Raw genomic sequence first — 71,349 nt, 5'->3', positions numbered from 1 at the left:
GATGAAGAGCAGACGGTTCATCGCCAGGAAGGGATTCCCGCTCGGTTGCTACGTAAAAATGAAGCTATTCCGTCCCTTTCATGTGTGGTTCAACGCGCGTAATAAAAAGGTTGTATACCAAGATATTATCATAACCGTCAGGTATAGTGCTAAATCTGCGAAGTGCATGTCGTACCTCCTGGTTGAGGAAGCAGTAGAGCAGCGAGATGTAGAAGCCCTGGAAGGAGTCGAGCACGGCGAGTACGATGGTGTAGCAGCCGAACACGGCCACGGACCGGTCCAGCGGCGGCTCGAACATCTCCAGCGAGTGGGTGATGCCCAGCAGCGGCAGGAGGAAGAGCGCCGCGCGCACCGCCTTCCTGCCGGCACGGCACCGGGAGGGCCGCAGATCATTTTCCGGACCGGCCGCGGGCCGGCAGGGCGCCGGACGCCGAGCCGCGGAGCTTTTGTTGTCGCATAACTGAATAAAGTGGTTCAAGATTTTCAGCAGCAGCTTAGGAGCTGGGAGCTGGAGATTACCGACTGCTGTGATTATGTCACACACAGGCCTCGGATAAAGAATCTTACCTGACTTTCTGGACGTCATTTGAGCTGCTTTCGTGAAGTTTTGTGACAAGAACTCTTAATATGTTGAGAAGGAATCCCAGGTTGGCCTGAAAGAGTCCAAATGGCTTATGTCAAGCATCTAATGCAGCCGTTTTCACTTCTGTTAGTCATATGGGGATTGGGGAAGCATATCACTTTAATCTTTATATGATTTTTTTTTGCTTTAGCTCTTCTTTGATTTGACAGAAGACAGAAGATGAATTTAAATTCGTTTGATCTCAAGTTTAAATGATATCGCTCATATAATAAGAGGTTCATCCTATCACAAGGGGTGAATGTATAAGCACCAACCAGCCTTTCTCGAGTGTTATCTTTACCATCTTTACTATTGAGAATAAATGAAGTTGTGTTATAGGCTGTCGTCTCTGTTGTATAGGAGTAAAACGATAGCTTTATTTGTCTTTGGTCTATTGAGTTGATTGAGTGGCGTAAATTTCAAACATGCAAGAAATATCGCCACGAGAACGTACGCTGTATACGTTTAGCTGAAACTAATGCAAGTATGAAAAATGGAAAAATATCAAATGTACATGTGCAATCTGGGCTGGATCCTGATTAGACAGAAGTGTGTTCAGATTACAAGATGAGTCTTGACAGCGAGCGACAAGTCCGAAAACATGTTCCGATTGCGAAAATATTTTACTACCTGATAACTATTTGCTGCGCTACAAAATTACCAGTTTGTATCACCTCATATAATCATTTTTCTCGCGCTCGTGGAGCCCTCGACCGGACCGATCGTTGGGGCGATCTGTGCTCTAACCGGCGGCAAATCTCCGGCGATTCGCCGCAGGGCGTCACGGCGGTAATTTATAGCGGCGATTCGAGCGCGGCCAGCCAGCCGAGGGCGACGGAAACTCCCCGAGCATGCAGCTAGGGCCGCTCACCAGCCAATGGGCCATTGACAAGTCCGATCAATGGCAAACGGCATGTAAATGTCAGCCCGAGAATACCAGACAAAGACACACATGTAAAGAGACTGAAGACGAGCAAATAAAGACAGACAGAATATGCTCCAGATATAAGTGATGTAACCACCGAAGTGTTTCATGACTCGTCATATAACTGAGGCAAAATGAAAAAGTCGTTCAGCATCTTTTTAATCACAAAGCTACGGGTTGAGGGTGTATTATCCTTGCCATTTTAGGTCGAGCTGTATCACTTAGAAATGTGTTTACAAGATATTGATTTACACGATAAACGATTCATTGGTTGGAAAAAGAACTTAGACTTCATGGAATGTTACTTACCGCTATTACCATAAACCGAGGTCCTTGGATGATCCAATAAAGCCGGCTCACATGTTTTCCCCACCAACACCTGATGATACAGATGTGAGGTCACGAAAAAGGCCCGTGGAATCGTATTTTACTAAAGTCATTGCAGGAATAAATACAATTAATATAGGCAGTAAAAGGACATTTGTAACTTTCACTAGCCGCTGACCAGTCAATAACAAGATTAATTTAAATTAGGAGCGAAATACAGAGGGATGGGGAGGGAGGAGATAAGATGAAAGGGAGAGATGAGGGCATCAAAATGGCAACGGATCGGCTTGCATTCTTGTAGATTGTCGAAGGAGTGAAATCGAAGAATATATGTAATGAAACATAAAGATAAGGAGAAACAGTTACGAACGTCTGCATTATTTCTAATGTCACTATTAAGAGCAAGACTGAGATTAGCAAAGCAAATGAACAGAAGCAATCACGGGGGAATGCAAGAACTTCTCAACTAATCCTAAAAACATATCAGCACTAGCACTTACTGCGTCTCTGTGTAGAGGTACGCCATGAAGATTGCCCAGACGGACATCAGCAAAATGGACAGGCCCCAGCCGATCAGGCTGAATACTCTGTTGACGGAGCACACAAAATGGTCGAGGTTAGTGACAAATGTGGATGTTTGTTATGAGGCACTTCCCTAGTTATCCGGTCACCTTAATTGACAGAGGATGGGATAGATGCTCGAGCAAAGTGATCTTCAATCTGATTTTCAAATATTGGTGATATTTTTGATATCACCAAATATCGAAAACAGTGTTTAATGACAAGACAAATTCACCTTCTTCCTTGCTTAGACTTTTTCTTCCTTTTGTTGCGTCACTCGAGCCTATTAACGCCTACATATGCCTTATGTGTACATTGAACATTTATGCATAGACAGTGCACGCATTGACATACAAAGTTATTTCAAAATTGCATACTTTGTAACTTTCCTCTAAATTTCGAATTAAAAATCGTAGTTAGCTCAAGCGATGGATAACGGGTTAAAAAAAAGAAGCATTCTCATAACTTTCTAGGTAAGGAAGGCAGCAGCTGGGGTAATTCCATACATGCCCGAAAAGGCGGGTGCTAAAAACCTTAGTCCAAACCAATAACGGGATTAATTGATCACTCCCTAACCTAACGATATTCTGCATTCATCAATGCACAACAAAGCCATCAAACAACAGAAGCCGAAATTGCACCGTTTTGACGAAGCGTAATGTAATTATGTGGCGGCTCCAGCCAGACCTCAGAAACAAAAGGCATTCACATTACCGAGATGGGCTCGAGCCGTCCCGCCGCTATATAATCTGTTTGTCGCGCTTCGATGGTCGATTGTTGACTGAAACCGGAAACAGCGTCGGCGTTCCGGAGAGATTACTGCCGCTCTGTCTCTCACTACTGCCTCTACTTCCTCTCTCTCTCTCTCTCTCTCTCCTCTCTCTCTCTCTCTCTCTCTCTCTCTCTCTCTCTCTCTCTCTCTCTCTCTCTCTCTCTCTCTCTCTCTCTCTCTCTCTCTCTCTCTCTCTCTCTCTCTCTCTCTCTCTCTCTCTCTCTCTCTCTCTCTCTCTCTCTCTCTCTCTCTCTCTCTCTCTCTCTCTCTCTCTCTCTCTCTCTCTCTCTCTCTCTCTCTCTCTCTCTCTCTCTCTCTCTCTCTCTCTCTCTCTCTCTCTCTCTCTCTCTCTCTCTCTCTCTCTCTCTCTCTCTCTCTCTCTCTCTCCTGCATCTGCTGGAGCGCGTCTCGTTGATCGACCGACAGGCTCGCCCACCGGGTGCAGACCGGGCAGGAGTCGCCGATGCGCCGCCGCGCCTTTATTGTGGCCGATCGGCCGTCCCAGTGATGTGGCTCTCGAGGAGAGCTGCCGCCCTGGGTCAGCCCGGCTTAGGGGCCGCTTCTGCTCAGTCAGCGCATCTGGCCGCCTCCTCAGCGTCCTAGCCACCCCCGGAATTATGCACATCCGGCCGCGACACCGACCAACGGCGCGCGGGCGACGCGCGATCGGATCGTGTGTCTGATGACGAGCGGATCACCAGGAGACTTTTCCGTGGTAATGTCCCTCTTGTTTGTGTCTCCGAAGATCATTTTATACACAGAGCCGAACCATAATGAGAGCAGGATTACTTGACATCAAGCTATAAGTTGACATGCTAGAATGTTGATAGCGCCAAAAGCCAGCGTCAGCCATCGTTCTGCAAATGCTAAACAAGACAAATTGATGACGGAAAGGACTGAAATATCATGTTTGAAAAGGGTCCTCAACTTAGTGTTTCTTGATGAGTTTTTGACGTTTAGTTTTTGAAAAACTCGGCACTCGGCGGTACAAGTATAAGCAGCTTCCATCCCCGCCAGCCTTATGTGAGTATACACGACGTGATTGAATGGCAGCGCATATGTCGAATCCGACCGTTACTATGTAATTCAGCATTGACACAATGAAAGCATGTCTGTAATAATACTCTACCTATCCATTCCATGATTGCTGCGCAGCTTTATATCAAGGCACCACCGTGATCTAAAATACCAACAAAACAACTCAGCCGGAGTGGCAGCACACATCACAGAAGACCAATGCATGAGGCGATGGCCGCTGGCCGGGAAAAAACAACTCATTCGGACAAATCCCGGTAATATATCACGGCTAACGGCCGGCGGCGCCCACACCTGAGCTCCGCTCCTCGGTGCGTGTCCGGCGCCTGAGCCCGCGGCCTCGGCCTCGGCCTCGGCCTCCGCGCCGCTGCTGGCCGAGCCGCCGCGCTGTTTGCCAGAGCGTGCTCGGAGGCCCCGCACCACCGCGCACCACACGCCACCAGCGCGGCGCACCAGCGAGCACCAGCGAGCACCAGCCGGTTGCCAGTCGGCCGCGGTCGGGGCGCGATGCCAGATTCCGCTGTTGATTCCGCCGATCGGCGCGGCGCCGCCCGATGCCGAACACACACTCACAGACCCCCCCCCCCCTCGGCAGACGGGCGGGGGTGATTGCTCAACACTCAGCAGTCGACAGAGTCCGACAAATGGGCGAGGTGCTCCCAGCGGGGAAGGTGACTCAGATACTGCACCGAGACATGGCTAGGTGCGTGGGCGGTTTTAGATAACACATTTCTCGTAAAATTGATTTTTTTCGTTGAATTGCCACCCAAATAATTTTTTCTTTTGTAGAGAGTATGATGCTTATCAATTGTAGCAGCTGTTCAAAATAAATTGTGTAAATGCATAAAATATTTATACCACATAACAATCGCCGTGCTTGTAACAATTATTTAAAAATCTGACAGAGCTTTGAAGTAGGCACAGCCGACCAAGTCGACCTCGACCTCTCTTGCCTTTTTCAGAATGTGAAAATGGTTACCGGTCTTAATGATGAAGTTCAGTCAAGTTGTGCCATTGGGCGCAGGCGCTGTCACTCACACAAAGTTGGGTTTCTCGTTGAACACGTCCCTGGTGAGAGTCGAGTGCAGGTAGTAGCCCTCGAGGAACATCCAGAGAAAAGTGGCTGACCGCGCCCACTCCTGCAGCACGTAAAACAGCTCGCACAGCCCCGGCTGTCAACGAAAACAACACAAATGTCAATGGAATAAGCATTTGGACTGTGGGAAAACCCTGGGGGTTGCGAGAATTCGCTAAAAAACGGATGGTTTGCAATAGCTTTTATGGGTCTGGTTGCGAGAGGAGCCACGCCAGGCTGCCCTGATGGCTGCAGCAAAACTACACGGACAGGGTTTTAACAAACGAAATAAAATTGCTTGCACACCTACAATAAAATAACAATTGATATAGCACTAGATTTCGATTTACGATTCGATTTCGATTTTTTGGCATTTATCTGACGACTGACAGAGATGACGCAGAACTGAATGTAGTGCAATCGGAAGCTGCTTCATCGAAATATATCGAAATATCCGATTCATGCCGAACATCTCAGCATTCTCTCGTTACGAGGACTAAGATCCAGCCTACCAGAGATGTCTGGATATACGGCCAAATAAAACCCAAAAGTCGTTAAAAACGATTGGTATTTAGCAGCTAGATTGTGTTAGAGCGGGCGGTCAATTGGGTTTTTAGCTGACGCATTTATGGTATACAATCAAAACCAAAAACTTGCGCGAGTGATATGGGATTTATGTTCTGAAGGAAAGGGGTCATTCAATTAACCTATTGACGATACCTTAATTAACCCGCGCCCTGCCTGGGGGGATGTTTGAACACCCCCCCCCCGTGTGGTTTTTGGCACACCTTATCATACATCAATTCTACACATGTTGTGAAGGTCAGGTCACCAGGTCACTTGAAGTGACCTCACCTCATACAAAGTTTCAATGTCTGCCATAGCCGAGTGACCGATCGCTTTGAAACTTTCAGCTATTGCTAAGAGCAATAGCATGTACAAAATGTATATCTCAGAATTTTGATATCGATGACATAAGGTCAGGCCAATTTTGCGACCTCCCCATTATAAAAGTCAATGGGAGAAAATCGAAATGCGCCTCTTTTGAACGAAAGACATTATAAACACTCCCAAACACTGAATTACAAGTGGTTTAGACACACCTGAGCATGAAAATGGTGTCCGTGACCCCTGTTTATGCCCCTGAGGTCATCTCAGGTCACGGATGGTATCTAACAGTTTTTCGCGAATAACTTTTGATAAAGGCGTGCTAGAGCGATGACAACGCCTTGGATGTGTTCAGCTCGACGATACGGATCGACTGACATGCAACATGACCCCTTCCGGTCAGGTCATGATCTTGACCTGAGGTCAAATTTTCAAGTTGACCTTTCAAGGTCAAGTTATAGTTCATTCGATGCGTCTTGACGAGAGGAACACGATGCCGGTAAAAGTAAGCTCGTACAAGGCTCGGGTCAAAAGTTATTGCAGAAAACTGTTTCCGAAAAAATCGACTATTTTTGCAGTTTTTGCCCCCTGCAGGCAAAACCGTTGACGTTAGGTCAAATCTGAGAACATTATTCAGAAAGGGCGTTAATAGGGCTAAAGGGCGTTAATAGGGCAGAAAGGTCTGTGAAAGAGCTATCGAATGCGCTTTCCCGCGGCGCTGTAGCTCTATTGGTTCCCGAGTCATGCGTTGGCTTCTTGGAAATTGTCGACATTCGACCTGGAAATCGGCGACATTTTGCCTTCAATGACCTCTGGTGACCTGACCTTTGACCTGACCAAAAAATTGACGGAAGTCAGTTCGTCATTATTTTTACGCTCTTTCGAACGCCGCCTTCCGCGTATCGCTACGTGGCCCAAGAGTCGAGTTAGAAGGGGGTGTTCAAACACCGCCCCCCCCCCCTCAGCAGGGCGTGGAAATCCAGGACCCCCAGCCGGGCGCGGGTTAAATGTAAGCCATATGAGTGTTGAATTTCCTGGAGGGAGTCGATTGTTTAGTTATGTTTATGGTTAAAGCATGTGCCGATGGGTGTCGGTGAGCAGTTGTGGCTGTTTAATTAGCATACACCAGTCACCCATGCTGAGCCATAACAACATCGGAGCAGGCCTCTTCGATGGACATGATAGGAATTCCGAGCTTCTGCGACAACCAGCTTACTAGAGATTATCCTATTTGCTGCTTGATTTCAAGTTGAATGACATCCAGGAATTGGAAACTGATACGACCGTCTCGGTGTGGATAAGGCCCTGGAACAAGTGTCTCTATCTTCTTCCAGTCGAAATCCCCCGAATTGGCAGGATATATTCTAAAAGCCCAAATTTTGTGACTTATTTGCGTGTGCCTGAGGCGACGACATCAGTGTTGCACACTCCGCAAAGGAAAAGGAGAAGGGGCTGTAAATGATCAAGTTCTGGTCACACCGAGGGGAGACTGTGACTGACCAAGCTCTCCACTCCTGGACAAGCTGCGGACTCTCCGGGACTAAGTTACCTCTAATACCACCCCATCCTCTCGGCTATTGACTAACCGTGTTGTCGGTCGTTCTACTAACCGTGCTGTCGTGCTACTGACCGTGCTGTAGCGGGTAGCTGGCTGTACTGACCGTGTTGACGGTCGTTCTACTGACCGTGCTGTCGTTTGACTGACTGTGTTGTAGTAGGTCGCTCGTTCTACTGACTGTGTTGTAGCAGGTCGTTTGTTCTACTGACTGCAGTTTTAGTAGGTCGCTCGTTCTACTGACTGTGTTTTAGTAGGTCGCTCGTTCTACTGACTGTGTTGTCGTAGGTCGCCCGTTCTACTGACCGTGCTGTAGCGGGTCCCCCGTTCTACTGACCGTGTTGTCGATGCCTCGCTCGTTGCCGTCGTTGCTGTCGCCGGCTCGGATGATGTACTGGTCGATGTACAGTGTCAGCCTCAGCACCACCAGTACCAGAATGGCCGTGAAGAGGTGGATGTGGATCCGCGTCCGGCTGTTCCGCAGACGACTGACGGCCAGACGGACAGGTGACGTCACTCCGGGAACGTGACGTCATGGGAGCGTACGGCCGGCAAATGACGTCGTTAATAAAGATGTCATTCAGGCGAGCAAAACATAACACAGGAGCATGAAAAACAAAATCAAAATCAGAGCAAAACATAAATGAGGGCAATATGCTATGCTGGACGGGTGGTATTGGACCATATAAATGAAGTGCCCTTCGAATAATAAATAGCAGCAGCATCGAGGTCATCTGACACTGGTCAGTTTACATGAAGTGACACAAAACACTGATACCAACTGTTTTGACGATTGATGAACCATCAAGCCTAGGTGCCATTGGTATCAAGAGACACACCAGCTGAAGTCACGGCAGTTGATTTCAGATATGGCTGCGCTTTGAAGCACACAGGTGGCAAATATCACGTAAAACCACGTGACGTTTCGGATGGCACCAACCACCACAACGTTAGGCATCACGTGACGTTGATTGGGTCGCGCTCGGCGGAAGACTTTGCGTGTCTCTCAGCTGGTGTGATTGCGATCAGACAACAGCTGAGCATCGCAAACAGGCTGCTAAAAAGGGCCTAACAATGGAAATCATAAAGCCTAGTACGCGGAATGGTAAGTTGTGAAAACGTTTCTCGTAAAATTCCCGTAAAAAAGAATAGCCGAAGGTTTGTGTTTAAAAGTCGAAACAATATTGGTTGGAATTGTTTTCTATTGAAAAACAAAACTGAATTATCCGACAATTTAAAAAACCTGTCTGAGATCAGCATACGATAGATGGGATAGGGAAGGAAGAAGTTTGTGATTTATACCATGATGCAACAGGCTATGTATGTAATTATGTCGTCGGTCTTTGTTTAATCATCCACACTGCGCCACATCCGCACACCTACCTGGTTCTGGTGTGGTCGATTCGTGGCCCCAATCCTGAAGTGGGACAAACACCGCTTCCCACAAATATAGCTAATGAGGAAGGGATAAAAACCGTATGACCTTGCAGCATTAAATGCAAAGATAGCAGAAATACGAACGCCACCGAAGGCTGCTGTTTTGCGGTATGCACATGTGATGCAAACTCAGGATTGGTGAACTGATGAGCTTATCACGAACTATGAACAACGCGCACCACGAAAACGCGTCATTATCGAAATAAGAAAGGACCTTCAAAGTTCAAAGTCCAAAGTATCAGTCACTTACCTCTAATTTACGGAGCAACCTTTTACCATGACAATATTACGGAGCCAAACTAAATTCAGCTCACTAGGTTAAGCTATCCCGGGATCCTTATAACGTTATTCAGATATAAAGACGATGAGATGTAAGTGCCTATTTGCCTGGACTTGATTCTTGGCGCCGCTCACTAATACGGCGCAATGACTTTATTTTGCGACAAACACATATCACGTACATCCAATAATGCACATACATCTTCAGTGGCCCAAAGGCGGTCGTGCACCTTTTGTAGACATTGGTGCATTTCAAACCTGACTTACCTACTACAAATATCAGTTCGGTAAGCGACATTCTCCTCTATTTCTCCCCATCCTCCAAAAGTACAGCAATTGAAATCCACTTCGAAAAGACGAACGTGACGCGGTTGAGATATGTCTCCAGTTTGCAAAACAGTTCCGTCGAGAAAATGAAGCCGTCAATAACGATTCTCCGATGTCGTTATTTTCTGAAATGTTTTGACAGACGACAAACGTGCTGAGCAGACAAAATCGCACGCCTCACCAACGACCTCGCTTCGCTTCAGCGGGTCACAGCGTTCGCTTATCGAGACTGTTTGTTCCAACCCTTTTGTGGCAGGATTGAGGACCCGTTCGATGTTCAGCGTCACTTTAAATTGCGAGTGATATGCTCGATTCCATTACCGATTATTTTTGTTTCAAAATTGAATAGATTATAAATTTACTTTAAAGATATTGTGAAAACTGATGTTTCGCTGCATATCTGAACATCTATTGTTGAACTGCAAAGAAAGCTTCGATAAAGGTACCTATTTGCAAGACCCCTATGACCAGTATAATCACTTACCGAAAATAGCAGAAGAGGAAAAGACAGATGATAATGCAGCAGAAAGACACGCTTAGGCCGACCATCTCCAGAATTCGGCCCACCCGAGCGATGGTGAGCTTCTTCTGCAAATGAAAGTAATTAGGGTTAATACATTAAACATGACACAAAATCTGATTAAAATCAAATTCCAGTTGACAACTCATAACGAGTTCTCAATCTCCTATAGCCCTGCGTGAATGACACCGGGATTTTCAATTCAGCCGAGCTGAGTAATGGGAAACCTATAGGCGTTCCATAATCAGCGGGAGATTAACCCGGCACCGCCTGGGCTATTTCCGTACCCACATCAGCCTGGGGGGGGTCGGATCCGACCCCCCCCCCTGTTATCTCGAGAACCAATGGTCGTATCGAGCCCCGCGAGGCGGCGTTCGAAAGGTCTCTACGAGACCTTCCCAAAGCACTCTTAAGATTTTAAGATTGAGGTCAACTTTCGGGTCAAGGTCAGGTCAAAGGTCAAATTCAGGGGTTTTGCATGATTAGGCTTACGGACAGCGGAATCGATAGCTGCTGCTCGAAACTCACCACAAATGACCTCAAAGACCTAGTGAAGGTACCATGTGCGTATAGGGGTCATACTAAGTACGGGTCAAGGTCAGGTCAGGTCACGAAAGGTCACGGTTTTCACTTTCTGCTACATGGGCGTGCGACACATGTTTTATGGCTTATTTTTCACGCCAAATCCGATGGTAATGGTTATATGTGACCCCAAGTCACTGTGCTGGTGATAAGTGTGCATTGAAAGCATAAAAAATCGTTTATACCATACATAACTAAACGAGGGCTAAGAAAAAAAGTCAATTTTTCAACTTTTTATTTTTGACATAAAAATGCACTTTTCTAGACCAGCTTTGTCCCAGGAATCTAGTGGTGCCATTTGTTTTCACATGCGATGTTCAGAAGTGCCTCTAATTCGCGAAAATGCTTATGACGTCACCATGCCCTATGCATGTTGGAGCTATTTTTTACAATTTGGGGGTCAAAAAGCAAGATAGAAAGTTGAAATTTGGGACACCTTATGTTCTAATAGAGCTCTATAACATATATTCCGGTTTTTTGGAAATTCTCAAAATTTTGGATTTTATTAGCTGTTTTCTAAAAAATATAGTTTTTTGAATTTTTAGGGGTGAAAAACGCATTTTATGGAAAATCCGAGATAGCCATTTTAAAGAACTCGTTGAGCTGCGTCTTTTCATGTCCTTAATTTGCAATTTGCTTAAAACCTCGATTTTTGGCGATTTTTTAAACATTTGCCATTTTTTGACTGAAAACGCCATGTAGTTACATCACTAAAATCGATATATCTCAGAATTTTTTGAAAATTTTTTCTTAAAAATTGCACAGGAGACGTCAAATTGATGGGGGAGAAGGTATGCGAAGTTTCAAGTTGATAGCGCAAGCGGTTCATGAGTTATTCAAGAAAAACGGAGGGGGGGGGGTCGGATCCGACCCCCCCCCCCCAGGCGGTCGCGGGTTAATGACCTCCGGATCCGCCTCAGACTGTCAGTGGCGCAGACGGCTGTCGGTGCCCTCAAGACTCCGCTGCACGTCTGTGCCGCGCGCCCGGACGGCAGGACTCCATTGTGACCCACCGCCCGCCGAACAGAGGCCTCTGTCTCTGGCTGAGAGGCTGCGATAGCACGTCAGATAGAGCACAATGGAGCCGACCCCACTGAAAAGCCCACCTCGTCCCGGAGCTCGATGTCAAGTTCCACTGAAGCCTATGAAAGCCGGCCGCTGCTGCTACCGACCTGTTCGGTGGATCCGAGTTTTATCAGCGAACAAGCCTTTTCATCAGGCGTCTAGAAATACTTCAGTCTGAGATAAATTCATGCATTTGTTAGGCTTGACCTTTCAGGATGTTTCGTCACTCTTATTACCTGTCCCAATGCATGACATAAGGCCTTTTTCTTATGAAACATGTTCTCATTATTCTATTTCTCGTAATCAGCATCGCACATGGGCTGTTGATCACATAAACGTACCGCTGCACGATAACCTCTGCAGTTTACACCTTTTGTATAGGAATGACAACAGCACTCAATCCTCCATCCATCATGTCCCGTGAGGAAAGCGACAGAAATGGTCACGGCGGCCCGCTTCCGTGGCGACCCTGTGCTATAGGGAAGGCGAGGGGGCAGGGCCAGGCAGCGGCGCCGCCGACAATGATTAGCCTCGTCTCGTGTTTTTCCTCGCCGCCGGGTAGCGGCAGGAGCTGTTTTCCTATTGGACGCCCGAAAATACGTCCTGGCTCCTGCGGACCGTCGCCCACCGCGGCGGGCCCCACTAACGATTTTATTAGTCGGGCGACGCGTGATGCATTTTGATAAATATTTAGTTAAAATGCAACCTAGACAGATTTACACTTACAGGCGTAGTTCTAAAACGATAAAAAACAGAGAAGAAAGTTATTATGTTTAGTATTGCTTATGAAAAGACTTATGGATTAATCAATCAGTTTGAAACTATGATAATTGCTCTTACATCAAAACGTCTACGAGTACATAGTTCGCCATCTTTGTTACAGGGCTGCTGAAGGAACGAATTGCCTACGTGTGCACTGATGGAACTTTGTAAGTTGTTTATAGCATATATAAAGCGAACTACGAAATAAAAGCAAAGTGAAAATGAATGCTTCTAGAAAAGTAATCATAAAGGCGAGGATAATGTAGCACACCTCTTTCTGCCCGTCATGCTTATTGGTTTACAAATGAAGATTGAATTAGTACCATTCATCTGAATCGCATTGTTGGACAAGTTCATCATTAATTTCTTCGAGATTGTGAACTATGGCCATGTTGACCATTAACCCTAGCGAAGCGCAGAAACTTGCAAACTTAGCAGGCCGTGTTTCTTCCATCACCAGCTGCTGCCGGTGCCCCCGATTCCGGTTATACCGGCCGGTCGCTCGGTGCTTGGTCTGCCGGCCGGAGCAGCGCGGAGGGGGGAAGGGAAGGGAGGGGGGGGCCTGCGGGGACAGAAGCGCCGCCGTGTCAGTCCCAGCCGCGCCGGACGCTCCTGGGACACGGTTCGCCGCTGACAGGGTCGTTACCGGACCTGAGGAGCCCACAGTGTTCACCTGCGCACCCGCCCACCAGCCTGTCCGGACTGTTCCTGATCTGACCCCTCCCCTCGCCCAGGCCCAGGTTCGTACCGACTCGCGGAGACCATGGCAACTGCGGTCGGTGCTCCCCAAATAAAGCTATCGTCCCCAGATGGGGATGTCGGCCTCAGCCTTCCACCCTTCCCCACCGCCTTCCGGAAGCAATCCATTGCTCCCTTCGGCCTCAGGTCGGCATTGGGCAATATCGGCGGACCCTCTCTTCTCGCTCGAGTTGATGGTACAACCAGCTGTCGAGTGACAGTGGCAGCTCGTTCCCAACACGACTCTAACACCACCCGAGAGACTCGGACTGACCCCGGCAGCCTGTCCCAAGAGTAGGTACAGAGTCCCATCTGGCTCGATGAACTGGAAACGTCCACAGATTGAACAGGGTACGGCTCCAGTCTGATCCACTGGCCGTTCTCCCTGTGAACAGCCGCGCGCTGCATTGTGTTCCGGTGCTGCCGGTGGCGTGTTCTCGATTGGCGTGTCACCGCCGGGCCCCAGCCAATCACAGGCGAGCTAACGAGCCAGTCGCACCAGGGTGTTAATGACCCTTCCACGGTCACGCGGCACGCTCCGGTCTGTTGGCTCCTTCTCTTGGGAGGTCCCGGCTACAATGCTGACGGTCATTTAACTCTGGAGGAATGTGCGCGCCGTCGGGAAAATAAGGACGATGAATGTTATTTATAGCTGGAAAATGGCTGCAGTTCACGGATTATAGCCTGTTGAAAGCCGTGTAGTTAGTGTCCTATAAGAATGTTAAATAAGGCCTGCCATGCTCCGTATTTTTGCATTTACTTTTCATGCTAATTGAGTATCACTTACTAAATACAAATATATGATTGTCCATAGCCTTATGCTTGTTCACATCATAATCAGCGAATCATTAAGGTGATTTTTCAGTTTAAATTTGCATCGCAAGCTGCACTGAAAACATGAAGTCCAATTTTAAAATGCTAACAAGTTTACCATCTAGCTATAGGAGAAAGGAACAGAAATAAGCCCAGAAATAAGTGAAGAATTAAATAACTGAGAAGAAAGATGAGCACTGCTCCCTCTCGGGAGAGCCTCTCATACCGATACCGATCAATCCTCATGCCCTGCGTATCGGCGTGCCTGGCGGACGGCGTGCCAGATACCCGTGCATTTCGGCTAATAGGCACCTAACCTCCGTTTACTCCACAAATATGGTGATGCTGCGTATCCTTCATACAAATTACTTCAATTCTGTGAAGACTTGAATTGAAGTGGGGGACAGACTTGCTAGCTGCGAGTGTGTTGTGAGTTGTGTAGTGTCGTCATTCAATCATTTTATCATTTACAATCTTCAAGCTATAATGATTGATAAAAAGGATTTTTGCTTATGTCACATAATAAGTCCATATTATTAGATGTTTAAATATTTCAAATAGTGTCAGTGTCCAACAAGGATAGAAATAGACATGTCCAAAATCATAAAAAGGATAATAATAACAGTTACACCCTCACTCTCTTGGGCTGGCACACGTTCTTTTCTAAAAAAAAAAATCCCAGACAGGTTTTTTATTGGCGCGTGGAGGCCAACGACGCACTCTCCGGCGCCTGATCCGAGAACGATGACAGCGGTGCCGAGTCAGCGCTGGACTGCTTCCGGGCCGGCGCGGCGGCCGCTTTCAGCCGGCTCCGGCCCGGTCTGGGCCCAGACAGTGATACATCCTCGCCGGAGTCACCGCAGTCAGCCTCCCTCCCCACCCACGTACCCCTCCAGACGACCCAACGAGACCGTCGGACCCTGTATTTTTTCACCTAGCCAACGAGCATATATTTTCGTCGCATATACCTATTTCCGTCGCATATATTTCCCAATTACAGGAGAGAGCACCTGCTCCTCCTCCTCGTCCTTGGACTTTACTTGATTGAATTGGTGGGAGGGTCCCTTTAAAGGGAGATAATGAGCTTTCTTTTTTCTTTAATAAAAATTACTCGACATCTATACTATTTCTACTGTAGTTTCTATAAAATATGAAAATTTCCTAGCACATTTTCGTATGTGAAAAAGGTTTTTATTTTTGCAAAAAAGAAGCAGTACTTGCAGTACTTGTAACACCCACCGAAATGCGTTGTCCTTCTTGTCCTTCTCTATAAAAAAGTCGCAGTATATGGCGCTTTTGTTTCAAACAGCGACGCTTGGGTTTTTGTTTATGTTATCGCCTTGTCGTTGCTTGGTTGTAAGGATTCTAATTTGAATTAGAGTTAATTCGGTTTAGAATTAATTAGATTCGTACATAGTGCCTACTCTTCTTTGTTTCCAAGTATTATTTTGCGCCACAAATGAACGGCATGCGCCAGAAACGCAGCCAAATCTTGCGATTGCGACTACGAAATTCATTATTTTGGCCTCAGAGCCTGAAGCGAAAAATACAAGCATATTTATTTCAAAAAGACTTCAGGTTTGTCGAACGGTGTTATGAGAATTTTGATAACAGTACTGCATAAGTTTTTCAGTGATGCCGCAAAAGTGTTGTATCTATCTTCTTTTATTGTGCAGTCGGCGGGACCGATTCAAAATTGAGTCGTTGCTACTAAAATAGCAGCATATGGCCTCAGATGATGAACAGGAAAAATAGTTGCGTAAATTTAGACATAAACCACCCCCAAACCATGAATATCTTTTGAAGGCACTATAGACGACCATTAACTAACTAGATGTGATGAAGATCAAATGTAAGGAATACGCTCATTTTACAAAATTACATGCAAGTACCAAAAAGTGATGTAAGTACTTATTCAACGGTCATTTTCAGCGCTCCCCGCTAACGTGACTTCAAGTTGAGATATTTGCGGCAAGGTACCGCATTGAGCAAAATGGTTTTAATTTACATTATAACTTGTTGTGTTTTGTCAGAAAATGATCCTAACTCAGATTTTGTGGAAAAAGGTCATTATCTCCCTTTAACCGTCGCCCGTATAGGGGAGGGGGATCGAGCGGACCCCTCCCCTCGGTCTTTCACGAATAACTCGCGTAATATGTAAGCTGCCGATTGTGACGACACTTTCAGTACCCTCGCGTAAATCAATTTTACACATACCCTGAAAATTTCATGACTGATGACCCTGACCCAAATGATCTTTGACCTGTGTGATGTTCTACTTTTCGAGACCATATTTGGCCGTAATCGCGATTCGCCGTCTGTCGGCTCCCATTAGCCGCGCTTTTGCAGTCTTTTCGGGGTTTCAAGCGTTCAAACATGTGATATGATGTTGGTCCCATGCATTAGGGTGGGTGTCAAGGCCACCTGAAGTCAGGTCAGGTGATTGACTTTTGGTGACCTCGGTTCATTTTTTCGAGTTTTGTTTTACATGTTTCTAAACTAGTTTATGGAGCTGAATTCGAATTCAGCAACCATTTCAACATTTACGAAGTAGATTTGATGCCTTCGTAACATGTTACGAAGCCGTCAGAAGCGGTTGAAACCTACTCCGAATACCCGACAGGATCCCTACTGGCTGATCTGACCTGACCTGACCCGACCTGGCCTAAATGCATGAAACCATCATCCGCGATTAAAACTAATATGATATTAGTGATCAGCAAACCCCCAAAAAACCATAGAATTGGGCAACATTGGCTTTCGCTCGTCACGGGCAGCACGTTCGTTTTTTTTTCGCGAAGATCATCTAGCCCAATCAGGGGCAAAACGGCAAGGAGAGGTGGACCCCCCCCCCCCCCCGTTATACGTTCGCGGCTGGCAAAACACCAATACGGCCGAGGGTTAAACACTTCGGCAGCATGTAACTAAGGTTTCGGCCAGTATGGCTCGCAAAGTAAGCATTTCGTGAAAAAAAAAACAATGTTCCAAAGCGGGAACAGGGTAATGATCATTCGCTGCTTCATCGGTTACGAATTGCGATTCCATTTGGTTTCGTTTCGTTTCTGCCGCCTGCGCGACGTAGTTTGCCGGCGCGGTAGGCTGTGCCGCAACGCTCAGATGTTGTGCGGGTCAGCCTATACGTCCAGGTGATCGCCGTGATACGTGCCCCCGCACTGCACTGGAGGCGAAGCGCCCGTGTATTGCGCGAATCAGTGCGGCGCTCAGCATTGGAAACACGCACGTGGACGGTACTCCCGCAAACAGGCTGGGACACTGAGGGGGTAGAGGGCTACCGAAGGCATATCCAGACCTTCGACTCGGATCAATGAACTTAAAGGGACTATCCCACCTTCTAAAATGTTGTTAAAACCAGTTAAATTGTGCCCGACTTTATAGATTGGATGACCAGGAACACGGTTCTGGCATTTATTTTTCATTAAACATCTTAGGCTTCACATATTCCAAACACAAACATTCAAATATGTGACGTCACAGCCCAAAATTACCTCCTTCCCCAGGCCACATTACTGTCATAAAGCTGATTCTTTTTACTCTGTAGGCACTACAACAAAGTTCAGACCAAGTTTTAAGCGATTTTTCAACGAACAAACCCATTTAAATCAGAATGACTAAACGAGGTGACGTCACACTAAAGGTGGCCGCACACTAGGCCATTCGGCGGGCGACATTCCGCAAAAACGCAATTCCGTGGCGACATTACGCTTTCGTGGACGCCGAATCAGCTGCCGAAACGACAAAATTATCAGCCGACCGCTGCCAGCTAGCTGTCCGCGGGTAGAGTGCGCATGCGCGCGAACAGCCGCGGAGTTGCGGAAAAAGCTGGACCGGTTCAGCTTTTTCCGCGGCGACGCCGCGGACACCCGAAATTGTGGAACTTGAAACTCACCAACTATTGATGGAGCAGCCGAGAAATAGACTTCACTTGATAAAAAATCGTAGCGGCACTTCTTTCCCCATATTAAATGGTTTTTATACACTTCATTGGTTATTCCAATAATGGGTTACTATGTGCCAACTATGTGCCTCTCCACAATTGTCTTTAGGTTTCTTGTATTTGTCGACAAACACGGTTGTTTACATTAATCACGAGCTTTATTTTTTTGCAACTTCCTCCAGAAATTTTGTCAAATTAATAGATATTCAAAACTTTATTGTACAGAAATATAGCATAATCGCATTAAATAAGCAAATATTGTATTTGCTTAAATGTATGTAGTTTGCATTCGTTTATATTTATCATAAAATGTTTCACATAAAGTTCCTGAAAATACTAAGTAGAAAATCGCACCGCCGAATGGTCCTGTAAACTGCTGAAAACAAACGGAAAGCCGCTGTAGGAATGTCGCCCGCGACATTCCGCTTTTGCGGAATCTCGCCCGCCGAATGGCCCAGTGTGCGGCCGCCTTAACGGTCGCCCCATGTTGAAGATAGGGCCTTGCGCAAGGCCCATTTTCAAATGAAGGGAACGAATTTCTTCAACACCAAGAGGCCGCGGGGGTTGCAACCTAGATAGAGTGGTTTCTGAACCTCGCCGCAAATTTGGCTATCTCAACTCAAACCCCATGTTAAAGGTGGGATAGTCCCTTTAACCGACTCGGACCGGGGTCTGCGTGTAAGACGCCCTACTGGGGGGGGGGGGGAGGGGCTATTCACAGCCCCCTCCAAACTCCAAAATTACTGGGCCGATCATCAAAATTTAAACGGCGTCTGTTGGCCCTGGAGGTCAAAGTAAAAATCATCAACGGGTCTGTTCCCGTGGCTCCTCCAGCCTCCTCCAAGCTCCTCTAACCTCCTGTCGTTAAAAAAAAAATCGTTCCCGTCGCTCCTCCAAGATCCCACAAGCTCATCTTGATTCCGCATCTAACCACCACTAGTTATTTGGTGGGACGAGAGGGGGCTATGAATTCCCCCCCCCCCAGTGGGGCGCGGGTAAAGTGGGGCTCTTCTATTTGACATCATCAGAGTTAGTGTGGACTGGCATAGTTCTGGGCAAACACTCCGATCAGCAAAAGCAACTCATTCGAAAGTGAGAGGGCCCAAATCGTGTGCGCGCATGTGAATTGTGTTGTGATGTATATCTGTGCATGAGACGTGAATAGGTATGTGTATTTTTGTGTACTTACGTGGGTAGGATTGAAATTTAGGTCAATTTTCTAAAACAAATTTGGCATATTTTTTAAAATGAAATTCTTGCGCATTACACTATGCAACAAAAAATGAAACATTTTCTGTTCCTGGAAAGCGACCGAATTTTTCTTATTCATTGGGTCCTATTATAACCGAAATGGGCATTAGTTTTGATCTGAAAATGCTTTTCCGGTTTTCAGAGACGATTTTCGATTTTTGGCCCCGAAATTCGGTTTTCGGCCCACCGTGTCCGATGTAATTGAGTAATCGACTCGCGGTAGCTTTCATCGCCTTTCCTATGCCACAAGCTTTCGAATGATATCTGGTTTTGCATATTTGCGTGCAAAAATAACGTCATAAATCTATGTTAAAGTAAGAAAATGTTGAAATTTTGTAAAAATTTGACATTTTTTCGATTTCATTTCAAAATAGAGGAAAAACTAAAGGCCCTATCCAAATTCTGAGCCCAGTTCCTTGAAGAGCATTCAATTTCCGTTCGGAAGGTACCTTTTTAGTGCATTTTATCGGATTCCTGTGGCGTCCAGATTGAGTTAACCCTCGCCCTGGCAGGGCATTTTTCATAACACGGCCTGGCAGGGGGGGGGTCGATGCGACCCCCCCCTCGCGATTGGCTCCTATGGCACCTAGAAACACCAAATTTGGTAGGTAGGTGGGCCCCCTGGAGTTCTCGCCCCTGTGCAAATTTGGTTGCTCTAGGTCAATATTTAGGGGGGTTTTGGGGGGTATAAATGTAAAAATTTCGCTAAAAACAGGTCAAAAGTTTTTCGCTTATAACGTTTGATCTAATTAAGATAGAGCAAAAAGAAAAGCACCAGTGAACTCAGCACGTCAAGGCGCGTCGAATGATATACTTTTTAGCTTGCTTAAGTGTACTTAAAGTTTTTCTTAAATTTTAAGTAAACTTAAATTAATAAATTAAGTAAAAGTTAACCAAATGGCATCATATCGCATATCATTCGGTTCGGCTGATCACCAGGAACACAATGATACCATTTTCTAAGCTCTAGCGTCATTATGTGCCAAGTTATTAGCAAAAACGTCATTTGACCTCAGTTGACCTTATTTGACCTGACCCATGGATAAGTACACCAAACAAAGAAGCACCAAGTGACCTGCTGTTAAGTACTGTGGTTTCAAAGCACAAAAATGATAGAAAAAAGCGGATATCTCCAGTATTTTCCGAATTTAGTATTTTCCCATAGGCTTAACATTACGACGTCATGACCTCTAACTGACCTCAGGTCAATGACCTCAAAAAACCCGAACTATATGTTATACAACTCGGTGAACTTAGCACATCCTGAAGGTTTGAAGGAAATCAGTGCAAAACTGTGAGTTGGACAGGTGCAAAAAGAAAATTGAAATTTGACCATGACCTTGTACCGGTTTTTCTGACCTGGTGACCTGACCCAAGGTCACCCGGACCTGAAAGTTTCAGGTCATATGTAAAAAGGTTGCCCCATAGGCTGTGTCAAATTTGGCGGCGCTGCGCGCCGCCGTTTTTACGCTATCTTCGAAAAACCTTAGGGGGGGGGTCGCATCGACCCCCCCCCCTGCCAGGGCGAGGGTTAACCTAAACACATATCCTAAGTCATATACATAGCATTAATCTGATAACGTATGTTAACGCCATAGGATCAACGAGGGGTCAACTGAGGTCATGTTGTTGACCCCTTGTGACCTCGGGTCACACGCAGGAACTTACTTTTGAGCAGTCCTGTCGCTCAGAATCTTGATCTGTACCTCCATTTGTTAGAATGATTCTTCATGCACTGAACACATATTGTCATGGAAATGGCTGGGGGCCCGTTTTTCAAGTGACTCAATCTGGACGCCACAGTAAACCGATAAAATGCACTAAAATAGTACCTTCCGAACGGAAATTGAATGCTCTTCAAGGAACTGGGCTCAGAATTTGGATAGGGCCTTTAGTTTTTTCTCTATTTTGAAATGAAATCGAAAAAAAATGTCAAATTTTTTACAAAATTTCAATATTTTCTTACTTTAACATAGATTTATGACGTTATTTTTACACGCAAATATGCAAAACCGGATATCATTCGAAAGCTTGTGGCATAAGAAGGGCGATGAAGGTTACCGCGAGTCGATTACTCAATTACACCGGACACAGTGGGCCAGAAACTGAATTTCGGGGCCAAAAATCGAAAATCGTCTCTGAAAACCGGAAAAGCATTTTCAGATCAAAACAAATGCCCATTTCGGTTATGATGGGACCCAATGAGTCCAAAAAAATCGGTCGTTACTCAGGAACAAAATGCCTGTTGCATAGTGTTATTTGTTGCATTACATCAGTACTAAAAAAGAGCAATGTTCTTTCACCACTGGTCATCCCACTGGTGGGCTAAATACTTGGCGATTGAGCTCACCCCAGCGTCGTCCCCTGATGAGCTGTACAGCTGGTCCATCAGCTTCTTCACCTCGGGGATGAAGCAGTCGGAGTAGTTGGTCCAGCCGCCCACCAGCGTCTCGTGGTGTGTCCGACTCCGCCATATACCGTCCTCCAGACAGTAACGGCGCGCGAACTCTGACAACACAAACGGGCCAGCGCATACATCAACATCAGAAAAGATCCAAGTAAAAGTGGTGTTTAGTTACTGAGCCCTAGCGGATCATGAAAATTATCATACATCATAGAAGACAGAAATCAAAAAGCAATGTATGTTAATATACCTACACCAAAGATGCGGCGTCGGCGATTTTGACGTCGGGTAAGGGTTGAATATTCGAACTACGGTACACATTACACGCGGAACATAGTGTTGTAAGTACAGGGTACACGGTACATACATGTACGGAATCTCAGGATCGTCTTAGTAACGAGCGTTTGCGACACGCAGCTTTATGCGACACGCAGAAAATGACCTCACAAGTCAGGTCAAAATAAAGATTATCAGTATTTTGGCTTGTTCACAATTTAGTCTCTGGCCACCGGCTAACAAGTCAGATCAGGCTCATTTTTGGTTTATTCACTCCTTGATATATGTCATAGATACCCTGATGGTACCGAACTTGTACTTCGAATTTGTCAGGTCAAGGCCAGGTCATCCTAGGTCACGGAAATTTTATATCGTGTATCGGTCACGTGACGCATGTTTTATGGTCCATTTCACTCATATTTTCGAAAACAATATTGTCTGAGTCATTAGAGGTTATTTTTGATCAGCTGCATCTAGCTGAGGTCAGGTCACTTTCTGAAATTTCAGGCAAAAAAGGTCGAATTTTGAAGAAAAAAAATGGTGTCTGTCAGATGCAGTTTGAGCTCTAAAACACGATGGTGCTATTTATATTACAGTATGATGTCAAAAAAAGTACTGAAAATTGGATTTGAAAAATCTAAATTTGTGAAATTTTGACTAGAATGCGTATAGGTAACTCAGTCATTTTTAAAGATATTGGGCAGCAACTTTATAGATTTATATATAGGTACCGTTTTTTTCGTATAGTCAATTATTTCTGGAAAAAAATCTTCTTTTTGTAATTGTATTTGTATATTTTCCGGAATTTTCAAAATTTTGAAAATCCTAGGTGGTAGTTGGATAGCCAAGTGTATTTGTAGTCCACGCATGCAAAGAAATATGGCTTAGCCTAAAAACTGAGCTTTTGAGAGCGTTTACGGTAGTTCAATGTTTTGCATTAGAATCGGCCGACATGACGTCACTCTGACGTCATTTTCGGCCGACCTTGCTAGAAAGTTGTAATTTGAACACAAGATGTCGAATTGATGCTGCTGAAGGTATTACAAGTTTCGTGTTGATACGTCAAGTGGTTTAGAAGATTATTGCAGAAAAACGGGAGGGGCTCTGTAGAGCCCCCTCCCCCAGTCATGCGCGGGTTAACAACTAATGTGTAACTTCAAGATATTGCAGTTGTTCTTAAAATATTTCAGCAATCAGCTTTTGTTTTATCATGAAAAAGCTTAAGCAAAAGGCATGCAAAAAATGACATGCCAAGAAACAACAACCCAATGACGTAATGACCTTCATCAATACATTGTATTTAACCTCTAATGAAAGAAATTCCGAGAGCAAGACCGATCACAAAGAAACAACAAGAAATGCTAACGCGTGGTACACAAGTGTTCCAGTGACCCTCTTGCGACATTTCAAAAGAAAGCTAAGCTTATAAAAAGGTCCACACAGATATAAGGTACAATGTGTGATATCAAAGCCCCGCAACACCTACTACTTATTTGTGGCATTAAGCATTCAGTGACAAAGATTCGTTGCTAAAATGTAAGATGTTTTTAGGTCATTCCCGCTCGTTGCATTTCAGCGGACATTAGAAGACATAACTATGAAATAACCGCCGCGATAGCTCAACACAGGCGACGCCCTGCTCATACTGGCCGAAAAACATCGTGGGTCAAGCCGCCAATGTGTTGGAGCTGGACTTACTATTGGGATCCACGCCCTTGAAGGGTGGACAGGGCAGCATCTGCTCAGTGGACGGCGCCGTCGGAGGCCAGCAGAGGATGCTGTCGAACGTGGCATTGCACCACCCATCTGAGAAGCATACAAGAAAATATATGAGAGACCACGCAAATCGATACAGATTAAATTAGAGCGTTATCACACTGGCTGTGTTATTCGATCCAATTTGTACCGTTTGTAGATGAAGCTTTAAATCCGATGTAGCTTTTGTGGTAGTCGGTTTGCTTTGATCTGGTATTTTTACGAGGGAGAGACGCGGCTTGTTTTGACATAGTTTCCTGTCTGATCCTCTGAAATATGGTAACGCGATTATAAAACCAGGCAGTAGGCTGCGATATTTCGGACTGAATCTATTCGTATTCTGATCAAACATGCCGTTTTATTAGAAACACCACATGAGATACGATAAATCATCATCTAACACTTTCATCATTTGTTTGGGCAATCAAATACAAGTATACGATGGTAAGAAGGGCTCCTAGCTATTTGATCGTCAGCTCAAACATGAATTCAAATTGGTTTGGTAAATTTCTTATCAAGCTTCGGCACGACCTATAGGCTGATAGAAAACCGGGATCGGTGTGTGTGTAATATCAAATAGCGGAATGTTGTGTACACAGAAGTAAGGTATTCGGTATATATGTGGAACTTAGGCTTAACCGGATGTCCAATCATCGTCCGGATACCAGCCCAAGAGGATTTTATCGAACTGTAATTCTGACATGATTGGCTCTAACTTTCCAGCTGACTGTATGATGACTTTGGCAAGTTCCACACATGAAAGAACTAGACTCCATTCCCTCGTCTAAACAGAGTTACAAATTGACTGTGAATTTATATCTTATTTCAACAGCTCAATCCACATTAGCAAACAGCACTGTAGCAGTCAATTATAAGAAAAAGGAATGACATTACGACCTTTGGAAACTTCCCCGGATTGGTGCATGCATAAGCAGCCAGCATATATTTGACATGGCCACCATGCAAATATATCAACTGTCATTGCCAAAAGTAAAACATCCCTCTGCTAGTAAGACCTATTGAACCTATGTTTATATAATGAAAATTAAATACATACATCCTCCTAGCTGCATCATTTCAGCGAACCACAAAGTCATACATTTTATGGAAATAAGGCATAAAGAACTACGTATAATCGGTGTAGCTAAGCCATTGAAACGTATTTTTAGTGGACAAATTATCGACGAAACCGTAATTCATGTTAGACTAGGGTTAGATATCTCCTTCTTTCTGTTAGGTATTCTACTACCATCTATGTATGATCTTTATTCGCTTCATGTGACGTATGATGCCCTTTAATTAGTACTGTCATGGGCCAATTTACTAGCCCCAAGCTGCCCATCTATTACGATCCTTTCTAAAATAAGAACGATGGTTTGAATCTCCATCATTTTTCCAAAGGTTTAACCTGTAATGCATCTCCAAATGGAACATGAGTCTGTCCCGAATTACTTTCCAGGACGCAATGATTAGCTGTCAGTCGCGGGCGCAGCAGAGCACCATCAGGGCCATAATTGCGGGATTACCGGCAGCGATAACTGGTGAACGCTCGGTACTCAGGCGACACCGCTGGATACCGCAATTTGCCGGACTTACCGTCGAATGGCCCGCACAGATCTATGTCATTGGACACAGCCACGACACAGATGAAGTTAAGGTAGGCATCAAATCAACTGCATGAGATTACCGTTTCAAAATATCGTCATCCTCGCATTGAACACAGGGAACGCATGCCCAGCCATTTTACTAGCATGACACAAGCGAAGCGACACGTGAGCACACACAATTACTACAAGGAAAGATCAAACGAAGAAGCCTTTCAAATAAAAGGCTCAAATCTAAGTTCATATTTGAGCGATGTATTTTATGAGCATTGAATCCAAGAAACATTCAAATGGTTCACATCATCGGAAGCTTTCATGCCAAGCTAGAAATGTGTGCGAGCTATTCTTATTCTCATATTGAGAGCATAAAAATGCGCAATAATTCAAACCCGATCAGAAAATAGTTTTTAAACAAGCCCCAGCCGGATCTCAGAATACACTCTGCACGAAAGAATCACTATAAAAGGGAGGCCAGATATTTGATGCATCCAGTGGATCCATATTCGCCGAGAGGGTGCGCCGAGACCCCGCACGTCACTCCAGCTCGGCAGTTCAACAAAAGGCCGGCCAGCGGCGTAAAAGCCACTCAGTATTCTTTGTTGTTGAGACTCGGATGTGACAGTGTGCTCCGTCGACCGTTGGCGGTCTGTCACGGCTTGAACGCTCTCACAACAGCCGTCGACACTCGGGAGCAGCTCCATTTTACCTCCGTGGCTCGACTTTCCACACTTGGTGAACTGCCGGGGTGCCGGACCAGGAGTCCGTGCGCCCATGCATTAGACTGACACGACTTGACCTTTCACACCTGCTACCCTCACCGAATACTGTTGAGCTTCGGAGTGGACGATGCCTGCCTCGTAGCGGCAGAACAGAACCCCTCACCCATTGTGTACCCTGTCGGTACCGAAGGGGCCCCACTCCCCCTGTCGGTACCGAAGTGCCCCCCACTCCCCCTGTCGGTACCGAAGGGGGTCCCCCACACCCCCTGTCGGTACCGAAGGGCCCCCACTCCCCCTGTCGGTGCCGAAGGGTCCCCCACTCCCCTGTCGGTACCGAAGTGTCCCCCACTCCCCCTGTCGGTACCAAAGTGTCTCCCACTCCCCCTGTCGGTACCGACCGAGGCCACGTCCCCCGTCGGCCCCGGTACGTCGTGTCGGCGGGGCTCTGTTGACCAGCCATCAGCGGAGCAGCGTCCCGGTCTCTGGCGGACCGCCGCGGCGCCGTCCAGATTTGCCTGAGTGCGGTGTGTTTGTGCTGCTCGTCGGCCGGGATCGCCGGACCGCTCTGCTGCCCCCGATATATTGACGCGCCGGCGTGCGAGGCGCGGCCGTCGACGGTACAGCCGCCGCCGCTGCCGCGGTCGTCTGGTGAGAGTGTTCCGACCACGGCGACAGGCTGTCAGCAGGCTACCGATCAAACAAATCGGAGCAATATGTGAAGGCGGCATGAGCCAGCGCTGGACTTATGCTGTGGATCGAAATATAGCCCGATGATTTCTGCCCCCATTCGATAAAACCCGGACCCGGTATACGAAACTAGACGCTGCACTGGAGGAATTGCCACGAATCACATAGCAGGTACGGCAAATGGTTGTTATATAACATTTCTAGTTCCTGTTCGCCCACATAGGCCTGACGCTATCTCTAAGTCTTCCACCACAATGGCGATGACGATGTGCGGTGTGCAATGGCGACGGTGCGCACTGTAACTGATAAAAAATTACTGAAAAAAAAATAAATTAAAAATAACCTGTGGGTAAGGCTAATTAGGTACAATCGAATCGATTTATTGGAAACCCCGAGCTGTTTTTGTTTATGCAGGTAGCTATAGCTGTTGATAGGCGAAAGCTTCATAACGTGGATGAGATTGTTCATTAGTTCAGGGACAAATGAGTTAGTTGATGACATTAAACATGAACACAAAATTGGGGACAAAAAGTCGGATGGTATACGTGCGGAAGTCGTGGTGGGTGGCTTTCCGTCTTTTGTAAAGCACGTTTCGCCTACTTACATTGTTTGATTAATAAAGATGCAACCAGTGTTGTGATGCCGACACATGGGCAGACTCACTCCATTGATGCCATGAACAACGAACCGGGACTTTACGATTGAGCGAGGATGCACAACTCGCTGAATGAATGATGCATCCGCTGGCGGATTAAGACGAGTCGTGAGCGTGACATGTGCTGAAAGCGGTATTGGGTGGAGCGCGCTTGTCAGAACATTGATGCTAAGAAAAAAATACTTGACAGATCAACTTTGGTTCAACCTTTTCATGTAAGACAGCATGTAAATTACAATTGATAGGAATATCATAGGCTACAAAAGGGTCCGTCATAATAGTTTCTATAATAATCAAGTATCAGATCAGCGCTGGTCACACAGCCAATGTTCCGGACTTACAGTCACTTTACTTACAGACAGGCGGGGAGGATAGCTCCGAAAGAGCGTGCCCCACCGCGCAGGGGGCCTGTTTGAGCGGCTGGGTGGTCTGTCTCCCTCAGACACTCTGTTCCAAAGGTATGGGCTGTTCAAGTGCCACGTACGGGGACCTGCAGTTGCTACTGTACACCAGCCCCAACTCTAGCCGTCTGTCCTGCCCAGTAACAACCGATAACATTTATGTCGACTGCCGGTCCCTGTACAAGAATAGCTGAAGTCTTCTGTAAATACTTGCCTTCTGACAGCTTATTGTTGTTCCCTGTGAGGGTGCTGGGACAGTTTACTCAGGGTCGCTGTACAGTAGCAACTGCGGGTCCCCGTACCAGACGGTGGCCGACTTGCCTCCTACCCCCTCTTCCCCTCATGCATCCCCAACCCTCTTTTTACATCACACCGCCGCGAAATGGTCTCAGTAATCTGAAAGGACCAAGTCAAGCAGTCAACGAAACAAAACAAAATAATACAGTCGAACACATCACCAGTCAGTTCAGAAACTACATGAAAATAGGTAAGTGAAGACTGATCATCATCTTATCAAACGCCACCTATTCCATCAATGGATCTGTTTTCCACACCTTCCTGTAATAACTCGGTATATGAGAGCATTCATAAAAACATCAGCACGCATGTTATGCCTGCGCTAGAAATCTAGTGAGTTGAATACTGCCACCCTTAGCGGAAAGGGCATCTGAAATATTTTTTTTTTCAGGAATTTCAAGAAATGGTTACGACTTACCGATGACAACACCACAGCACTCATCCGCCAACCGAGGCGTAGGAAACAGCTGCAATATAATCTATGAGAAGTGTCTCATTCGCTGTTTCACTAAACAGATGACGGATTGATGGGAGGATCCTTGTCCTGCTGGCAGAAGAAGTGTTCCAAATTTCTGTCTGCGCCTGCCAGCAGCTCCGGTCGCGGTCGGTGTGTCTCCCTGTCCGCGCGGCTCATCGCTGTCCGGAGCGCACCTCTCCCTGTCTGCCCGGTCCGGTTGCAGTGGAAGTGGTCCGACTATTTGTATTGTTCGACTCCCTGTCAGCGCGGCGGCTCGACCGCGGTTGGCCGCCGAGTGTTTGGCCCGTTCGAGAGGCCTCGGCAGTCCGCGCCGCCGGCTATGGCGCTGGCCGGACGCCGGACGCACGATGCCAGACGTAATTACGCGGAAGACGTCAGCAGCGCCGTTCGTAAACAGGCATTAGTGCCGCGGCGGCGGCGCTAAAGTCTGATGCCCCCGGCAGGAGAAGTCAAACCAAAACCATCGACCGGCCGACCTAAAGACAAACAGTGCGACCCAGCAAACACACAATTGTGCCGTGGTCCCGTCAGCTGGGCGGGGGAAAATGACAGAGCCCGGTCTTAAGAAGGTCGCTGTTGTTCCCTATAACGGCCATGTCATATCGGCCATGTCATAACGGCCATGTCATAACGGCCATGTCATAACGGCTACAATCGCACGATGTGTACTGGAGAGCGAGGGAGTTTCGTCAGGTGTTACTGGCGTTTGATAAACGATAGCTTTACGTCTACATATATCTGGATTAGGTATTCATAAAAATGGTTCATAAGAAGAAAAAGGAACAATAGCTTGAGCAATATTGCTCCCGTGATCCCAAATAAATCATTGTCTCAATAAGAAATGGCACCTTCCAAGTTTTGATCATCACTGGTACTGAACGTATAAGCCATGGAACCCTTCACTTCTCCGTTCCAGCATGCGGCTTGCGAAGTCATTTCGATAGCCATGCCACTCAAATTCTGTCAACCAGCTGACAGGCATCCTGTGAAAAGTCCACTTGTTACCGCGAATCGTCTCTTTCCCTGCCGCGGTGAGTGGAGTCTCGCCCGCAGGTGTCAGTTCTGACGGATGGACGGGCGGGGCGGGCTGCCGTGTGCGGCGACGCTCTCGCGGGGGGTCACCGTCATTAGGGTCACGCTAAACGCCCCTTCCCTGCCGCAACCCTGGCGGAAGGGGCACATTCCAGGCTCGATGAGGTGTCAGTTGTGATGGATGGACGGGCGGGGCGGGCTGCCGCGCGCCGCGACGCTCTCGCGGGAGGTCGCCGTCACCTGAGCGTAGCTGACTCTTTTGTCTGTGTAATTGAATTTGCGGTGTGCGTCGTTGGCGAATGGGCGCCGGCCATCTGTGCCTTGTATGTCTTCCGGCACAGGGGCTATTTTGGTCGGAGGGTCAGCTCCTGGAAACGGTGCCTTTTGTAACTGCGCGTGAGGAATTCGGCGTCCCGGCGACCGAACTCGCGTGAGCGTGGGATCGGGTATCCGTTTGCTTAGGAATGTGTTGTCGCGGGACCGCCGGCGGATTGCCGGCGGCGGTCGGTCTTGTCAGCGCCCCGGCCGGCCGTCAGGCGCGGCGGCCGGCCGGGGGCACTTGCGGTTGTACAGTCGCCGAGGACGGACGGCTCCGCTGTGTTCAGTGCTAAGGTGTGAGTGAATACAGGGACTTAGCACGAACCGGATGCTGTCTGGAAAGGGATGTCCGTCGGCGGCGTGCAGCTGAAGTCGTTGGTGCTGGTGAAGCCTCCTATTCCTGCCTCTCCGCCTCTGTCACTTTAACTTCTTTTTTTTTTCCAGGCGACCCATCGGTCGTTAGCCTTGCAGTAGCACCGCCTCCCTCGGAGGTAGGAACTGCCACCCTATTCCTTCCCGCTCGTCTCCAGGCGACCCATCGGTCGTTACCCTTGCAGTAGCACCGCCTCCCTCGGAGGTAGGAACTGCCACCCTGTTCCTTCCCACTCAATGCCGGGCGACCCATCGGTCGTTAGCCTTGCATTAGCACTGCCTCCCACCGGAGGTAAGAATTGCCACCCTCACCTTCCTATCTACCTGTGCTTCATCAGCCCTGAACAAACTCCTTGAGTGTGGGCGGAGCGTGCACAGTCCAAACCAGAGGAACCCGAGAACCGCCGCCACACTTAAGTCTGGTCCTCCGGGCCGGATGCTCCGGCATACAGTGATAAGCGGCAGTGACAAGTGACTGCTCACAATGAGTGCGTCTGAGGTCGACGTGGTCGATCCGGCCGTAGATACGGCAGAAGAAGGAGAAGATGCAGCAAAGGAGGAGACTGCGTCAACCCTCAAAAGGAAGCGTGCTGGGAAGCTGAGTCAGCTGACGCAGCTCGTCAAGAAAGCTGCAGCGGCCCTTGAAGAAGGTCTTGGAATTGAGACTCTGAAGGACCTCCACAGAAGGATCTCGGGTCAGCTGAGATCTCTGGAGGCCCTAGACCGCGAGTGCACGGAGCAGTGCGAAGTGGAAGGACTGCCGCCCCCCAGCAGCATGAAGGCAAAGGAAATGTCGGCGGTCGCCATGATGGAAGGGATTTCGGCATGCATCGCGGAGCAGGAGCAGGTGGCAAGGAATACAGGCGCGGTGTCGGTGATCAGCCGAGCGTCATCGAACCGATCAAGAAGATCGAACGCCTCGAATGCTTCAAGAGCTGCTGCCCAAGAGCTGGAGATCGCCAACCTACGCCTGAGCCAGCAGAGAGCGCGTGAAGAGTCGGAAAGGCTGCGTGAGGAGCAAGAGCACGAAGAAGAGGAAGCGCGTCTTCGAAGAGAAAGAGAGGCAAGACGTAAGAAGCGTGAACGGGAGAGTCAGAAGGAGAGAGAACTACTGGAGCAAGAGGTGGAAGTGGCTGCGCTTCGAGAGCGGCTGACAAGGGCAGCGGAAGATGACCTCGCGTGGGAGCGCCGCGCCGACTTCGACGATTCGCAAGAGGTAGCTGTGGTCAACAGCGGAAGAGTCGGTTGGTCAGCTGGTCGCGCAGGGCAGTCTGAAGGGTATGGCGCGGACGGCACTCGAGCGCTCCCGCTCCTCGGCGCCAACCCCCTGTCCGGAGCCGCCATCTCTCTGCGAGGAAATGACGAACTCGATGGCGCTGCGCCTGCTGCACGGATCGCGGCGCGGGGCCCCGCGGCCACGCCCTCGATGGACGCAGCCCTGACTCAGAGTGGCACGTCCCACTCCAAAGAGAAGCCATATGACGATGTTGGAATAGCTTCCGCCGGATTCGAGCGAGGGAGTGGAGGATCGTGTCAAATCCTTGACCCTGAACCCGGACCTCAGCACGCCTATGATCCTGCCGCCTGGATCCATCAGCTGGCTCAGCACCCATCGGGCGGCGTGGGAAGACCGTCGGCTTTTGTTAAGTCAATCCCGAGGATCACGCTGCCTACTTACCGTGGAAGACCCGAGGAGTGGCCGCGGTGGATCGGCTTGTTTAAGGCACTAGTCCACGACCAGCCGAGCCTCACCAACACCGAGCGCATCACCTTGCTGCAGTCATCGCTGGCCGGTCCCGCTGCCCAGGCTGTCTCCGGCATGCTCTATAACGGAGCGCTCTACGGCAAGGCGCTGGAGACGCTGCAGGCGCGGTTCGGCAGGGAGGAGGATATCGTTCGGGCGCATTTGGTTGCACTGTTTGATGCACCCAGCCCACGCATCTCAGAACCCGGGGAAGTGGAGAAGTTCCAGCTACTCCTACACAACGCTGTTACGGTGCTGGAAAACCTGGGCTACACTCACGACCTGGGTGGCAGCGAAAACTTGAGGCGAGTGGTGGAACGGCTTCCGCCGGAACTGGCTGTGTCCTGGGCGAAGAGAACATACCGCATGCGACCTGAACGGCCAACCCTCGCGCGCCTGGACGAATGGCTCGGAGAGCAGGTCGCCATCCTCAACCACGCCCAGCCCACGCGACCGCACCGCGAGAGACCAGAGGTTCAACGACAGAGAGGTGCTGTGAGACGGACAGCCCTAGCCACCGCAGCTTCAGCACCAACAACGGCATCGCGCTTGTCATGTGCGGACTGCGGTGCTGAGCATCGTGTGGATGCCTGCCCAGTATTCCAGGCCAGACCGATTCAGGGCAGAATGCGACTGGCAGTGGACAAGCGGCTCTGCTTCGGATGCCTCGCCCCAGGCCACATGAAGAGCCGATGCCGCAGCGCACGCACCTGTCCGCGAGAAGGCTGCAGGAGGTCCCACCATCAGCTACTACATGGAGCAGTCCGACAACCGGCTCCCGACACGAGCCCCGCAGCGGGTGAAGACGGCCCTCACGGAGAGACGAACCCTCAAGAAGAAGCACCGGTCGTTGGAACGGCACTCAGGTCAAAGGCCGATGTCCTGCTTCAAATTGTCGCGGTCCGGGTGCATGGTCCGAGGGGCGCGAAGATCGTCACCGCGCTGCTGGATCCGGGGGCTCAAACTTCACTGGTTTGTGCGGATATTCTGCAGGAGCTGGGGATCGCCGGAGATCGCAGGGATCTGCGTCTGCAGAACGTCGAGGGGGCCGGCCCGCATCGGACGTCTGAGCGTGTATCGCTCAAGGTTAGTCCTGCAGACGACGCAGCCAAGCGCATTGTGGTTGCGGAGGCATGGGCAGTGCCCGAGATCAACGTCACGGCCCCACGAGTGGCGGAAGAAGACCTGAAGCGCTACCAGCACCTGTCGGGACTCAGCCTGTCGCAGTACGATGGGGGATGCGTGACGCTGCTGCTCGGAGCTAACGTGCTCGAGGCCGTCCTGCAGCGGGAGGTTCGCTCGGGACGCCCTGGGCAGCCAGTGGCTATCCGCACTGACCTCGGCTGGGCCCTGACCGGGTCAATCTCAACCATTGTGCCCAGCAGCATGCGGCAAGTCTGCTATGTCCGACCTCAGCGACAGGATGAAGAACCTCTGGTGGAGGCAGTGAAGGAGTGGTGGACGACCGAATCCTTCGGGACGAGGTTCGAGCGGGACTCCACAAGATCCAGGGAAGATGACAGAGCCATCAGCATACTGGAAGCCTCCACGCGGAAGATTGACGGCCGATACGAAGTGCACCAGCTCTGGCGAGCGGAAGACATCGTCCTGCCGAACAACAAGTCTGCCGTCATTCCCAGGCTCCAAGCACTGGAGCGGAAACTGGAGCGCCAGCCGGAAGTGGCAGAGGCATACCGGAAGACGATAGCCCAGTATCTGGAGGACGGCCACGCAAGGAAGCTGACGGAGGAAATGGCAAAAGACGCTGACAGAAGACGTTGGTTCCTCCCACACCACGCGGTCCTAAACCCAAATAAACCAAGGAAGGTGCGTGTTGTCTTCGACGCGGCGGCCAGCTACCGAGGAACGTCCCTGAACAACCAGCTTCTGTCAGGGCCTGACCTCCTCCAGAGCCTGCCAGGGGTGCTACTGCGATTCCGGGAGAGAGCCGTGGCGGTGTCAGGGGACATTAGACAGATGTACCACCAGATACGGATGGCAGAGGTAGACCAGCCGGCTATGAGCTTCCTCTGGCGCGACCTGGACGTGTCAAGACCCCCGGATGTATACCAGATGTGCGTCGCTATCTTCGGCGCACGATCCTCGCCAGCGATAGCGAACTACGTACTCGGGAAGTGCCTGGAGGAGAACTGGCCGGAAGACATGCTGGACCTGGCGCAAAACGGTGACGCTCGCCGGTCATTCTACATGGATGACCTGCTGTGCTCGGCGGATGACAGCACAACGGCCTTGCGCCTGAAAGAGGCGGTGACTCACGCCCTGGCCAAGGGTGGGTTCGAGATCACGCAGTGGCGGAGCAGCGACAGTGCGGTGTTGGTCGGGACGGCGGAAGACGAGCGAGGTGAGCCAGGAACTGTGGCTTGTCCCGAGCCGGCAGGAGCCATGGAAAAGGCACTCGGAGTGGCGTGGGAGGAGCAGAAGGATGTCCTCGGGTTCCGGCTGAGGGACATAACCACGCCGATGACGAAGCGAGGTCTGCTTAGTCAGGCCGCAGCTGTGTTTGATCCACTGGGAATTGCAGCGCCCTTCACTGTGAGAGCCAAGACGCTGATGCAGAGCCTGTGGCCGAAACAGCTTGGCTGGGATGAGCCACTGCCAGAGCCGGAGCGGTCGGTGTGGCTGCAGTGGGTCAGCGAGAAAGAGCAGCTCGGTGAGGTGAGCATACAGCGCTGCCTGGTGCCCTCGGGAAAGATCGAAGCCACCCAGCTCCATGTCTTCTGCGATGCTTCGGAGGATGCCTTCGGAGCGGTCGCCTACCTGCGGACGACTGACGAACACGGCCGCCACGCGTGTCGCTTCGTCATGGCGAAGACGAGGGTGGCGCCCCTGAAGCGCATCTCTATCGTCAGACTGGAGCTCCAGGCAGCCCTGCTCGGCGCCAGGATGGCGCATGCAATAATGCAAGAGCTAACCCGGCCGGTGACCAGTACAACATTCTGGACCGACAGCGCCGTGGTCCTCAGCTACGTGAGCAGCGAGTCCCACCGCTTCAAGGCATTCGTGGCCAACAGAGTGGCTGAAATTCACGAACTCACGACCGGCGCCGCGTGGCGTCACGTCCCCGGAGTGCTTAACCCAGCAGATGCCTGCACCAGGGGGATGGCGGCCAGCGCCCTGACCACGGACTGCAAATGGCTGTGCGGACCGGACTTCCTGCAAAAGGAGCCAGAGGACTGGCCTCAGCCGGCGCTGGTGGCCCCACCGACCACCGGGGAAGAAGAGATCAGTGAACGCCGCGCAAACACAGTCGGCAAAGAAGAACCGATGACTCCGGACCCCGGCAGATTCAGCTCGTGGCTCCGATACAAGCGAGTGGTGGCCTGGATGCTACGGTTTGCGCGGAACGCGGCCATTCCAGTCAATGACGATCGCAGGAAGGGACAGCTGAGCCAGGATGAGATCCTGGGCGCTGAGAAGCGTATCCTGCTCATGGCGCAGAAGCGTGAGTACCCAGTAGAGCTGCGCAAGCTCGAAAAGGGAGAGCCACTGCCGCCGTCGAGCAGCCTTCGTCCGCTCACGCCGGTCATCGATGGTGATGGAGTCATGCGCGTGGGCGGGCGGCTCACGAACGCCCCTCTCTCACGAGACGCGCGACACCCGGTGGTGCTGCCGCGCCAGTCGGGCATCACGCGGCTGATCATCGCGGGGAAACACGCGGAGGTCGCTCATGCCGGACCTGAGCACACTCTCAGCGCAGTGCGGGAGTGCTTCTGGATTCCAAGAGGTCGGGAGGCCGTCAAAACGCAGCTGAGAGAGTGCCCCGTCTGCCGGCGACGTCGGGCAGAGCCGTCTGCCCCCCAAATGGCTCCCCTGCCGCCAGCGCGGTTCGACGGACGGCGTCCGTTCAGTAGCGCGGGGATCGACTTCTTTGGCCCATTCTACGTGCGGTACCTCAGGCGCACACAGAAGCGCTACGGGTTCCTGGCGACGTGCATGGCGACAAGGGCGGTGCACCTGGAAATGGTACATGCTCTCGACGCCGACAGCTGCTTATTGGCGTTGAGGAGGTTCTTCGCGCGGAGAGGAAAACCTGAGTGTCTCTTTTCGGACAATGGCACCAATTTTGTCGGCAGCTACAGAGAAATCAGGAAAGAGCTGCAGCTGATGGAGAAGCTGTTAGGAGAGAAACTCAGCGGACATGGCATCGAATGGCACTTCAACCCGCCGGCTGCCCCGCACATGGGCGGTGTCTGGGAACGCCTCGTGCGGAGCGTGAAGCGGTGCCTGACAGTGGTGCTGGGCAGCCAGACTCTCACCGATGAAGTCCTGAGCACGGTCTTCGCGGAAGTGGAGTACATCGTCAACAGCCGGCCGCTCACTCACGTGAGCGCGGACCCAGCAGACATGGAGGCAATCACACCTAACCACTTCCTGCTGGGACGCGCATCGCCACGCTGGGCCCCCTGCTGCGTGGACGAAAGAGACATGTGCAGCCGCAGGCGCTGGAAGCAAGCCCAGAGCCTCGCGGAAGGGGTCTGGCGCCGCTGGGCGAAGGAGTACCTGCCTACCCTGACACAGCGCCGTAAATGGAGCCAAGAGACCCGCAGTCTGAAGAACGGAGACCTGGTGCTGATGGCGGAAACGGGACTGACCAGATCGTCCTGGCCGCTGGCCCGAGTGGTGAAGGTGTTTCCGGGAGCTGACGCAGCGGTAAGAGCTGCGGAAGTCCGGACTGCAGGAGGGAAAACCTACACAAGACCGGCCACGAAGCTGGCCCTGCTGGAAGGTGACATCTAAGGAGTCGGAGTGGTCGGCGCGGTCGCTGGTGGTCTCTGCAGTCTGCCCCGGTCCGCAAGGGCCGTCCACCGCTCGGAGAGTGACGCTCATCGCGCTCTGGGCGCGGCCCGCTATTCAAGAAAACTGCTAGCTATCTTCAAGGTTCCAGCCGTCAAATCGATACCGCTCTCCCGACCCTGCACCGCTGCTGACCAACGCTCTCCCGACCCTGCACCGCTGCTGACCAACGCTCTCCCGACCCTGCACCGCTGCTGACCAACGTTTAATGCTAACTGACGTCAGACGCGTGTAGATGGCAACAAAACAACGAACAGACAAGTGACATTTATTGAGGCGTCAAGCACGTCAAGCGAGGCGGCGTAAAACAACCTCCGCATCCGCCCGCACACGGGCGTTCACACGGCCACTGGAGAGAGCAGCCAAACAGCGACGCAGTCGGATCGTTGGTAAAGGCGAGTTTGTCGTCAGCAGCCGCTCAGCGTCAACGGCCCGCTGCTCGAACGCCGCCGCCCGTTCTTCAGCTGCGACCGCCCTCTCCTCTGTTGCCGCTTGCTGCCGAGCCATCGCTTCGAGCTGCTGCTCGGCGGTCGAGGCTCGCTCGGCAGCAGCCGCCCGTTCCTCGGCCGCTGCCAGCTGCCGAACCACTGCCTCCAGTCGCTGCTCAGCGGCAGAGGCCCGCGCAGCTGAGGAGGCCGCCTGGTGAACTGCTGCTGCCCGCTGCCGTTCACTGACTGCAAGCATCTCCTCGGCGGCTGTCGTTCGCTGTGCAGCGGTGGCCGTCCGCTCCTCCGCCTTCGCTAGCTGCGCAGCCGCCACTTCCCGATGGCTTTCAGCAACGGCCGACCGCTCCTCCGCCACCGTCAGCTGCTCAGCCGCCGCTTCCAGCTGATGTTCAGCGGCGGCCGCCCGCTGCTCGGCTGCGTCGCAGGCCGCCACTGCCGCGTGCCGGGCGCTGATCTCCTCTTCCAGCTCAGCTTGAGCGGCGCGAAGCCGTCGCTCAGCGGAGGCGTGCTCGACGGCGCTCGCCTCCACCACCGCTGCCAACTCCTCTGCAGCTTGGCCGAGATCGCGCTGGGCCCGGTCGCGCTCCTGCTCTGCGCGCTGCAGAGCGACGGCGAGCTGGTCAGCGCGCGCCGTGGCCGCGGATAGCGCGCGGACCTGCCGCCGCTGCGCGGCTGTGGCGGCCCGCAGCTCCTGCGTCAGGGCAGCCACGCCACGGATCACCTGACCCAGGTGGTGGATGGCTGCCTCCTGCGCCGTCTCAGCAGAAGCCAGAAACGGGCGTCCCGGGTGCCACACGGCAGCTCGGGCCAGCTGCGCAGCGCCTGTCGGAGTGGCTGCCCAGCGCCGGTACGCCTCCGGGTGCTCTAGCAGCAGGTCCGCCGCGCTGTTGACGGCGGTGCTGTACGTCGTTGCGGCTTCGACGTTGCCGTGGTTCTTGTCCGGGTGAAGCTTACGCTGAGTCGTTCGGCGGGCCCTCTTGATGTCACCCGCCGAGCTCACCCGGACCGGGTCGAGCCCCAGCACCAGCTCTGGCACCCACAGCAGCTCTCCCCCGGCGCCAGACAGCGATCCGGTGGAGAAGGAAGGCGCCGACAGATCACCGGTGGACGATTCAGCCATGGCAAGACTATAAGCGACCGTGATGGTGCTTGGGGAGTGACTGATCGTGTCGCCCAGTGGTGGACCCTATAAGTGCGAACGGGGCAACGCGTCCCCTGTAGGACACTCTGTGATCGGGCGGCGGCCCCTTTGCTGTCAGGGATTAGCGTGGCTATCACCGGGATAACCGGCCGATCCCGTGCCGAGTCGAATCGCGTCAATTTGTGAGTGGTGCCGGCGGTCCCGGCTGCGTCGCCGAGGGGAGTGTGAGAGGGACAATTTTGTGAATAACGGTCATTCGTGTCTTATCTGTAAATAGTCGTCCTGAGCGTGAAGGTTGATTGATGTGTCACTCGGCCATACGATTCGCAGCGGGTTGGTGCGATTGCCGCACGGGGGGGAGTGATGTTACCGCGAATCGTCTCTTTCCCTGCCGCGGTGAGTGGAGTCTCGCCCGCAGGTGTCAGTTCTGACGGATGGACGGGCGGGGCGGGCTGCCGTGTGCGGCGACGCTCTCGCGGGGGTCACCGTCATTAGGGTCACGCTAAACGCCCCTTCCCTGCCGCAACCCTGGCGGAAGGGGCACATTCCAGGCTCGATGAGGTGTCAGTTGTGATGGATGGACGGGCGGGGCGGGCTGCCGCGCGCCGCGACGCTCTCGCGGGAGGTCGCCGTCACCTGAGCGTAGCTGACTCTTTTGTCTGTGTAATTGAATTTGCGGTGTGCGTCGTTGGCGAATGGGCGCCGGCCATCTGTGCCTTGTATGTCTTCCGGCACAGGGGCTATTTTGGTCGGAGGGTCAGCTCCTGGAAACGGTGCCTTTTGTAACTGCGCGTGAGGAATTCGGCGTCCCGGCGACCGAACTCGCGTGAGCGTGGGATCGGGTATCCGTTTGCTTAGGAATGTGTTGTCGCGGGACCGCCGGCGGATTGCCGGCGGCGGTCGGTCTTGTCAGCGCCCCGGCCGGCCGTCAGGCGCGGCGGCCGGCCGGGGGCACTTGCGGTTGTACAGTCGCCGAGGACGGACGGCTCCGCTGTGTTCAGTGCTAAGGTGTGAGTGAATACAGGGACTTAGCACGAACCGGATGCTGTCTGGAAAGGGATGTCCGTCGGCGGCGTGCAGCTGAAGTCGTTGGTGCTGGTGAAGCCTCCTATTCCTGCCTCTCCGCCTCTGTCACTTTAACTTCTTTTTTTTTCCAGGCGACCCATCGGTCGTTAGCCTTGCAGTAGCACCGCCTCCCTCGGAGGTAGGAACTGCCACCCTATTCCTTCCCGCTCGTCTCCAGGCGACCCATCGGTCGTTACCCTTGCAGTAGCACCGCCTCCCTCGGAGGTAGGAACTGCCACCCTGTTCCTTCCCACTCAATGCCGGGCGACCCATCGGTCGTTAGCCTTGCATTAGCACTGCCTCCCACCGGAGGTAAGAATTGCCACCCTCACCTTCCTATCTACCTGTGCTTCATCAGCCCTGAACAAACTCCTTGAGTGTGGGCGGAGCGTGCACAGTCCAAACCAGAGGAACCCGAGAACCGCCGCCACACCACTGATCATCTCTAGCACTTCCCAGCAGCATCACCCCGTTAGAGGCATCCGCTTTTTGGAGCCGTCCAAAAGTTTGTTCAAGAAGCGCGTGCCACGGAAGTTTTCCAGTGTTTTTCACTTGTTAGTTTTCCTATTACTTGGAGCCACAAACAACGAAATCTCTTAAAGTTCCCAGAGATCATTCAGCGTTTCACTCTTTCACTTATGACGAATAAGTTCGCTTTATAATTATTTTCCCGTCCGTTAAAAAAAAAAACAAAAACAAAATCAAAAGCATTCAGAAATAGATATTGCTAATCAAAAGGTAGTTATTTTTAGTGAACTCTCTCTTGGCGAAATCAAAGTGCTGTTTTAATTGATTACGCATCTTCCTAGGCACACAACCGCCCATTCTGTTACCATTTTTGCGAAGACTCCCCTTATACGTCGCACATAGATGACAGCGACTTTTTCCGTCACGTGAAAATTCACTCGCGCTGTCTGATTATTTTCCACCAGATTTGAGCGGGGCGAAAACAGGCAATTCAGGACTGTCAAAAGACGAAGGCGCGGCAGGACGACCGGAGATGGGGAGACATTTAGGGAGATGAGCGGCAAGGTAGGGCCGACCAGAGCCGCTTTGTCCGAGCTGGCTCTTTCTGAGTTGTTTGTCGGCAGTGTCACTGAGGCAGCCGGCTGAAAATGGCAGCTGCAGGCCAGCCGGCGGCAGCAGCTGTCCCGATTGATTGGAAAGTGGGATTGGTCCGGATGGGATAGCCTATAGAATTGTTTTGACCTACGGGTCATTTACATATCTACTAACAGGAGATCTGCACTCCCGCATCAAATTTTCCTCGCAATCGCTCCGTCGTTTTTGAAAGACCGGTATGGCGTACGATATACGGCGCAAAATATACAGCGTAAACGTACAATGTGTGTGTGTGTGTGTGTGTGTTTTTTTTTTTTTTAGATCGAGGTTTTTAGATGATTGTAGATCAGCCTCGTATGCAGCATTTCAGCTTGGTTGTGCTAGTAACGTGACATATCTAAGCGTTCTGTTTTGATCGCCAAAACAAAAACCGTGTGGACATTAGGTAATATGAGCAATAGGTCCTACTCCTGAATCTGCCGTATTGATCGTGTTAAGAAACATTTAATGCCATAAGAAAATGCACCAGTCTCTGCCACCGTCTTTGGGTACTAGTAGGCCGCCGTGTAAAGTAGTTCTGCAGTCTTGCAACTATGTACTTTAGCTAATTAGGTACATACACACAGCCTACTCCATACCGTTTACAATGGCCTTGAAATCATCACATTACTGCAGGCATGCATATGTGAAGTTAAGCTGGTCCAAATATTTATTCACCACTCGAATGTCCCCTAGCCCCTAACTGACTGCGCCCTGGCCGAAGCTGAACACGGTGCGGGCGTCTATTCCCCCCCCCCGCCCCCTTCACCTGTCTAACCCATTAGATATTCTGCGATCGACGGCACGATATAAGGGGTGAAGGTGCAACTTCCTCCTCATCTTTGGCCCCTAATTGGGCCACAGCTTTGCTGTAAAAAAAAACGAGCGTGCTGCTTTCCACGAGATGAAGATTGAAGCTAACGTTACACAAATTTAAGGATTTAGGTCAGCCATTGACCTGGTCAGCCGTTGGCCTTACAGGTCAAGTCAATAACTGAAGATCTGCTATTTGGTTTGGGGAATAACTTGCATGAAATGGTCGCATACAAAACAAAATGATATTTCTAGCACCTGTCAAGACGCGTCTTTGTTTAAAAACGCTTTTGGCCCATTATCACATTTAATGACTTATGGGGACCCTGACACGTAACGGACGTAACAATTTGTAGTGGTAGAGGCTGCTCTCGTATATGGCGTTGATTTTGTTCTAAGCATCCCACGATTCAGGATAGTTTAAGAAGAATGAATTATAATGGAATAACTTCTACATATTTTCTGCCATAAATGATATTGCATGACCATGAATTCGAGGAAACCTTACATGACCTATAAGGGTATCAAGAAGCAAAAATGTGCCTCACCCGCACATTTTGTTTAGGGACTAGGATCGTTTCGTTGCAGCGCTTCTTCAGCTGTACGTAACAGGAGCCCTTGGTGCGAGCTCTTCTATCTAAATTTATTAAAAAATTAAACATACTAACATAAAATCTTTGCTGAGCCCAAGGCCGCTGAAACTCCATACCAGGGTATCATACCAACAGCCTCACGAAAATATAGGAAACAATCATTTAAGGCTGTTGTCTTCCCTGGGACTTATCTGTATGTGAATGATAATAGCATGCAGATGAGTGTCTCAAGAGATAGCTCTACCTTCAGATGTGTTCGTCGAAGATCAAAAGTCGAGTCTGTCGCGGTCGCTCACCTTGGTAGGCTGAGTTCCGATGATACCGAAGGCAGCCCTCCAAAGTTGCAGCCGCCGAAAATGCTGCAACAAACATCGCATCTTCGTTAGCATATAGATGAGTCGATGCTAGCCACAGGTTCTCGCACATAACTGAAAGGGACCTGACCATATGGGAAAAATTGCCGTCACAGATCGGAACCTATCGAACCTCCTAAGTGAAACCACAAAACATATCCCTTGAAATCCAACAAGGGGTTGAAATATGAGAGATGACAACGCGAACCTTTTATCTATTTCTTCAGCATTTATTAAATTGATTTAATTTCAATGGTAGATGCTAGGAAACATACGGTTGAATTATGATACAGAACGCTATAATTATAGGTTCGTAGCCTATCACAATGCGTTCGGTGATTCTATTCATGTTGGTGCGGTGCAGCCGCAGCTGGCGGTGGGCCCCAATTCCACCCAGCCCTGTGCTTCATCCGGCATGTGTGATGAGCTCATTCGGCCTAAGCTGGTGGTGACAGCAGCCGAGCGCACAATGGGCCCCGGGGAGTGTTCACTCCACGCCGGCTAATGGAGGGACTAAAGACGCCGGAATAACCGAGATGCGAGAGTGTGATCGAGGATCCACTGATGAATAATGAACAGGTGGGGTTCTCGGCGAACGGCAGAGCAGCGTTCGCAGAAATCAGGACCTCTGGCTATTACGGATGGAGAGAGTGGGCGGAGAGAATTGCTCTAATTAAGAATCAACGTTAGGAAACATGTTCTGCTAAGAGCCGACTTCTATATTGTTAAAATGTCTTCAACCCATGAAAGTGTCTTACCCTTGCACTTAACTGTATCTGCACAAATAAAACACGCCCGATGGGCTAGCTCGTTTTGGCGCGCGTAAAATAAAACAATACACGCAACTAAAAAGCACGTAAATAACAAATTGTTATTTCGGGCTCGTTTTCATTGTCCTTTACAATCTGGCGTCGACAGACAGTGGTACGTGATACTTGAAACAGGTGGTGGTGACACACTCGAGCCCGTACTTAAATGTGGCGCAGAGACGACTCGAGGACACACTCGGTCGTAAGTGGAAGCGAAGCCAAATGCTCGGAGCTGAGAGGATGCCACTGACCCTGTCGCACTGACATGTGCAGGATTCGATGGCAAAGACCACTGCTATAACTACATACGTTTATCTCATAAGCAGCATATCTCACCTCAAATATCAAGTACCGGTCTCACGGCGGAACATTGTTCGTGCATATTTCCTCGCACCCGCTTGCAGCCCTTGCTTTATTATCCGTTTCTGCGCTGATGCTTTCACGTGCCACCTCCTCGGGTTTGTTTGGATTACATCCTGTCACCAGGTGTATGCACTTACCCAGGCAGTGAATAGCGTCACGTCGGAGTGCTCACTGAGTGTCATTTGTGTGTCGGAGGCGGGAGACACTGTCTTCAGCAGTGGCAGAGCGCTGTTAGAGGAGCCGCCCTCAGCAGGAACGTGACGCCGGTGTTCTCTTTGAAAACCTGGGGATGTTTCCTAACCTAACTCACATCCTCGTCACTATATAACAGTCCAACGGAAAAGTCCACCTTTGCTACAGAAGTCAGATTTCATCAGCTATCCCTAATCAGCCGCTTCCATTGGCTTCAATCAAAACACTCTGAGATTATAGCGGCAGTGTAATTAGATCCGCAATGTTTATAAGAGCCTTAGTAATGTGCACTGTCTGGTGCCTGCTCGTCGAGTGGCTTGCCACCTCCCCTGTTATCCCATGCGCACTGTGCCAAGCTGAAGTCCATCGCACGCTGCGCCGGTGAGTGGAATATGATGTTCCAGGGCGATTTGCATATTCCTGTTCTAAAAAAGCAGCAAAGCTAAAAGCTAAATGTGTTTTAGAATGGAGAGATAATCGACACTCCCCGCAAGCAATGCATTTTTCCACTTCTTGATTGTCGTATAGGTAGGTATGCACCTACTGTAAGGAGGGTTTCATTCGTTCTGGTATATTAGCCGTTTTCACGACGGGCTATCCGGCGAATGCACCGGATTTGACCAAATCTGCACCTAATTTCTTTTACAGCAAATATCTTCATTTTATGAATTTATTTCAGTGTTTTAATCGATGATGCTCTCTGATAATATGACAAGGCAGGCATATAAGCAATTAGTGCAACCCTAGCTGATAGCTGCTAAGAAACACACTGAACTTGATTTGACCAAATCTGCACCTAATCTGTACCAGATGTGCACCAAATGTGTACCAGATGGCCGTCGTGAAAACGGCTATTATCTACCAAGAGTAAAATGTAAATGTTTTTTCTCAAAAGTTTGTACAAATAGTTTTCAAATAGTTTGTACAATTGGATTTCCCTTTCTCTTCAGAACGTATTCAAGCGAGGAGGATTCACTCTGATCAATGGGCACAACATGTAAGCTTTATAGTGTATATATCATTTGCACCAACCAGATTACGCACGGTCATGAAAAGACGTACACACATTCTTCAGCGTCTAATATAGCATGTGCGGCAAATCGCGGTCTTTATCGAACACGACGAATTGCCGTGTCCCCGTGCCGCTCCGTAGACTATAATGTGTTTGCTGCGGATAAGGGCAGTTGCCGGGAAACCGTGCCCGATTACAGACGTTATAAAAAAGACTGTGGTTGAAGCATCAAAACGGTGTATACTGTATAGGTACACACACGCTGAGATAGTCATTCATTTAGACGAAAAAAAAAATAGAATAGTTATACAAGAACTAACCTCTGGGATATGCACTGATAATATAACTTGATTCAACCTTAAAATTACAATGAAAAATGGGTTCCTTGAAGATCAGAGCTAAGAAGTCATTCGACACTATAATAAATAACTCAAAGGTCACAATAAAGATCGTGAAAGTACAACTGCAACTTAATGAACAACTAAATTATAATAGAAACACAACAATGAAGAGCGAAGCAATGTACTGATACACGCCTAATGCATAACTTAGCAGTCGTAAACACAGATTGATTCAACATTACCACAGCTGCGAATGATATGCCAATCCCAACACATATTTTGGCAATCGATACCGACAAACATCACGCGCGAGGCCACGGCTGGCGGCTCTTCCGTGCCGCCCCTGGCACGGGATAGCAGTCCGTAAACAACACGGGGGCGTTTTAATTGACAGGCCCGCCTCGGCGACCGCACCCGGCCAGTATCCGCAGCCGATGAAGACTCACCTGGCTTCACTGCCGGCATGACGACGTATACCGGCCGCCCGCTGCCGCCCCGGGTAACGATGGATCTAGTGACCTAGGTCAGCGACTGGCCCTGCTCGTCCGCGCAGTATGAGCTGAGCCTGTTGAGTAGATGCTGGCGGTTGTGGCCCAAAATTGGCCAGCTTTGATAAAGGAGAAAAGACTGGTCTTGTTTATGAAGCTGGATGGTTATCGATCCTGTTGAATGATTAAGCGGTAGCTCAGATTTATCACTTGACACGCACGGCCTCCGCTCACTAAAAACAAATAGAAGTCCTCGTCCCACAATAACACACAGCTTTTCTGCGAAGATCCGTCAGTACCGTACGCACCAGTCCTGCGCTACCACCTGCGTGGCCGCCTCCCGGGCCCCGACTGACCTAGCGAGCGGCACCGCTGCCGCCGGCGACGGCAGCGCGCTGCGTGAGTGCTGTGCCGGCACGGGGAGGGGGCCGGGCCGGGCCGGCGGACCGGGGGCGGGGGCGCAGGAAGGGGGCAAATCGACTGGTCGTCATCACGGCCGCTGGTGCGTGACGGTACAGATAGTGCTCCTCCGTCGTCGATCGGTCACGCCACCGTGCGCGCCGGGTCGGGTCAGGGGCGCTCGGTGACTGGGGCGACTTGAGGGGGCCGCAGAACGGCCCCAGACCGGACAGAAAACATTGGGAGACCCCAGTGTCAAGGACATGGTCGGAAATACTAATAACTGAACAGAAAGACTAGTAACTAATCACAGACTGGACCGGGACACTGGGAGCCATGGACTAGAAAGTAAAAAGGGGACAAACATTTGTAAACAGAGGAAAAGTGACTATACATATAGCTCGAAAGGACGACTTGGATGAGGAACTTTGTAATTCCGACTGGAAACCTATGGACTGCGCTGCCCCGTCTCGCCAAAGACAGGACACATGGAGACGGGGGGGGGGGGGGGGGTAACAGGGAATACCTATAGTTACACACATGTGTGGGACCGTGGAACCGAGTGAAGCTTCGACAAGACTCTTCAAGAGTGATGCTGGCTTTCCGTCATCCTAACCTTTGGGTAAGGGATCAATAGCAATGCATAATTTGCGTGGAAGAGAGGCAAGTAAATCAGCTGCCTGGCGTTCGATGAATGCAAGACACCGATCTTTATATGCATTTTCTTGTTCCCGTGGGGGTTGAAAACTCATAGGTCTAGATGAAGGAACCATTATGATAATTGATAAATTAGCGAGTCCGTTATCACAAATTATACAGGATGTAAATATAATACTGGGATTTCTCTTTTGTATTTGACATAGGCAGCCTAGTACCGACATTTTGGGGGAAATGCCTAATTCTGACAAACAACTGCAATTTGTGTGTCGAACAAGGCACAGGACAACAATTGGTCACATTGGGTTTCCTGTTGAGTCCAGAAGAAATTTCTCGATTCAGCAATTGATAGCAATTTGACAACTGACCAGGAATTTTAAACGTCGTCCAACTACACGGTTGCCAGTTAAACTGCGACTATCTTGCTGCAACGGAGAACGAAGCTACCAGGCACGACAAGCATGCAAGCAGCACAGTTGCTTCACGCTACCGAGACTCATCAGCGTGACATTCGCATAAATCGATGTCATACGTCATAACTAATATAAAGATTCTATTTGTCATAGCTAACTGATCAATCTTTTCGTCTTCGAGCGTCACAAAATGTCCAATATCGCAGTGACTAATGCCTCTTGTCTCCTGCAGTATTCTGGGTATATTTGTCATATAACCGTCATCATTAGCGGCGTCTCCTCATGTCCCATGTTTCAAGGAGCGCGGCCCGTAGCTCGCCAGCAGGCGCTCACGCGTTTCCAGCCGGAGAGACAAGTGCGTCAGTGCGATAACAGGTCTCTGGGGGAACGTTGAGGCCTAATGGTCACCTCTGATCGGCCCCCGGAGAGGACGCACGAGCAGCGCTCGAGCCGGCGCCTCCGCACGCCCGGGGAAGACAACCCAGGTGTCAGGTTCTGTCGGCCGTCATACGCACCTACGTGTCAGATTTGGCGGCTCTCTGCAGACCGTTTTGTTAGATTGCATCAATTAATTCGCAAAAAATGAGCTTGTAAGACGAGTCGTTAGACGTGTCTTACGACCTGGCTGTGTCTCCGTGCTGTCCATGATCTGTTGTAATGCTCTGTACCGGTCTGTGTTGATCGATTTATCCTGGTTGGTAAATATCGGTCAGTTGGTATCGTAAGTGTCAAATAGCGTCGGATTGGCGGTCGGTGTCTGTTCGCGTTGTCGGCCGGAGCTGGTCATTGTTCGTTTACGTTGTCGTTCGGCGCTGGCGTGTCCGTTTGCGCTGTCGGTGCTGCTGATGTGTCTGATCAGTCGCGGCGCCCGCTGGTCTCTCCGCAGGTGATTGGCGGCAGGTCAGCACTGCGGAGCGGGCGGCGGTCCATTCCGTCGTGTTATCCCCACCGGACGGCCGCCAGAGCCGCAGGGTGCAGCCGAGGGCGTCTGGCTCAGTGTCAGGGCCGTCTTTCCGGCAATCTCAACATGTCCGGTGCTGTGATGGATGATGTGGGAATTAGCGGACACGACGCCGGCGCCGAGAGCATTAACAGGCCGGAACACGACAGCGTCGCCGGTCGGAACTCGGAAGAAGGAAATGGTAAATATGTGACCCCAATCCGAACGGTTCATCAGGCTTGGCTGCATGCAGGGGAATGGGCAAACTTTTTCGTCGACAGTGATGCTACAAGATTGTAATCGGATTTGGAAGAGGTCGCTGTGCAATTCCTGTTCTCTAAGTTGGGTACAATCCCAATTTATAGGAGAGACTTTGAAGGTGGATGTACATAGATCTATTACATTAGGCCGGAGCATGTGACACCGGGAGCTGAAATGTCGTAAAATAAGTGGCATTGCTCAGTAGCTGTGTTTCAGTCAGCAGTAAATACTCAATGGAAATGTAAGGAGACGATCAGAAGCTAGGATATTATTTTATTTTGCAGCATGTTGACTATGCAATATGCATTCATACCGTCATCAAATAGGATCTACGATGTGTGTATACTAGTTTATACAGCCACAGCACAGCAGGACAAATCATGGAAACGAAATGGTACTTTTTTGCAGTGCGCAATTCCGTGCAGATAAACGATGAATCATACTTGCAAATGTAACTCAAACACCTGTACATAAAAATGTTTAAATCGGTCAATCTTGCGTAAAAAAACAAATCTAGCTAAAACTTGCCAGCAAAAGTTACGACCATGCTCGAACGGTTCTGGAACCGGATTTCCATGGTAGCTGTCCCCTAACAGCAGGCCACATGCATAGCATAAGTGTTCATTTGTAGTGCCATCCCATCACCAGACCGGGCGTCGGGCGGGCCCATTCGCGGGCGTCCCGCCCCCAGGGTGGCACCCATCTGCAGACACAACGGTTCGCGCCCGGCGCCGCCCCCCCCCCCCCCCCACTACCGATTTCCGCTAACGAATTGGCGGCGGCGTGTGGCCCGCTCCCAGTGGTCAATGGTCATGGGTGCGTCCGGACCCTGGGAGCAACGGCCACCACGAACAGAAGACAGAGCGAGGAGAGGGAGCGGGAGGAGTAGAGCATGAAAAAGAGAAGGAAGAAAGAAAGGAGGAGCAAGAAAGTGAGAGTGAATGTGGATGAGGATTGGGAGGAAGGCGAAGGGAGGAGGAGAAGGAGGTGGAGGGAGGGGAAGGGAGGGAGGGAGGGGGAGGGAGGATGCGGGATCGATCGTCGGCAGAGAGCGCATTGCCAACACCGCCGACGTCCGCCGACACGGGCCATGTGACGCGGGGAGGGCGGTGGGGAAGGGACGAGCGGTGAGCACGTTACGTAAGAACTGGGAACGCCGCCGTCGCGCCGGTTTGCGGTATGTGATGTGCATAACAAATAGATATTTCAGCGAGCTAGGCTTTGCTCACCGCTGTTTGACAAAAAGATGACGATATTATCATGAACATTTATCGTTAATTTGAAACCACATGAACAGTGAAAACAAATTCATGCTTGCAATAATTGGCATCATGGAATCGGTGATAATTGTAGAGGAAAGCGTCGAAAGTGTCCGTTAAAATAAATGAACTATCAAATGTTTTTCGTCTAACTTCCGCAATCAGGAGGCTCGGGCCAATAAATAGTAGTAACACGGATTATATAGTGTACCTACGACATTCGCAGTCTATATATTCCGTGGTATGTAATTGTATAATAGCAATATGCACCTTGGTAATACAGTAGTCTATGCTCAGAGTAGGACATATTGTTCTTTGTGTCAATTGTTTCGAGTGAAAAAGGACACCGGAGACTATGAGCACTTAGCGACGACTCAGGGCATTTCGTTTCCAGCTAGGCTTGTGCTAAGAATATCACACAAATGGTCAAGACAAAATGGCTGTCTACTTAATTGCTATACATATCTTCAGGGCACGTTCATCGTTTCCCTGATTTTATTTTAAAGTATAGAAGTAATTCCCACATAGAGTGCGACTTTAAATTGAAATCCCCGGAATCGAAGCTATATCTTTTCGACTGGATGCAATTCGCCGTCGGGAGAGAATAAATTCGGGGGCTATCGTCCTGCACCTGTTGATCTACGACCGAGTCGCCTGAAACTAGCAGTAAATCGCCGAGATGCAATAACTTCCAGACCGTCCGGGGTAATTTCCATTCAGGCACCGTACACCACTGAATATCACACTGGCAGTTCACTAACTGCGGCTGACCCTCAACAACGCCGACGTTCAACGATTTGGTCGAGCTGTGAGTCCTTTCGAAGCATTTTGTCTGTGCCATTTGCTTTTGTTGTAGGCGATAGTTTAGCACCGAAAGCGCTAAGCTGGAGTCCAACAATCGCTGAAAGTCAGTCATGTTTATACCTAAGTACACGCATGTGCATTGTGTATATTTCCGATAAAGCATGCTATAAAGTACTTAGCAAGGCCGGAATGTTACACACAAAATAATGATTTTTTGTTGCAACATTCACATCGAGCCATTGTTCTAGGATATCATTAAAAGGCTGAAGCAGTCCGTTGCCTATTGTTCGCTCTATGTCATTGCTGCTAAAAATGATCAGCATGCATTCGTTTTTTTTAGTATTTCCAGATGGAATGTTATATAATGATTCTAAATAAAGCGTTTGAATTAGATTATGATAATATTTGGAATATCGAGCTAAACGAGGATGGGTGCGCACTTTGCAGGCCATAATACCAGACGGACTTATCCAAAAATAGCTGCACCATTTGGAAATTCCGGTGAGCAGACGCTCCTTATCAGGATTCCGGACACTCAGCTGCATTACCGACTAATTACCTTGCTTCATCACCATCGCCGTAACGTCTACGACCGCCTGAGTCCTCTTCAGCACTCGGTAGCCTCTTCACATGACCCCCTCCTCCCTCTCCGTAGGTCAGTCGTCCGTACCAGATCGGGGCCACTCCGCCTTCTCAGGCCGAGATTCGCGGAACTCAGGGATCGGCCGGCTATCGCCCACTGCAGGCGGACAGCTCGGCCGTCCGTCCGACCGGCCGGCCGAGGTCAAAGGTCGCCGGTAGCGGGACGGGTTGACCTTCCCCCGGGCGCCCGGACTGATTGGCCTGCGGCACCTTCCTACCGGCTGGCGGATACCGCCTCCGCTGCCGAGGGTCGGCTTCATCGCCGTGCTGGTCACATAGCTCGTATAATGAAATCGCTCCGATAAGGTCGGAGCGGCGCGGCGGGGGCCGGTCAGCCGGGCGCGCTGCGCCGTCAATAGCCGGCCATTAACGACCATACGAACGACAATTAATGACTTACTATCGCCGGCTGCGCTTAATTTTCAACCCCAAATGTGTGCAGTGATGACGGCTAATCCGCAGCCGATGTGGAACGGTCCAGATTAGATGTAAAGAATTGGAACCCGGTTATGGGTATAGTTGTTTGGTTTCGTTGGACGCTGGTCCGCCATGGTGCAGCAGTTAAAAAACACACACTGATTAGCCTATCCTAAGTCTCTGTTTTGCAGCCGAGTGCAGAATGAGGTAACATATGGATAGTGGACATCTGAGAACAGATAACAAAACCAAAAATCAAATTGATTTGGCCTTTGCTTGTTTTGTTTTTTTTGTTTTTTTTTATTATCAACACTCATCTGAATCATAGCATACCTGGCTAAAGCTAGTTTGTTCCAGCTTTTCCAACAAATATGACTACATATGATCAACATCAAATTTCTACAAAATCAGAGTCTCAGCGCATGGCATTTTCATTATTTCTATCATGCAAATGTTGCGCAAGTCACTGGTGTTCAATTTCAGATAGTAGATCTACAGTTAGGTATTTAATTAATGCCATTCAGAAACGAGAGTAAAACCTTATTGACTTTAGCAGTTTCAATAGAAGCAAGTTTCATTGCTTCATAAGTGTCCCCCCCCCCCCTGGTTGTACGATCACGTCGCGTGGCCAGTTGTTGGTGCTTTTTTTCCTTCAGTGTTGCCGGGAGCACTAGTTGGCTCCTAACTTCTGTTCGTGCCAGAGCACCATTAGTTGTTTCCAAACAAATTAGCCCCGCTCGGATACGGTTTGCTTCACAAACGTCTGGACAGAATACCTGGTATAAGTGTATCAGCCACGCACGACTCGCTGGCACAAAACGTTTTGCGTGTTTCTACAGGACCGCCACAAAACAATGCCACGCCTCAAACTTGCATCGCTCGGCGGCCTATCCTGCTATTTCGGCAGTGTGTGAATCTGCTCTGCCGGAGTCCGGGCCGCTAGCGACGGTAGTCTGGAATCGATTTTCAACACTGTCGGGGCGTGAAACACGATCCCACCAACTGGCGGCTGCCACGCGCTCTAACCTGCTGCGTCGTCAACAGGCGCTCAGCCGACGGGCGACGTCGGCAGCCCGCGGCCGGTCAGACCGCTCCGCCCACAGAAATCTGACTCACATAAAGCGACCCGCGCCTCAAATCGCAGCGTTTTATGGGAGGTAGACTGCTCATATTCACGGCATTACGACCCACGCCTATCGCCACACCGGAACTGCAGTGGGCGCACAAACCCCGCACGAATCCGTCGGCGGCGCGGCGGTAATCACTGGAAGGTAGGCCGACCCGCAGGGCACGGCTGCCGCGCGGCGCAGCATCTGTCAGTGTCGCAGCTCGGGAGGCTGAGACGGATGGTCGCCGTCGACGGACCCGCATGTCCTGTGTCCACCCAGGCCGGTATGGCCGACCCTGCTGGTGCTATGGTGCTCATAGATAAACGATGGACGCTGTGGTGTGACAGTCCAGCTCGGCCAAATGCAGTTCCTTCCTGCCTCGTTATTGGACGTTAGAGCAGTCATCGTGCGTCTGCAACTTGCCGCTCAAGGATTTTGTTTTTCCCACCAATTCCAGGCGAATAGTTTACCATTTGATCTGAAAACTTAACTTAAAAGGTCATTTGAGGTCACGACGTTCAAGGTAACTTGAATACAGCTAATCTGTAGATCGTTTCTTACCTGATTGGTTAATTGATACGTTATTGATAACCTTTGCATTTTAAAGTGTCGTAAGAAATCGAGTGCCAGTGCAAACATTTATATGTTGTCAACAAGTCTCATTTGTACGTTCTCTTTTGACAAACGTTTCGAAAATTATTTGCATCACTTCAATCGTTTTTGATATTAGGTATTTGTTACATAACTGTTAACTCTCGGCTCCTAATGGGGAAAAATAAAGCCTCGTGAGCATGACAATGACTACAGTCGGTATGGAGCATGCTACATTTGGGTGGTCTCGGGCCGGTGGGCATGATGCAGTCATTCAATGCACACCGTGCCAACTCAACTCTGCGCGGTGTAAGTAACTTTTTATCGAAACCGAACGCAAAAGTCAAAACGTAAAATGCGAAGATTAAATTCTCTGTATTTTATTCCATCCGTTTTTGTAATTAAATTAACTGTGCTGAGCTAAAAAAGCTGAGCCTCCCTGTAGGTCCAGCAAGAAAGGTGGGTAAAATAATCGAACTGTCACTATTGTTTTGAAGGCCGTGCTCCAGAACTATGAATTGGCTTTGGTTCATTCGGTGCTCACTGCTCTCTGTGTCTGTCAAGGTTAATCACTCATCAGTATTCTTGGGAGATACCCCAGCCATGGATGAAGCCAGTTACACAAAAACTACCGCAATCAGTGTTTAATGTCGACTCGACAGGCATCGGCGAACATATCGTCGTGCCATCGAACTCCGTCCAGGCGACCGCGGATACGATAACTGCTTAAGAAATATGTGATGCTGTTAATTCAGAGCCTCCTACGAAGGTTTGGCTCAAATCATTTTCTACCAGTGTTTATGAAGACTAAGCTGCAATTTCAACAATTGCCGCATTGCAGGGCCTTTAGTAGCCGTTCGGAATATCCGGAGATCCTCTGGCAGGGCAGTTGTGGCGTGTCAGCTGCCGGTGAGCAGACTATGTGGATTGTGGGCTGCCAGCTCCGGATGTTTCAGCACTGCAGTTCAGTAGGTTCTCTATATACCTAGTCCAGTGAAGATGACCGGTGGGGTAGAACTGTAGTCCTGCCCTGCAGTGAAGCCGGTCGGTGGCCGCTCGGCAGTCTACTGCAGTGAAGCAGGCCGTCGGAGACGCTGCATCTCAGTAAAGTGTGACACTGCAGTCCAGTGAAGCCTGCTAGCGCTGCATCCCTGCCGCTGGCCGCTCGGCAGTCTGTAGTGAAGTCTGCCGCTGCAGTCCGGTGGGTGACAGCGCTAGGAGCGCCGCCGCGAGGTAGCGGAGCGACACACTGGGCCGCGCTGCAGATTTCCGGCCGGCCGGCGCGCCGCGCCTCAATCACCGCGGCGCCCGGCCGACCCGACCACTTGGTGTGCCGGCCACACTTTGAGGGCCATTACGGCGGCAAAGGGTCTCGTTAGCAGGGTGGTCGGCGGCGTTCGGAGGCCGGCCGAGGCGCCGAATCGCCCGGCCGGCTGACCGCTGCTCGACGATCAACGGCAGGACCCGAGCTGACCACGGGAGGGGACGCCGCTCGACTGAACGGTTCACGGAGGTCGAACGGTGCAGAGGACGGCGACACAGACAAAGACATAGACAAACTTACACATAGCACGCGCCGCGAGACAATGCGATGTACCCATCCCTATGTAATACACAGCAAGTAATACCAATTTCGAATCAAGTAAAAGTATACGTTTTCTCGGAGCATTGCTATTTGGTGTGAGCGTGGTTGTCCGGTACGAGGCCTCCCGAGAGACATTTCCCTGATTGGAACGGGCGTGTTACACCCGACCTGAATACGGCTGCGGAGGGTAGTCTCCATTGGACTGGCGAGCGCCGCACCAAACCACTGTCGCACGATGTTGCACATGTTTTTGTATCAGCAATCAAACCGCGTTGCCATACGCAATATTCGAGTTATTGCTTTTGTACGGTGCCTACCCAGGTTAGCCCTCTGCACACGAGTGATCCCTGCGCAACGTTCGGTCGAGTGTTTGGCATTGCCGCCCTTCACAATTTCGGTCATCGATCTTGAGCTTCGCAGAAAACGACACGCGAACGTTGATTACTCTACCAGATAAGTGAGTTAATTGCATCATTCAACAATCAACATGTACTCATGCAACGCAAAGCGGTACCTACATTTCATCATCGAAATTGTACCTATTACTGCTTTTACAATAGATGACGTTCCACTCATGTTCAGTTTCCCTATTAGAGATTACGACTCGGATATCGTTTTAGTCAAATTGATCCATATGTTAGGGGAAGTTGGGGGAACGCCGAACACTTTTTTTCTGACGCCCGTAGCACGCAAGGTAGACAACATAAGCTATTCTTGTTGGCGTCATTTGAGAGGCCAGTCTTTTGTCTTTCAAACATACCAGGCGCATTTGATGAATTCGCATACCGTTAAGCGCAAAAACTAAAAATATCAAAGAACTGACTTTTTCGGCGTTGCCCCGGACTGCGGGGAAAGCCGAAAATGGGATAAATGATCTACGAGGAATGCCGACATTGATGTTTTGCCAATTTATCTCAAACTTTATCCAAAATTCATCAAAGCTGACACGCGTTTTAAGAGCTTGAGGACGCTTGGTGCACACTGGAAGTTATAATTGTGTGATATAATAAGAAAATGCCAGGTAAGTCATTCCTTATAGGTAACAGGCCGTTGTGCCGGCTGAAAGTGTAATTTGTTTGACTAAAAATACGCGTTGCTATTCTACAGCAGTAAAGTCCACGTAGCGTGCTTTAACGTGCGTAATTGCACGTTTTCGGCATTACCCCAGCCAGCCATACTTTCATTTGCAGGCCCATAACTTTTAAACGTGCTGTATAAATTTCAAATAGGCAACACACTTATGCAAAGACATGCTGAAGATTACTTGACCGAATTGGCCAGACAAACGGTAGCATAATGAGTAAGAAATGCAGCTTCAAAGGCGCATGTAGTACAAGGGAAACGTACCTTGAAAACACTTTTGGCGCCCTCACAGCCGAAGTATTCCAAATGACGACTCGTAACAAACATGCGATAATTGTAGTCACTTAAGCATCAGAGCATCACTGAGACGTGGCATCCATGTCGTACAGTTTTAGAAATATCTCGAATTTCGGCTTTGCCCCAACTCCGGCATTGCCCCAACTTCCCCTACTGACGAGATCCGTATTAGCCATTGGCACGAAGCATGTTCGGTACTTGGATATTGACATGGCATGACATGCAAGTCAATGAATTATGGAATTTGTGAAAGGAAGTGTAATGGACAGTAAACTGAGGGGTAACATAGGATCAGGAAGCCGCGCTGCGTAGGCACTAGGCAGCATCTCGTCACGATTTTTTGTTGCCGCAGGCATCGCGGTCGGAGCTAATCGAAACAGGATTCCATCGTTCCTTCGTGGGTTATGAGCGCCTGTTATCCCGCGCCCCACTGGGGGGGGGGGGGCTATTTATAGCCCCCCCTCCCGTTTTTCTGCAATAACTTCCAAACCGCTTGACGGATCGACGCCAAACTTTCAGTACCTTCGGCTGCATCAATTTGACACCTAGTGTCAAAATTTGAACTTCGTAGCTACCATAGGTTGGCCGGAAATGACGTCAGAGTGACGTCATGTTCGCCCGATTTCGACGCAAAACATTGAACCACGGCAATCGCTCCCAAGAGCTCAGTTTTTAAGCTAGATCCAATTTCTTTGCATGAAAGCACTCAGAATTGACCGCGCTATCAAACTGCTATCTCGAATTTTCAAAATTTTGAAAATTTCGAAAATTTTATATAATAATATTCAAAATTTATATTTTTATATTTTTTTCAAAAAGTTTTTGTTTTTTCGAAAAAAAACGGAATATATGTGACAGATCGCATGATTATGACTAACTCTAGCAAGTTTTAGCTAAATATCTTCAAAAATGGCCAAGTTATACGCATTATTGCAAAAAAATTCACAATTATTAATTTTTCAAATCAATTTTTCAGTACGTATTTGACATCGTACACCAATATAAATGGCACCATCGTGTTCCTGAGCTCAAACTGCATCCAATAGACACCTTTTTTGTTGAAAAATTTCAACTTCAAAATTTGACCAAAAAAGGTCAAATTTTGAAGTTGAAATTTTTCAACAAAAAAGGTGTCTATTGGATGCAGTCGAATTTAGCTTAGGTCAGATCACTTTCAGGTCAAAAAAGACCTGAAAGTGATCTGACCTAAGCTAAATTCGACTCAAAATGACCTCGAATGACAAAGACGACATCAAATTCGAAATCTATGGCCTAAATGGACCATAAAACATGTGTCACGTGACCGACGCATGATAAAATATTTTTGTGACCTGTGATGACCTGACCTTGACCTGAAAATCAAAGTAAAAGTTTGGTACCCTCAGGGTATCTAGAGCATCTGTTCAAGAGTGTGTGTACCAAAAATGAGCCTGATCTGACTTGTAAGACGGCGGCCAGAGCCCAAAATGTGAACAAACCAAAATGCTAATAATTTTTACTTTGACCTGACCTGTGACGTCATCGGTGACCTCGAGGTCAATGAAATTAGGTTTCGTTCGACAGTTTTTCCGGGGCTATCAGACGCCGTTTGAATTTTGACGATCGGCCCAGTAGTTTCGGAGTTAGGAGGGGGGGCTATGAATAGCCCCCCCCCCCCCCCAGTAGGGCGTGTTATACACAGACCCCAGTGGGGCGCGGGTTATGGGCCGTTCGCGCTGACAGGAAGCTCACGGTGCATTACGTGTTGACCCCCGGGTAATCCCTAAAAATAGGAGTGAACGTAATAAACTGCCTGTAGCATGAGAAACACACAGACAGACCAAACTGTGGTCGGTAATTCATTTTTTTTTTAACGCAGTTCCAAGGATCTTCATAACTCTGCGTAATAACTGACTTTCTGAGATATCGCCAGTCAGCTCGGCCGACATGTATCAGTGCCAGAGGCCGCTACGGCGCCGCCCAGCCGCGAGTGTAGCCCGTTGGTACCGCGGTACAGTACCGACCCTCGCGGACGGACCGTGCTGTGATCATCCCGCCGGCCCAGCGCTGTTTACCTCCCTCCCCGGCCGGCCGGCGCGGCGTGCAGGCCCCGTCCGGCAGCTCGCCGTCCGAACCGCGCGCCGGCGCGCAGAAATAAAGACAGGTAGGCGCCCGGGACGCAGACAACGAATACAGATGAGACCGTCCTCCCCCATACGGCCTGTGAAACTGCCCAGTAGCTGCAGGAAAAGGCACTGAATAGACAAACAGTGCAGAGCACGGACGTCCTAAGAACGATTCGTACCTATTTCTAAGAAAAAGAATGGCGTATTACAAGCAACTCCTGCGTTCGGGGAAACGATAAACGGAAACCGAAGCAGCAAACAGGTAATATTAAAAGAACAAGATGAAATATATTATTATGTTACCATAAATAAAATCCAGTACAGATTGAGGTAACTACGTAGCAGTAATATCACAGACAAACGTTCCCACAACACGCTAACGCTACTTCGTCATACGAGCTTTCTCGCACGACAATCTTATACTACCAAATAGTAACATCCCGCAGCTTCCCGCTCCTTTCGCTTTCCAAGTTCCGATAAATAGCGTGATGATAGGTTGCCGTGATCGATACCGGGGAAGAGTTAAAGCGAACTTTATCGCGAGGACGACAGGCGACAGGAGGCAATATGTTGAGCGCCGCCCGCCAACACACGCAGCGGGCCAAGTTAGCGACTCGATCGCCGGGCAACATCGGCCGTCGCAACTTGGCTAATAACTCAGTGCGGCCGGCGTGTCACGGCAGTGAGCGGGCGCGCCGGCTGCTCCGTCCAGGACACAGGCTGACGGTGACCGGCCACTGGGCAGACCAGACGGTACGACACGCACAGTACGGTAAGACACGCGCAGTCTCGGAGACGGCTGAGACTCTCCCACCCCGCCCGAAACCAGCTCACATAACATTCGTTCTTATCACGTCACCACCTTCCAGAGAGCTGTGCGATAACTCCGTCCCCGTCGGACCCGCCCCGGTCCGAGCGTCGGCACTCGTTCCGCGGCCGCCTGTCGCCACCGACAGGACGTCTCGTCCTCCGCTATATCACGCAACAAACAGCCGCCCCCGCCCAGCCCCCCGCCGGCGGCGGCGGCGGCCGCAACAAAACAGCGATTCCGAATCGCGACTCAGCCGCCTCAGCGGATCAATAGGTGGCGATGACTGGAGCCGGCGGGCGTCCACTCAGAGCGGTGGCGCCGAGGGCTCGAACCGGCGCCGCGCCGCCGACTCTTCTGAATACGTCTGCCGCGAGCGGCGGATCGCCTCGGCCAGCGCGGCGTCCTCGTCACCGTCATCGGCGCCGGCGGGCCCGTCGTGCGGCGGCACCGACCAGCCGTAGTCGGGCGGAGCTGACGGCCGCGGAGGGTAGCCGCCGCCGTACTCTGGCGCCGCGCCCCAGAACCCGCCGGAGCCCGGACCACCCGAGCCGGGACCGCCGGCCGGGCCCGAGCGGGGACCACCGGCCGACCAGGAGCCGCCGCCGCCGCCGCCGCTCCGCCGGCCCGTGGAGCCGCTGTGGTAGGTGTAGGAGGCGCCCCGAGGGTGGGCCGAGCCTGCCCTGGCCAACGGTACTGTGGAGGGAAGAAACAGGTGGTTAGTGACGAAGGTACACTGGCACGCCACCACACATTAGCTGAGTTATAAACACGGACAGCGCGCGACAGTCCGTCCCGGCCAGCCAACTTTAGGGAAACAGCGGGTCAGTCAATGACGGTTAGCCGTGCTAACGATGGAACGGCGACAGATGAAGTAAAAGGACATAGCAACAGGACACAATATCGGCACAGTACCTTCCAACAAATACACGCACAAAGGAGACTTCCTACATGACAATGGAGCTTTTTTATAGCTATATCTCATTGGGAGATATATGGAAGGATGTTGTGCCGTGGATGAAGAAACTGTCACTTCCACTGCAATATGTGGAAACATCTACTGAAGGAAAATAAACGTTATTCATGAATACGCCGTAGAACCTCAACCATACAACAGATAGAAGCAAAAAAAAAAACTTCAACTAAAGAATTACAAACGAGCCAACAGATGCGGATCTTCGCCGCGAAATGCGTGTAAAATGAGAAAGAGGCGAGGAAATACGAAAAGAGATGCGACTCACAAATTGGATAATAAGGGAAGCCACTGTGACAATCTCAAAGAACCGCCTCGGTTTCCCGTCACCATCCAAGGGAAAATGGAATTTACGCTGAAAGAAATTTGCATACTTTATGATTCAAAACACCGTAACAATTTGAGGCCCCTGATTGTTTCATTAAAACTTTTGCTTCCACAAGAGCAAAAGAGGAGGGAAACAAAGAAAATGTTTTCGGTTTTGTATCTTACTACGTATATAAAAAGTGAAACCTACATCAGTGTGGCTAAATTCATTTTACGTTGGGGGAGGATGTAGAAAAAAAGGCCCGAAAGGATGTCGTTATTTTAATAAAACTTGACTTCGACCCTTTTTATGTCATGAGAAAATGATGTAGAAATATTAAATACTGATAAAACTTTGAAGGCATTCTGATATTCGGGATGTTAAATGAGGTTTAAGTTGGTCATATATTTGAACATTTGAGGTATTCGAATGGTTGTCTTGGCATGTTGTAGAGTTTGCGAGGTTTGTGTTTCTCTTGATCCTAGATGTTTGGGTTCGAGGTTGTTATTATGAGTTGTGACTGCTGTGTGGATGTTTCTATTTGTATTTTTAGGATGTCATTATACTTTCCATTATGGGCGGATTTCCCCGCATCATTACAAGTTTGGACACACTGACCTACATACGTGTAAATCACATAGTAACTACTTGCCCTAGGTGACAGCCGGGGCAGCGATAGGTACACAATACACATGGTGCGCCAATTTACATAAATTGGCACCGTATATTTCACGAAAAGTTGATTAAACTGCCGTCTCACAAAAAAAAGATAATAACTACCTAGTTAAAATATCTGCGTCTCCAAAAACGCAAATATAACCCCATAAAAGCATGAGCTAGGATCAAAATGAATGGGATATTAAAACACTAAACGAGCGTCTCTCAGCGCTGATTCAGCATTGATAAACCGGAGAAAATATATAGCAGTCTCAAGATCGGGCTGATTCAACAGCGTGCCACACCAGCAGCGAACGTATCAGACTTTAAAATAACGCTCAATCGACACACCACTGACTCATAATAACTGAGCTCACACATTGCAACAGTGGGCGCAGTAACAGTTTTACTGGACATACTCACTGCGGTACCACTCACTCGTGTAACTGCCACGGAGCGAGTAAACACGATCAGGCCGACGTGCGAGGAATGATTCTGCTCCCGTTCCACCCTCGCTGGCCAGCGCGCACAGCCATCGGCCGGGTCCCGGCGCCGGGGATCGCATCGGAGCGCAGCCTTTATCCGAACTCGATAGATCCATCCGGCGAGCACATTCACAAATCAGACTATTTACATCACCCTTCTGTGCGGCGCTGACAGCTTGAAGTGCGCTATTTTCAGCTGGTCTGCGTCGTGTATGACAGCCCAGAATCTCGAGGTCGAGATAGGATAGAGGAGGAAAGGGGAAGGGGAAGGGAGAGAGGAAGGAATGGGAGAGCTAGAGGTGAGCCTAGCACCAGGGAAGCGAGATCAAGAAAGGGAGGAACAGGAGAGCAGAGCAGAGCAGAGCGGAGCACAGCAGAGAACGGCAGAGAAGGGGAGAGATAATGGAGAGAGAGAGGGGGGGAGAGGACAAAAAAAGAGAGGGGGAGAGAGAAATGAGGCCATGGGCGCCCTCCACGTTATCATTGACGGCCACCTGGCGGACGTAATACGCCACAAAGCCTGGCTTACTGACCCGTGACCATAGCCGACTGCCCAACTCCCGACATTAGCCCGACCGCAGTCATACGGGGCGCGCCGCGCGGCGCTAACTTTTCCGTCGGCACGGCCACTGCCTTCTAAAGAAATTGGACGGCGCTGGCCCGTGAGCGGCCGCGCCTCCCGGGAGCCTTCAGCGCGAGGGCACCGACAGAGCCGAGTCGCAGATCGGCGGCGGGCGCCACATTCAACACACCGACCTTGGCCTCCGCTCGGCTGACCGAGAGCCGGCCGGTCGGCCCACAGACTCACCGACAGAGATATATCCGGCCCGCGCCGACCTCGTAATGGGTATCGAGGGATTTGATTGCCTGATTGGATTGATCCACCTAATGATCGAGCAGGCTATCGTAGAGGCTTCCACATAATGCAATACTGACCGCGGCAAAAGTTTCTGTGAAAATCCGATTGTCTGTTCCACGAAGTAACGACTCAGGTGCAACAAGCTAACAAGCCGTACCAGAGGTGCCCCTCACAATTCACATCCGCTGTACTTATGGCGAAACTAAAAAGATACAATACAGCAAGAAGTAGCGAATAAAAACAAGGATGTTACACTGCCCACCAATATCGGTTTACAACTAACTGGATCAATCAGCTCGACGTCAGAAAGCAGAAGCTCCCTGACACAACGCCGCATTGTACGGGAGTCGAGAAGGAGGGTTGAAGAAAATAAAAATCCGGCACGGCAGAACGAACGGATAGGCTGGTAGGTATACATATACCGATGCGTTAATAGCACCAACCTCTTACTAATGAACCCGGAGAGGGACTCTGGAGCTGTGCCATGAAATAAACCATGTCATTGATTTATACAATCACCGGTCACGCGAGGCCTTGCAAAGCCAATGAGCAGGCTGAAGTTTGTGGTGATTAATAAAGTTTTGTCGCTTCTATGAATAAAATCAGCAATGCTGATTTCAAAGATTTTGTGGAAGAACTTCCACAAACGCAATTGAACGCCTAATCAGTGACTGAGTTTATCAACAAACTCAGCGACTGACTTCAACAGATGTTTTCATATAAACGATCATATAAACGATCCTATACACAAACATGGCCTAATGCTCTCCTGAGAAAAGTTGTTAAATTCTCTAGCATTCTTCAACATTAGTTGTAATATTACAAACTATATTCAACTGTGCACAAAATCCAAAACGTTGAAGACATTTTACATAATCGACCAGCATGTTCCTGTTTCCTTCGTGACTGATTCATGTGTGGCAGCCGCAGCGACCGCGATTCGTAGTTCGTGTACTCTAGTGTGTTCGTGACATCCACCCCAGTCAGATTTGTATGTGCAAACAACCCCAGACAGATTTGTGTGCGTGACATCGACCCCACTGATATTTGTGTGTGCGTGATGGGCGATGGCGACCCACGGACAGATTTGTGTGCGTGACACAGACCCCAATGATATTTGTGTGTGCGTGATGGCGACCCGAGGACAGATTTGTGTGCGGCAGGGTGTGCATTTGTATGTCACCCATGAGGCAGTGTGGGGAGAACATTACGTCTGCGGGCTCCCCGTCCATGGTCGCACTCCGGGAGGGAGGCGGCGCCGACACGGAAGGCGCCGACACGATGATACGACGCCAAGACAGTCGTTAATATTCACTACGGCTGGCCATACATGCGACGTGCCATCTATCAAACACTACACAGAGGAGCACACCATAAGTACGGTGATCGATAAGACAGCAAACAGCCGCTCACAAACAGCAAACTACCGGCACGTCCACATGAACCGGCCGCATGAGGCGACCGTGACAGAGAGCTGTGGACAGGTGCGGCTGCCCGCGGTGACCAGTAAACAGACCTGCTTTCAGCGCGCCGGCCGCACGCACACGGGACCCTCTCCGGCCGCAGCAGTGACGTAACCGTGACGTCAGTGGACGACATGTCGATAGGCAGTGATATATATGGGCGGGCGGCAGGACAAGGGCCGCCGGCGGCTGGGGGCGTCTATTTGGCCGGCCGGAGCGGGGCGGGGCGGCAGGACAGACGGGGATCGACCCGCCCACCGCTGGGCGCCGCGCTGGCCGGCCGACAGGACGCCGCGGGAGGGGAGGGTGGGAGGACAAGACACGACCCCAGCACGGCCTCACAGCGTGGCGCAAGACGTGGTGTAGAACGGCGTCAAAAGTAGCACCACTACAACTGTAGCACCACTAGCACCAGCACCACTCAAAAGTAGCACCACTACTGTTATACAGGGTTTAACAACAAAAGAATAAGACAAGGTGGCCAAACAAGCATAAAATACCCACGTTACCTGTTATGGACACTGTCCATAACAGGTAATGTAAAGGTCCATTGGACAACTAACGTAAAGGGCAGTATAAACAAGCATGACTCAGGAACAGCGCTGCAAAACACACCTAGCAAGATGCAATTTCTGTTGGTTTGTTACGGCAATCTTGCATAATGTGATACAATCATATCCAAGGGAAAAGTAAGAACAAATATCCTGCCAGTCAACACATTACTTCCTGACATCGACATGCAAAATTTAGAACGGTTGTTCAAAGCAGACCATACCTACCTGACCATTTGAATAAGAGAATAAGCGCAGGATTTCGTGCGCATATTAGCTTCTGTTTGTCGAGGCGAGAAGTGAGGATGATTTTTTAAAAGCGCTTATTCATTTCCACACGCAGATCGTATGCATATGCATGAACCACTTCTACCATAAATTATAGCATTGCTTGAATACTAAAGCGTGCTGTAGATGCTTCCGGACGACGGTTCTGCTGACCACGAGCCAGGTAGGGATAACTATCGTATTCAAATGCTTTTGAACGGGACAACAACGCTAGGTAAAGCGACTGATGCTATTTTTGCCGAGTGTGGGGCACCAAACCAACTTTATTGTCCAAAAACTCTAATGTTATGCAGTAATATAACTCCAGGAATTAAAAACAAAATATGTAATCGGAGTCACGACTTCGAAGAAATACACGAAGAAAAATATCAACATAGCGCAAAAAAGGTATTACAGCCCCAGAAAAGCCAAGCACGCCTCTTCTACGCATCACAGCTGAGCCCTCCATGCACACAGGCAAATCACTCACCTGCAATAATCTTGTCGAGGCAGCTGACGGCGTACTCTAGCGGCCCGTACGTGTAAGCCAGGCCTACGAGAATGCCCGCCAGGTGGCCGATGAATGAGGCGCCCGGCACCAGTATGTGGATGAGGACCAGCTCGGCCCAGACTGCCCAGCGCGCCGGCACCGCCAGGCCCGACAAATAGGTCCACGTGCCGGGCGCGCTCTCCAGCTGGTGAGTGAGCACCTTCAGCGCGAATATCACACCTGCACGACAATGGAACAGACAGACCGGTGGTCGGCAGGGCTCAACATAAAGGGACGCGAATAAGCTCGGTAGAAGCCTGGAAATGCGATGAAAAAATGTACACATGAACAAATAAACCACGTGTCACGTTTACAAAAAAAGAGAATTGTTAAATGTGATTGCTGCCAAACAACTGCATTTGTATGCACAGCATGCCGGGAGCATGTCACCCGAACTATCAGCACGGAATATATAGTCTACGTAGACTATATCGACACCTTTTTTTTAAACCCCACATCTGTTCTCCGGTGAATTTCCGGGAAGCACGAAAGATCTCTTTTTAGAAGTGTCCAATCGTCCGATCCTGATCAAATTTGTGTGTTCGTAAGCTTGCTCTGGCGTTGCTTGATCTGCCAAGACAGACAAACTTGAGAAAAATCGAGTGACTGTACCTTTTTTGAAGGTTTCTAAACAACTTGTCTGAACTTCACGGGAGAACAAATGTGGGGTTTAAAAAAGAAGTCGATATATTCCGTGCTATCAGCATCCGAAAAGTCGTCACCGGAACGGTTCAAGCAACAATATCAATGGACTATCTATCCCATACTGGTAAAGAAGCATATCCTGACTCAGGGATGGTAAGTACCTGAAAATCCAATGGCGCATTGTCTGGAGTATGAGCCATCGTGGAAGAAGTCTGTAGCAGTCTTGGCCAAGGCCAGATAGGTCATGCTACAGGAGACTGAGAACACTGCCAGAAGAATGGCGAACCGCCGGCTTCCCATCCTGAAAAACAGGCACAGCGAGAGTCAGAAACCATCGCGAGCGATCACTGGTCAGCAACTATGTACGACACACGATATAGTTTGGATAAAAGAGAATCTAATGAAATAAACTCTATGCTAACATAAATAGGTATAAGTCATATGATTGAGCCTATATAATGTCATCCGATAGTGATGCCACAAAGTGATGCTAAGTCCAGAAGAGCAGCAATCGTAGCGCTTGTGGTTCGCGCACTGGGAATAATTTATCGGTTACCTAGTCAGCACGCAGCTGCTAAATCAATATGCAATTACGGATTTTTTTTTAACAAATGTAGTCCCAAATAGGAAATTACCGGCGTTAAATCACACGAGCATCGGAGTGCGAGCATTTGCTTATACAAGTCTTCATGCCTGGAATTTAGCGCGAATTGCAAACAAAGTCGAACAAGCCCGCTCTGCTTACCGAGCTTAATTCGACCGTAATGCATACCGCTTCCTGTACAGTGCACCGAAAAAAATCAGTTGAGGAAAACAAGCATATAGACGCAAATCAGGGGCTGGAGCGGGTCTTTGACCAGCACCCAGCGGTCGGCCGTGCTGTACCGTCCGATTCTCTCACTCCTTAACCAAAATATCACACAGGAGGGACAATTGCCGCAACAACACCTAGAGTAACGGCAAACTGCCGCAACTACCGCGCCTAAAATGTGCCTAGTAAGTACGCGAATGTCGAGCTATGACCGAATTTCACGATCTCACAGTAACAGATGACCATCCACACAGTGTTCATCCGCTCACCTTTGCTCGAGACGCATGCCCTTCCAGAGGAAAGAGACCATGTTGTAGTAAAGGTGCCACTCGTCGGCATGTTCGAAGGTGCTAATTAGGATGCGCTTGTAGTCGCCCTGACGCAGCACAGTGAGCACACTGATACAGGCATCATACCGGTGCCACGGCGGACGGATGATGTTTAGAAACAGCGCCACCTGCCAGCCAATCAAGAGACAAGGGTACAGTCTCTCTTGAAAGTACCGTAACATGGGGAAGGAAAGTACCGTTGAACCAGCGACTATAAACGGTTCAGCGGCAGCGGCTCATCCATTCCCCAGGTCGAGTGGTTCGGCGACTCTCAAACTTAGCAGCCCTTCCTACATTGGGCTTGGTGGCACTGTCTACCCGATGTATGTTTTAGGGCCTTGACCCGATGCACGGTACTTTCAAGAGAGATTGTACCACACACCAGTGGAGTTCAGATTGCAGAAGGAGGCCTGAAGGCATTAAAGGAATCTGCATCTGCTACAAACTGGATAATTCAGCCATGTTCCTATCTCTTTTCTGCCTGTGATCTATAGGGTAGAAAACTTAAAACAGCACTGATCCTCTCCTACCTCAGCTGCTAGACTCACTTGAGCAGCAATGGTAGCCAGAGTGACGGGTGGGATGCGGTCCAATCCGACATTGAGGAGCTGCGAGGCCAGCATGATGACTCCCAGCCCCAACTGGGACTGACCTCGCCCCCGACGAGGCTGCATCACTGGGCGCTGACTGCAAAGTGCAAATAGATCTAGGTGATGAATGCAAACAGTGACAGTTAAATAAGCAGCAAAAGCATTGACAGAAATGAGATAAGTATAAGACATAATATAATGTCCTCTTAAAAAAAAAAGTTTTTTAATTAACAGATTTTCTGTTTCAGTCCACATTTTAACAATATAATCTACAAAATGATTATCCAAGCCAATTCAAAACTGATGCCAATTCAAGCAGTGACTTATACAATCAAATGCTTAAGTCTGATGGATCGTATTAATGGAAATAGTTCACTTTTAACATGGGGTTTTGAACTGGAATAGCAGTTTCATAGCTTGAGTTGAGGCCTAAGACTAGCACAAATCAGGAGCTTTTACGGCCCAACGATCACCAACGACGAGGATATTCCAATTCTCATTCTGTAAAGAGTGCCTTGCTGAGGAATGTGCGACTTGCTGAGGAATGCAGCCACGTCATCGCCAGCCAATCAGCATGCTGCTTACAGCCAATGCAGTATGCGTAGATTAATACTACACAATATGATAGGTTAAGGCGTACCTAAAAATATTCCGTGTCAAACAGTATTTTACATAATAGTTTCTCCTATATAATAATATAGAAAGTAATCAAAGGTTTCATTTTATTTTTTGATCATTTTGAGCATAAAAATCATAAATCCATTGAAAACTTATTTCAGGAAATTTGAAATGAACCCTGCAACGGTATTCATGCGAGCAGTGATCACCTTGACAAACACAACGCAATGGACAGTATGATATCCAGAAATGAGCAAGGTATTCAATATTGAAACTGATCCGTGAATTGGATTATTGAAGTGACACAAAATCGTTTCAGTAGGTACCTACCGGCAGACCTACCTACCTTATATAAAATAGCTTCAACAGAAATACTCACCAGCGATTTGACTATTTTAAGTGCTCACTGCCCAGTGCTGTAAACCACAAAGCTTGGGCCGAAACTACACAAAAAAGCTCCCTTTTTCGGTCGCTTTCATTGAAAACAACACAACACACGCGCTCAACCGACTCGTCTCGCCTTGGCTTGGCCTTGGCTGTGGTTGTATCAGTATCGGTTTATCTTCATGTGTCTCAAGGTGGCCAAAGTAAATTGATGACGTAAATACATGTGTCGACATCTGATTCGCTAGCTTGCGGGCTACGTCACGATATTTCACCAATCATCAGAGCGAACGTTGAAAATGATTGAAAACAAATGTTTGCGTCATAGAACCAATTAAGAAAGATATGACTTAAACATGAATTGAAGATAAAGTACGATGCATTTCAAGCATGCATGCATAAAGCTGCATTTAGGGCCTTGCATAAAGCCACGGTCTTAGAATACTAGCATAAAGTATGCATCGCGGTGTATAGAGGACTGCATGCATAATGCACGAAAACAAGAACATAGCATATACGGCTGGCCTTGAACATAGCCAAAAAAGTGAACCGAGGTCATCGAAGGTCAGTGACCTGACCTGACCTTCAGCTGACCTTGACACCCACCCTTTATGCAAGGGTGGAGCAACATATCGCATGTTTGAATGCTTGAAACGCGTGGCTTAAAAAAGTATAGCTCTTAGGCATGTCCGGCTTATGCGAGCCGACATACGCCGAATCGCGTGTTTCTTTTTTCCAACCAAAGGAAGGCGCTATACCCGAAGATGCTTCTTGGTAAACAAACCAAACAAAAACAAACATACCCTAACCTCACCTGACCTAACCTACAACCTACAAACCTACAACCTACAACCTAACCTACAACCTAACCTACAGACCTACAACCTACAAACCTACAACCTACAAACCTACAACCTAACCTACCCCAGCCAGCAATTTTGCTCCGGGCCCAAGCAGGCTCAAGTGCGGATTGCCCGAGATTTTTAGTCGGGCTAAAGTCGGCTAGGGCTTGGGCTAAAGTCGGCGTATGACACAAATACGCCGACTAAAGCCCATGCTCTGCCGGAGGTATGCCCGCTCTGCGAGCTCCGGACAGCCGTAGTTTAGCCCTAGTTGAGCGACGATGGGCGTTAGCCCGATTTAAGCCCGAGCAGTGAATCCATTTATATAATGGAGATTACTCTGGGCCCGAGCGGGCTGAACTCCGGCAAGCCCACTCTGTGTACCCTGTCTATCCCGACTTAAGCCGTAGAAGTGAATGGGGTTTATACATTGCAAACTGCTGTGGCTTTGCTCAGGTTCGGCTCGAGTGATGGCTCCTGTTTTCTCAAGTCTCGACTTGACTTCATCTTGCTTTTGCTTCACACTGGATCAAGTAGCAAGTAGCAGCCAATGCACTTTCAGCAGGTTGTGCGGTTTCAATGCATATTTAAAATTGTTACGGTCACACATATGCTCTGTTAACCGGTCATCGAGGCTCGAGCATTGCAAAAGGAAAGTAGTGGTTGACTTTGATTGAATGTATATTTCAAACGGCTACAGACACGTCAAATGAAACACAAATACATGAAACAGTGGACTGCAAACTGCAGCAGTAATATGGCATGAGTCATGAAAAAACGCCATCAAAACAATAAAACAATCACAAGGCCCGCTAGCCTCCCTCCCCGTTCATAATACTTGGTTAAACACTCAACTGAAAGCATAAAGTAAGGACAGCAAGTAATCGCTCATAAGACATAAAGCAATAAGCAAACAATCGTTTATAAGGAACTTCACTCTGGTGAATGGGAGCTTTGGAGGCGTCTGGCTCCTCCACACACACACATCTGCAGTAGGTGGTCGGCCAGCTTTCGGGCTTTCGGCGCAGTTTCCGTATATGTAGGTATACCTACTTAATTACTAGATGCCGGCAGCGCTCTTGCGTTGCCTTGGGCCAGAATTGGAGGAACGGTACTCTACTGAGGGCACACACCGGGCAAAACCACCGAAACCCAGACTGGGCTTGGACTGAACCTGAAACCAACCGAAACATCCCAAAAATGCTTGAAAGCACGCGAGATTGGTGTGGATATCTACCTACAGTAAGATATGAATTAACTGCACGTGCATAGTTCATGTAGGGTGAAGTCGTATAAGAGTACGCACTTAGTGGATTTCTTGCTCTCATTTGTTTAATATTTGAAGGAAAGAAATCGCAAATAGGGAATATTAAAGTTCATTGAATTAGCCATCAACCCATGGGGCAACGATCCTTCAGCGTAAATGGAAGTGGTCTAAAACGGACATTTTCCGAACCGTTGCACTTGCGTACTCTTACCATATGGGGTGTGTAAGAGTACGCACGCCAGGCGGGTGGAGTACGCAAGCATATGAACACACACCTATGCAGCTTCCACTGTCCAAATGCTTAACTTCAAACTCAGAAGGGATTTAAGCTCATTCTAGTATCCAAAAAGAAAAACATAAAATAAATCTTTCAAGTCTATAAATCAGGAAATAATCATGTCGTGTGTTTCTTAAAAAAATGCACAATCAAAAAGGAGAATAACTCGTATTTGGAAGAATTTCGGGTACGCATCTGCATCACAGTGCTCCATTGATGATATACCTACAAAACAAACGTCATTGAGCGATAGATTATTAATTCTATATTTCTGTATATTCGATTTAATGTATAATTCTGCGTACTCTTACCCTCCTGAACAGTGCGTCCTCTTACCGTAC

At 49.5% G+C, this 71,349-nt stretch overlaps 4 protein-coding genes across 4 annotated transcripts in view; 1 reads left to right on the top strand and 3 right to left on the bottom strand.

Moving 5' to 3' along the window:
- The window catches only part of LOC122392700 (PDF receptor-like), a 24,165-nt gene extending 13,786 nt beyond the window's left edge, over positions 1–10,379 (bottom strand). The window contains exons 1-7 of the mRNA XM_043387877.1: positions 10,288–10,379; positions 8,098–8,248; positions 5,281–5,414; positions 2,375–2,461; positions 1,857–1,926; positions 568–653; positions 176–359 (exon numbers count right to left, since the gene is read on the bottom strand). Of these exons, the coding sequence (XP_043243812.1) occupies positions 176–359; positions 568–653; positions 1,857–1,926; positions 2,375–2,461; positions 5,281–5,414; positions 8,098–8,248; positions 10,288–10,352 (777 nt within the window). The 5' untranslated portion in view covers positions 10,353–10,379. The remainder of the gene's footprint in view (positions 1–175; positions 360–567; positions 654–1,856; positions 1,927–2,374; positions 2,462–5,280; positions 5,415–8,097; positions 8,249–10,287) is intronic.
- Positions 10,380–30,971: 20,592 nt separating this feature from the next.
- LOC122392683 lies at positions 30,972–37,188 on the top strand. Its single transcript, XM_043387830.1, has 3 exons — positions 30,972–31,727; positions 32,211–32,381; positions 33,225–37,188. Exons 1-3 carry the CDS (start codon positions 30,972–30,974, stop codon positions 36,987–36,989), a joined length of 4,692 nt encoding a protein of 1,563 aa, XP_043243765.1. The 3' UTR covers positions 36,990–37,188.
- A 146-nt stretch (positions 37,189–37,334) lies between these two features.
- On the bottom strand, positions 37,335–38,612 carry LOC122392704 (caldesmon-like). Its single transcript, XM_043387882.1, has one exon. The coding sequence runs from the start codon at positions 38,610–38,612 to the stop codon at positions 37,335–37,337; it is 1,278 nt and encodes a 425-aa protein (XP_043243817.1).
- A 19,981-nt stretch (positions 38,613–58,593) lies between these two features.
- Positions 58,594–68,786, bottom strand: LOC122392699 (rhomboid-related protein 4-like). Its single transcript, XM_043387876.1, has 6 exons — positions 68,618–68,786; positions 67,579–67,717; positions 66,971–67,158; positions 66,052–66,191; positions 65,186–65,425; positions 58,594–59,829 (listed from the first exon to the last, which is right to left on the bottom strand). Exons 2-6 carry the CDS (start codon positions 67,702–67,704, stop codon positions 59,441–59,443), a joined length of 1,083 nt encoding a protein of 360 aa, XP_043243811.1. The 5' UTR covers positions 67,705–67,717; positions 68,618–68,786; the 3' UTR covers positions 58,594–59,440.
- Positions 68,787–71,349: the final 2,563 nt, after the last annotated feature.

This window comes from Amphibalanus amphitrite, unplaced genomic scaffold (genome assembly GCF_019059575.1).
Source record: "Amphibalanus amphitrite isolate SeventyFive unplaced genomic scaffold, NRLGWU_Aamphi_draft 000497F_arrow, whole genome shotgun sequence".
Classification (NCBI taxonomy): domain Eukaryota; kingdom Metazoa; phylum Arthropoda; class Thecostraca; order Balanomorpha; family Balanidae; genus Amphibalanus; species Amphibalanus amphitrite.
The sequence above is the reverse complement of the archived record's forward strand: the minus strand, read 5'-3'. Positions and strand labels throughout refer to the sequence as shown.

What these genes read in the sequence shown, in the direction of transcription:
- LOC122392683 (XM_043387830.1), top strand. Translation starts at nt 30,972, where the DNA reads ATGAGTGCGTCTGAGGTCGACGTGGTCGATCCGGCCGTAGATACGGCA. An exon ending in CTGTGGTCAACAGCGGAAGA is followed by an intron (nt 31,728 to 32,210) that starts GTCGGTTGGTCA and finishes GGCTTGTTTAAG; the next exon opens with GCACTAGTCCACGACCAGCC. An exon ending in TCGGCAGGGAGGAGGATATC is followed by an intron (nt 32,382 to 33,224) that starts GTTCGGGCGCAT and finishes GATATTCTGCAG; the next exon opens with GAGCTGGGGATCGCCGGAGA.
- LOC122392699 (XM_043387876.1), bottom strand. Translation starts at nt 67,704, where the DNA reads ATGCAGCCTCGTCGGGGGCGAGGTCAGTCCCAGTTGGGGCTGGGAGTC. An exon ending in ATGCGCCATTGGATTTTCAG is followed by an intron (nt 65,426 to 66,051) that starts GTACTTACCATC and finishes ATTGTCGTGCAG; the next exon opens with GTGTGATATTCGCGCTGAAG. An exon ending in CCTCGACAAGATTATTGCAG is followed by an intron (nt 59,830 to 65,185) that starts GTGAGTGATTTG and finishes TTCCCTCCACAG; the next exon opens with TACCGTTGGCCAGGGCAGGC.
- LOC122392704 (XM_043387882.1), bottom strand. Translation starts at nt 38,612, where the DNA reads ATGGCTGAATCGTCCACCGGTGATCTGTCGGCGCCTTCCTTCTCCACC.